The sequence below is a fragment of the Lepeophtheirus salmonis genome, chromosome 5 (genome assembly GCF_016086655.4).
Source record: "Lepeophtheirus salmonis chromosome 5, UVic_Lsal_1.4, whole genome shotgun sequence".
Classification (NCBI taxonomy): domain Eukaryota; kingdom Metazoa; phylum Arthropoda; class Copepoda; order Siphonostomatoida; family Caligidae; genus Lepeophtheirus; species Lepeophtheirus salmonis.
The window spans coordinates 2,319,941-2,392,029 of NC_052135.2; the positions used below are offsets into that span (position 1 = coordinate 2,319,941).

General features: G+C 29.5%; 2 protein-coding genes across 4 annotated transcripts in view; one reads left to right on the forward strand and one right to left on the reverse strand.

The window, feature by feature from the left end:
- Nucleotides 1-3,426: 3,426 nt before the first annotated feature.
- Nucleotides 3,427-31,693, reverse strand: chrb (charybde). 3 transcript variants are annotated; one of them, XM_071888065.1, is made up of 2 exons: nucleotides 31,614-31,693; nucleotides 3,427-5,295 (listed from the first exon to the last, which is right to left on the reverse strand). In XM_071888065.1, exon 2 carries the CDS (start codon nucleotides 4,961-4,963, stop codon nucleotides 4,397-4,399), a length of 567 nt encoding a protein of 188 aa, XP_071744166.1. In that variant the 5' UTR covers nucleotides 4,964-5,295; nucleotides 31,614-31,693; the 3' UTR covers nucleotides 3,427-4,396. The 3 variants fall into 3 exon arrangements, with proteins under 3 accessions (XP_071744166.1, XP_040568220.1, XP_040568219.1); XM_040712286.2 differs by lacking the exon at nucleotides 31,614-31,693 and adding an exon at nucleotides 23,935-24,148; XM_040712285.2 differs by lacking the exon at nucleotides 31,614-31,693 and adding an exon at nucleotides 6,147-6,623.
- A 32,577-nt stretch (nucleotides 31,694-64,270) lies between these two features.
- LOC121117916 (uncharacterized) overlaps nucleotides 64,271-72,089 on the forward strand; it is a 15,193-nt gene continuing 7,374 nt past the window's right edge. The window contains exons 1-2 of the mRNA XM_040712444.2: nucleotides 64,271-64,778; nucleotides 66,874-67,028. Of these exons, the coding sequence (XP_040568378.1) occupies nucleotides 64,743-64,778; nucleotides 66,874-67,028 (191 nt within the window). The 5' untranslated portion in view covers nucleotides 64,271-64,742. The remainder of the gene's footprint in view (nucleotides 64,779-66,873; nucleotides 67,029-72,089) is intronic.

Here is a 72,089-nt window from a genome sequence, read left to right on the forward strand (position 1 = left end):
TTCCGGTTTTGATACCGATTCCTTATTTTATATAAAGGAATTTCATAAACAAATGAGAAAAATATTTTTTTTATATATGTATATTTTTATCAATTACGGAAAGGAAAAATTAATACATAACTTTATCAATCACAATCATAATTAATCAATGATTTTTATATAAATACACATTACATGTTTTGATTAAAAAAACTCCTAAAGAACTATAAATCTCATTTATTGATATATTAAGAAGAAATATCCCTCGGGGAAAATGGCTTTATGAAAAAATTTCCTAAGGAAAATTAGTTTAAAGGAAAATCTCCCGTGGCAAAATTACATAGCGCCATTTTCTTTACCTTCAGTATAAATTTTACACATTTACAAAAAATATTTCATTCTATCTTAATATTCAAACTAAGTTATTCTTATTTTTCGCTACAAACAAAATCAAAGAAAGAGTTACTCTTTTGGTGTTGAAAACATGAAAAATTGAACCTAACAACAAAATACTATCTACATTTTTGTGTTATTGAGCTAATTTTGGGGAAAAATGTCTCAAATTCCGATTAACTATTCTTTGTTGGAGCATTTTTAACGAACGTTTTTATAAAAAATGTCTTATTTCAGCAAATTTTACCAGTCGAATTATCGTAAATACAGGATAGCAAAAACCCATCTATCATCGGAAAATAATCTACGAAGGTCGTTTCGAAAGTCGATGCAAAGTTAAAAAAATGACACAATTGGTGCGTATCGAGGTTATGTTTAGTTAGTAGCATCTCTTAGAAGAACTCATACCAAATTTTAGCTAGATCTAGATTGGTCTATTTCTTTCTGTTTGGCATTAGTTAAAATGTCTTTAAAGGCCTTGGGAACGATTTTGACAAAAAAAATCTTATTTTTACTATTATATATGTACAGAATATGTGACGATAGATCAACATGAAATCGTATTCCCGTCCTTTTGAAAATAGAGCATAATTCATAAGTATTCATAACTTATTACATCGTTTATTTATAAAAGAGAATAAATTATGAAATAGCCATGGTAAATCAAGTCTTAGGAGGGTATCGACAGCTGACAACAAAATATATAGGATATTTTTGTGTTAGCAAGATAATGCTGTTCCATAAGTGCCAAAGTTGATAAAATAAAAATAAAAAAATCCTTTGATTAGAAGTAATTAATTCTTTATGAGTTTATCGAACTTCAAACAGACTAAAAAGGATTATATATGTACGTCATGTCGTGTAAATTTAGTACAAGTTATAACTTGTTTAAATAAATTGTACAACTTGCTACCTTATTTAAAATTATTAATTCTTTTTTTTCTATAACATTACAACTATATTTCAACATATATAAAAAACTATCTCTTGGCCAAATGTCCTCTTCTCCCATAAAATCTAGTCTCCTTCTAATTGATAAATTTGTCAAGTCTTGCATTACCATCCACAGGTTCTTACCACTTCATAGTTGATAAATATTGAACCATCGTTTTTCGACAAAATATACCCATGTCCTTTATCATTTGGATGAACTTAAATTGACCTTTGCCTTTCATTATCTCTAAGTCTTCGTCTGTCTTTTCCTCTAGTTTCATCTTCAGTATTCCTGAACATACAGGGCCTTCCTCAAAAATTCATCCAATCCAAGAGAATAAAAGAGTCCTTCAAAAATCCCGGAAAGATATCATTCCAAGCCCCCGAATGTCTTGATACAATATATTCTTCTCCACGAAATTAGCTTGTTTGGTCCATATTGTATGCACTTTATTTGTTAATCGTTCAGAAAAACCTGTAATCCTCAACAGATGTATGACTTTAGGCACTATTAATATGTTCCATATAAAAATTCTGGAGGGACATTTCTAATGGTAAAGGTAACGTACTTAGACATTATGTTGACAATGACGTTTTCAATCTTTTGTCCATTTTCAAACTCATCAATCCTTTCCAGTGCAACAGACGATCCCAGTATTTCATTGACCTGTACAGCTTCTAACTTTTGAAAGTCTAGTATATTCGAGCAGTTTGTCATAAAGTTTTGATTTCTGAAAACTACCTTTTAATCCAGAAATGTATTTGATTTTTCAAGGATATCGTAGGTACAGTTACATTTGTTTTGCGTCTTCTGAGCATAAAGTAGTCAAGTGGTCTGCAAATGCTTCTACTTTCTTTTCAAAGTTTTCTACTTTAATCCCTTTCATGATAGAACAATTTTTAAATTCTATTATTAGAGGGTTCAATACAATTATGAAAAGACAAGGTGAGATTGGGTCGCCTTGGCGACACCCTTTACTGACTAAGAATCTATTTTTACTTTTTTTTGTAGATTGTGTGGAGGTCACTAATTTCTACCATCTAAGAAAAAAAATTAAAAAGTTATTCTATAGCACATTATTATAAAGTTCAAATTTCCACACTTAGATTACTCATAAATAAATAACAAATGTATAGGTTCAATAGATCAAAATTAAATGATAGCATCATTTAATAGTGAGTAATTAAAATGACGGATATTTTAATTAAATAAAACATAATGAAATGTAGAAATTGTAACTTGTACAATCCGCTGATACATGTTAAACCTTTTACAAAGCATACATATATTATAATTTACAATCAAGGAAGAACTCTTGATTATAATTTATATGTATACTTTTCATGATATTTTAAATTAATTAATTTTCTTTTATTTCGTTTTAATAGAATCATTATTTTACTGTTTACGTTGATGAATCCAATTAACCTTCATCACCTTCTTACAACGGTATTTCAGTTGATTTTATGAAAAATAAAAGGAAGTCATTTTCCGTTGAAATATATAATAGTTTTACTTTTGTACAAATTGGATTTATTGAAAAGTTTTAGAATTATATATGTCTTGAAAAAATACATAATAATGTCCCTTCACAAAGGAATAAGGCTCCGTTTTGTACATCCTTTCAGCAAATCAAGTACTTACTCGACAAAAAAGGGGAAAATCTGGAAGAGTCATGAAAAATCACGTTGATGATGCGTTTTTCAACAGGTTTAAAGGAGTCAAAATCAGATGGAAAAGTCCATACAAGAGAGTAAAGAAATTTCTCAGCTGAAAATAATGATAATGATACGAAGTTCATTCACACGTCATCCCAGTTGTCACTTCAATTCTAACTTACACCGAGCCTATTTAAAAAGAAATATGCTTTCATCAACTTCCTAGAACTACCGGAATACTACGGATACAAGGATGCAAGAGATATCCGCTCATGAAGATGACGTTGAGTCAGGGAAATGGAGACATCAACAATTGAGAACATTCGAATCTAGAGCCCATGTGGAAGGATCCTTTATGAAAACCAGATACCTTATAATCGTTATACTCCTCGGTCTAGTGGTATATTTTGTCGTGATGTATTTGTTTCTCAAGTATATAGAAGTAACTTAAGACTCAATATATTATAATTTATTTAACTGGTGCTCTTTATACCACATTGGATATAAAATCGTTCTTTTACTTTTTATTTCGTTCAATATCAATGATTGTAGATATAGAAATAATACGGGGAAATTATTAATAAATATACTATACTTAATAAATACAATACGAAAATGATTTATTTGGCAATCGTTACAGTAAAAAAAAATAAGCGATTTTAGCTTTTCAATCAAAGAAAATATATATATATATTTGGGGGCACATCTTGGGGGGAGTTATATAAAAAAAACAACAAAGGTGCTTGAAAGACTTATATAGTTTGCGTTTGCAAACAAGTACTGTGGATTTTTAACAGTAATGAGCATATGTATATAAATATATCGAATTTGTACTTACAAAGATATCATAATTATAAAGGGGCGGTGGGAGGGACAAAATAATTTTCTTAGGTGATTTATTTAATAATTAAAAGCAATCATATTTTATTTTTACATACATTAAAAAATATAAATAAATAAACTATAATCAAATAGCAAATTAGGAAGATTTAAAAACATTTCAAAACAAAATTTACTTTTCTCTTTCTTTTTGTTGAAGCATTTAGCCATTCAGTATTATTATTCTTTAAGTAAGAAATCACAGTAAGATAATTAAAAAAACAATGTATATGACAAAGGTATACAAAATTATGACATAAAAAAAAAGAAATAAAAAATCGAAAACGTAAAATACAGGTATAAAAAACAGTTGAGTTTATACCATACATATAAGGAGAAAACATCTTTGAATTTGAATTTCTTTACAAAAAAGTAGTTGCTTGCAGAACAAATACGACAAAAAAAACCGGATAATTTTATCATAAGTTTAAATATTAAAAGCATAGAAAATATTAATATATTTAGTTAAATGATATAAAATCGCTGATTTGAGTGTAGGGAGACTGAGGGACTATTACACGGTGTTTGGGTGGACAATATTCATATTCAAAGTTTAGTAGTAGTAGTCAGACGATCTAAATAGTTGTTTTTTGTACAACTTGTAGTCTTGACAGATCCTAAGGGGATGTTTATTATTACTCTTCCATCCCTTGAAAAATAATCCACGCAAAACCCTCCCAATATTCGAGATCATCATGCTTTCCTCCACGAGGTGAAAGACCAATCGAAACGTACTTACACAGCCTTCATCGATTGTCACGGGTTGGAGTTTATAAAACTTGTTCTCCTTGCCTTTAGAGTCAAGGATCTTGAACACAACCGTGGCTCCACGGATACCATAGGGTTCACTTTCACTCATTCGGAGGATATCATTTGTGATTTTCTCAAATAAGAAAGACGATATCCCCAGGGCGGAAATGCGACTCTTGAGACGTTTGACTAAAAAATTCTTGAGTCCGGGACCACAATGATCCTCATATGTAAAATATGTGGATCCTAGCTCGGATTCAGAAGATATGGAGCTCTCAGTGACAGATCCAACTGAGTCAGATCGCTTGAGACAGTATGGTGGATAATCATCATCGTAGTAATAGTAGGCATCACCTTCCATAGGAACCATTGAGAATTTTAATTTTTTTAGAGATAAAATATGGATTGTACGTCAGAGTACAATGGTAGAATATTTCGTTGAAAGAGAAACACAAAAATTCATAGAACTATAGATAATACAATTTAGTGACGGCCTAATAGTCACTATTCAACAAAAGTAATTCAGACACCTTTACACTCTCCAACAGCTATTCACAGACTGAAACAAGTGTTGCAATATTGTACCCTCTTAAAATAATTCGTTCCTCTTCTAAGGATCAACCAGTAATCATTGAGCTCCCGATAAGACGAAGACTTATCTTTCACACTTTCTTCATAAAGTAACTTTTGAACTAGAGACACCTATGAAACAAAGAAAAAGAAGAATTAAATTACTTGAAATTATAAATAAGTAATAATTATCTTTCCCATAAAAAGAATTTGAATAATATAATAATAACTAATCCAATGTCACTTCCAGACTCTCTTAACAAATAGTACTCAAATGCACATTTTAAATTAATCTTAAAATTATCCTATCCACGTGCTCATATCCACAATATATTAAGTATATTTTTTATGATGACACATTGTGAAATAGGATATTAGTACTGTACATATTAGGTATAAACGGCCTTTTAAAAAAGAAAGAGAGGTTGCGTGAAAAATATGCTAGATAAACTTGCGAAAATTTATTGAGAGTCTTCAAATTCACATTATTGAGGGGAAAAAAAAATCCGTACGTAAGGTCCTACAAAAAAGATCTGATTACTTTTTCAATTTTATTTACAGGGTAGTATTGATATAATATATTTGTGCTAACACTGTCAATCAATTTAGCAAATAATGTATGTTATTTCTAAGTTAAAATGCCAACTTTTATTCATTATTTGACTTATCAACAACAGCTTGACTCTATTGTCATGTGCTTGACAAGTAGAGTCCGTGTATTTTCATAAAAGGAGGAAAAACAGAGCTCTAACCTACGTAGGATTGGTACTACTTTTCCATGCATAATTATTAATTAATTGTTGGGAAAACTTATCGACAGTCAGTCAAATACTGTTACTATAGGAATTTAATTATATTTTGCTAACGTGTAGTAATTGATAGGTGATGATATCAAAAACATAGAAAAAACAAAGATACAAAACAATTGTGTATGATCAATAAAGTCAATCATGTAGAATTTGTTAATATCCCAAAATACATACGGTGTATTTATTGTCCTGAATGTCCAGTAGTTGTAGATACAAAGAGATAGATTTATAATCTATCTAATGGAAGCTCTTTGATGATGGATCATAGATAAATAATCAGGGAACTGAATCAAACTATAATACGTATATATCTATACAACAGCACAATACGAAGAGAAATTAACACAGGGTTCGAGTTCACCAGAGTCCTTACAAAATATAGATATTCCAGTCTCCAAATGAGGAGTTATTGACGTGAAGGGAGTCAGTCCCGCACTCCAAAGCTCACAGCAATCTGAAAGCTTTTTCTTCTTGAAGACAAAGGTTATGAATATCAGGTTTAAAAAAACCGAATAAAATACTAGCCCGTGACGTAGAGCGAGTGTTCGGGAGTGACGTCACAGCACAGGCAAGACAGAACCAATTTTTTCTTTTTTTCTGACGTTTTATTATATTAATATTGGTACAGAGACTGGAGGAGGGGTAGAAGAAACGTCATGAGAGAAAGAAAGAGAGGGAGGAAAAGTTTTTATTATTATAAATAATAGGAATTCGTCCTGTGTGCTCCTGCTAGTAAAATAAAATTAAATTTTCCATTACTCTTTGTTTTCTCTGTTTGAAATCTTCCAATAGCTAGGAATAATAATAAGTACAACAACAATGTTAAGTGCACGCAAACATGAGGTTCTTTGCAAATTATGATGATGAAACATGCATAAATTCTCGTACGCCTTAATAAGGTTGCAATTTTCCTCTTTTCCTCTCTCGTTCTCTTCTTACGAACAGCGCCACATTTAGCATTGGCCATCATGGCTGAATCACAAAGTATGATCATCATGAATCATGCTTCCGAAAAAAATCAGGCTTTGCATTTTACTAAAATATAAAGTACAAGAATCCGGCTAATGGAATGGATTTGAACCACGAAGAAAAGTTGGAATATGTCTCTGCACAAGCCGCAAATTTCTTAAAGTGCAGTATTTAATCACTCATTATGAATTAATACTATCATCTGAGTTTGTTCTATTAAAACTAGATGGATGTTACGGATTTATGAGCAATATAACTCTAGGGAGTAAACTTTATAATGTGCCACAGAGTATTTATAATTTAAGTAATTGTATAAAATAGTCAAAAATATCAATCATTCATGGGGTGATGTTCAATTATTGAATTATCCTCCTCTCAAGTGCTTCATTTAAAATTGTTCATCGCATTTTGTTGCTCAACTTGTACAACTTACTTATACAAGTCACAACTTCTATACAATATATATGTAATGTATAAGTTGTAACTTGTAACCGCAAATTGTACAAGTTGAAATTTCTTCCTCATTAAATATATTATTTAATTGCAATATTGAGCATTCTAATTATCAACTCTAGATTGATACTATCCCTTCATTTTGATCTATTAAAATTACATGATTATATTGGATTTATGAGTAAAATAACTGGTGGGATTTGAACTCTTTATAATGTCCCTTATAATACTTATATTTTAGTCATTTGTATTGCTATAGTCAAAAACTACAGCATTAATAAATGGATCATCCATGGGGCATTCAATTATTGCATGATCCTCATCCCAAGTTCTGTAAATCCTTCATCTAAAATACGTATCCTCAGAGTTGGTTGCAACTTGTACAAAATGACAACTTGTACATACCATTTATATAGGCTACATTATTATTTGGTATGGTTTCTATAGACTTCTTCTCCTTGACAACAAGGAGAAGAAGAGAATGGAGTAGGTATGTTATATGTACATAAATATATTTACATACAAGTAGATAATAATATCATGTATTGTACTTGATCCCTACCTCTCACTAGTCCCTTCTACCCCCTTGCGCCCCCGGTACAGTACACCTCCTTCCTTGCTTGCTTCCTTCCTTTGTTACTTGGTTAGCAGGAGCATCTCGATCGATTAGGGATGTCAGATGTGTACGTGGATTATTTACTTCCTCACGAGTGCGTTTCCCTTTTTTTAAATAAGGGGAAAAATTTTCTCTTAGTAACAAACGAAACGCTTCCATCCAACCTTCGAGACAAAGACCTAACATATGTGTCCCATCAACATAAAAACAATCTATAATTATTTTTCTCAAAATTGAGGGTGGATTCCTTTGTATTCTTCTTCGAAGGATCCTCCATTTCTATCAACAAATAATTCTTATTAAACCAATTGGTGCGCACCAAATTTCACTTAAAGTTCCCAAACTTATAAATAAATGACAGATTTGATATATTTGACACTTGGGTCATAAGTACCTTAAATCAAATAAAGGTTATAAACCAGGGGGCACCAAACTTTTTAAAGCTGAGAGCTACTTTGTTATTCCCAAAATTATTGAGGGCGACCATTCTCCAAAAATATGTATTAACGAAATAAGAAATCAAAGGCATATTTTAAGAAAAAGTCGAGTGAACGACTATGAAGAAGCCAAATGGCGACTGGGTGCCGCAGGCGACCTCTCTTCTAAATTATGATTAAAATTCTTGGGAATCTACAGTTACTCCACAAATAAACACAAATATGTCTATTTAATATTGGGCTGTAATTGAAATAAATAAAAAATGAGGATTATTTCCTTTTTCTGTTTTTGTTCAAGATTGTTTTTATATTGACGCACCGCATATTCTTCTTTGTTCACTTCAAAAGTAAAAAAAAAAAAACTACAGACAAAAAAAAACTAGACATCGTTTACAAGCTGTATACAAAGCCTCTCCAAGGGGTCTAGAATAATAATAACTGTTCATGATTGGAACAAGCTTTCAACAACCCCAATTTCTGGATATTATATTATATTATACTATAATATTTTCTAAAATCAGGTTAAATAGTAGAGCCTTGCATCTATTTAGTTATAAATCAGCTGTTTCAAAAGAGAGTGAAATAAAACACTTTTCTTTTAAAGGATATTGACAAAAGTAGAAAGATAAGTTTTTAGAAATTTTATCTTTTAATTGTTGATTTTTTTCGCAAACATACAATGTATATGTACATAATATTCAAATGTTACTAATGGGAAATAGCTTTATTGCTTTTATTAATCATTATTAGCCAATAACCTAAAATAATAAAAATCCCAAAATATATTTGTGATTAGTTTAATTCATTTCCCCAACTGCATTTGGTATTTATTATTCAATAATTGTTCGTTTAATGTTCATGGCTTAAAAATGACAAAATCAACAAACAATATTCAAAAAACAGCCACCCGGCTGGAGAGGTTGTAGCCCTCCACTTAAAGAATTTTTGCTTTTAAGTAGATACTTTGAAATATCCAAAGAAATTACTTAGATAATTCTGAAAATTTGAAGTATTGAATATTTTTAATTTAAAAAAAAAAATTATATTGGAAATTTAATTTTTTGTGAATATCCGTGGACTTTTGAATTTTTTTTCTCCAAATAACTTAAAATTAAAAAAAAAAAATTGGTTTTTTGTTTTGGAAAAAATATAATTTTTTTGTCAAAAACAGGATCTTTGTAATTTTTTTCAAAAAACTTTATATTAAAAATTTAAATTTTGAAATTTTGTTACAAAAAATTAGATTTTTCAAATTATTTTTCAGGAAAATGTAATTTTTTAGATTATTTTCAAAGAAATTCCAAAAAACAACCCCTTCCCCCCAAATATAATCCTGGGGACAGTCCTGACCAATCAATCTTCAGAACACTGATTCGGAGAAATGAAGCAGAAATATCGACAGCTGACAACAAAATATAATGTATTTTTTATTTTGTTATTAAGGTAACGCCGTGAAAAAAGCCAAAATTTGAATAGGAAGCCTGGAATTGACTGCAATAGATCTATGAAATACTGGGTCCTATTTATACTATATGAAGTAAGAAGTAGTTTTTGTTTAATATTGTTTTTATATTGACGCACCACATATGCATATTGGAGGAAGAACATGGGTGTCCGCAGAATGTGGACTGTAGGGGCTTAGCCCCTTAAATTAAGGAAATTTTGTATTTTACTATAATTTTTTTTGCTCAGCATGAAACAATTTTACGCAAAAATTTGGGGAAGAATTTGTTTCCAAAAAAAGAAATTATTTGTGAATCTGTGGGTTTTTGAAATTTTTTCCCAAAAAATTTAACATTTGATATTTAATTTTTTTTTAAATGATTAATTTGTTTGTAAACAGCTGTAGATTTTTGAATTTTTTTTAATATTGGAAATTAAATTTTGAAATTTTTTTTTTAAATTTAACACTTGAAACTTAATTTTTTAATTTTTTTTTTAAATGATTAATTTTTTTGTAAACAGCTGTAGATTTTTGAATTTTTTCTCCAATAAATTTAATATTGGAAATAAAATTTTGTAATTTTTTTTCTAATAAATTTAACATTTGAAACTTAATTTTTAAATTTTTTTTTAAAAGTTTATTAATTTTTTTGTGAACAAATGTAGATTTTTGAAATTTTTTCCAAATAATTTAATATTGGAAATTAAATTTTGAAATTTTTTTTTAAAAAAAGCAATTTTTAAAATAATTTCTGATCCCCCACGGGGTTTTTAATTTTTTATTTAAATTTTAAGTTTTGGATATTTAAAAAAAAATCAAAACCAAGCATCCCCCCCAAAAAAAATAAATATATATATATATTATCATGCGGATACCCCTGAAGAAGGAAGTTAAATGTGTATATCTTGACAAAAAATAATTCAAAAATTTTGAATATCTAATATGCAGAATCAAACCTTTTCTTACAAGCTCAATAACAGAACTATTGAAGAATATGTAAGAACATTCTGGCTACATTTTTGGACAATGTAAGGTATTTTTAATCTTTAATCTTTTAGAAGAATCTTAGAAGTCTTAAAATAACAAAAATAAAATATCAGAAATATTCTGTTTACATGACATTCCTATATATTGAATTCAATTGATTAGTTTTAAAAACAATGGATGGCTAATTAGGGAAGTTGTAAAATCCTTTAGATGTCAATTGGGTGAGACAAAAAGTTTAACAGTTAAATCAATACAAGTAATTTTTTAGTTATTTGTTTGGATCAGTGAATTTAAGACCGTTAAACATATATGTTGATTGGAAACCAATAGGTAATTCAGTCTTTGTTAAACAAGGTGATTATTTAGAGAAGGAGGCAGAATTGTGACTATGATTTACTATGATGATGTTTTTTTTTTTTTTGGGGAGGGGGCTTTTTTGACAGAGTACCACACAAATTAAGGAATTTTTGTATTTTACTAGAAAATTTAAAATTGGGAATTTAATTTTTCAAATTTTTTTCAAAAAAGTTAATTTTCTGTAAATGAGGATATATATATATATATTTTTGCTGAGTTTTCGTTGAATATTGTTTTTATATTGACGCACCACATATGCATATTAGAGAAAGAACATGGGTGTCTGCAGAGTGTGAACTGTAGGGGCTGTAGCCCCTAAATTAAGGAACTTTTGCATTTTACAAATTTTTCTCCACAAAATTGAATAATTGATATCTTTTTCAAAAATTTTATATTTAAATATAATTTTTGAATTTTTTTTTTAAATTCTTAATGTTAAATTTTTTTCCTGCAAATTTGAGATGTGAAATTTTTTCCTAAGAATTGAATAAGTTACTTTTTTCCCCTAAAAATTTAATATGTTCAATCTTTTTCAAAAAAAATAATTTTTTGTGAATAGCTGTGAATATTTGAAGTTTTATTCCAAAAATTTAATATTTGAAATTTGTTCTGAATAGCTTTGTTTGTTTTTTTTTTTGAAAAATTTAATTTTTTGAAATTTTATTTCAAAAAATTAATATTTGAAATTGAATTTTTTAATTTTTTTTCAAAAAAATTCCATTAACCAAGTCCCACAAAAATATAATACTGAAGACGCCCCTAAGAAGAGACAAAAAAGGGTAGAGTGCGATGATTCTGGCGCTACTGACTCGCATCTTCTCCTTTAAATAGCGTTTTAGCATCTGGTACCCACTTGTTTCATCTAATAGCGGCGTGGCATCCCTTCCTTCTCACAGCACGAAATATTTTACAAAGAGAGACATAATATATTGAGGGATTAATTAAACCTTTTCGTTAATGAAACAAGATGATACATTTTCTTTTTTAGTTAAAAAAGGAAAATTATTTTCAGAACTTTTCTTTTCAAAAAAATGTTATAGGCCAACAAATTTTATAAATTTGTAGTCTAGGGACGGTAATAGTTACATATGGTGTCTACATTGAATTTATAGTCGCTCAACGGCCCCTTATGAGGTACACCATGCAGTTTGAGAAGTCTCAACAATTTTCTGAGTTGCAATTTATTATAGGCGACTAATTTTGAAAGAATTACTTTTCTTAGTTAGAAAAGACGAATTGAAAAAGAAAACGATTGACGATAGTGATAAAAATGGCCATGACCTCTATGGTTTGGGAGTCAACTGTCCAGTCCACACTATTCGTTTTTAAGGATGTATTTGAGGACTTAATCTCTCTCTGATGAAAGTGTGTTATTATATTTTTTTAATTAAATATAAACTTTTTCAAGCCTTCCACACAACAAATAACACCTGCAATACAGCTATCGAATACAGAAAGAAAAATAGTCACCAAGACTGTATACCTTCTAGAGTCGTCATATGTTCAAATATACAAAAGAAACAAAATTAGTGATGAATCAAATACTTGCAAATGTGAATTATCACATATTACTATTAGAAATATTTGTTTCGCAGCGTCCATAAAATAATAAATTTTAATATTCACATCCAAATTGACAGATTTCAATGTTTATATATTAATTTTGTAATATTCAACACATTTCTTAGGTAAGTGATTCCCAAACGGGGGTTTCAAGAAAGGAGTCATATACAATGTATGTGCTTAAGGTTTTGGCCATCTTCCGCCTCTTTTTCCCATGATTTCATTTACTAGGCATTTCTTTAAGTGTCTTTCTTTATTAAGTACACGATTTCAACCACTGCCCCTCTCTTATCTGCGTATACTTTGTACATAACCTCAAATTTATCTTTTTAAGTTATAAAAAACTATTTTAGAATAAAATTATTTATTCAAATATTTAGGAAAAAGTTCCCCGAAAAATTACGTAAACGGGCTCTGAAGTGAAAAGATTGAAAATTATGGGATGGGATTTTTGTAGAGTGCAAGTGGCAGGCCAGAGAGAGGGGGGGGGGGGGTAATTGAATTACAGTTACAAAGAGGAAAATCTTCTTCATTTGAAATAGCATCTGCGCAAGGACACTATCTTCATTATATTTACATACATATACCCCGTCCGTAGGGAGTGGATTGAATCCCTCCCCAATTAAAGGAATTTTTGTTATTTACTTTTGTTTTGATAGCTATGGATTTTCAAAAACAAAAAAAAAAAAAAAAAAAAAAATTTTTTTAATTTATGTGAATAGCTATAGATTTTTGAATATTTTTAGAATTTTTGGGGAAAAAATTTCTAAAAATTTAATTTATCAAAATTTTTTTTGCCAAAAAATTTTACATTTTGGATTTGGAAAAAAAAAAAATTAGCAACCAAGCTCACCTCCCCCAAAAAAAAAAAAAAAAAATTCAAACCGTAAAAATTGAATGATTATGGCAATGATTATGTATAAAGTAAGAACCTTTTTTGTCAATAAATATTTCAATTAATTCCTTGATTGATGATATATCAGTTAGATCTTGGTATTGTTATTTACCTTCAGATCTACAAATTTACACCAAAGATAGGCGATAATTCTCTTTTTTCTGAGGGAAATGTTATCATAATATTATAAGACAAAATAACAATTCACATATTAAGAAATTCCAAATTTTGATATTTGCATAAAACATCAAATTTTGACATCAGTGGCATCCACGGGGGGTGGGCTGGAGGGCTTGTAGCCCCCAAAAAAAAAAAAAAAAAAAAAAATTAAGGAATTTTTGTTTTTTACAAGAAAATTTAATATTTGTAATTTTTTCCCCAAAAAATAGGTTTTTTTTATAAACAACTATTAAAAATTCAAATTATTTGAGAATAAATAACTTTTGATTTTTTGAATGTCTGATTTATTTATCCAAAAAATTTAATCTGTCAAATTGTTTTCCAAATAAATTTTAATTTTTATAAACAGCTGTGCATTACTGAAATTTTTTCCGAAAAATTAAATTTTTGTAATTAAAAAAAATTATGCAAAACCTACACCCCCCACAAAAAAAAAACCATACATATCTACATATATAATCTTGCAAAAGCCCCTTTTTCGCTTCCCTTTTTGCAAATCCATATCCGCGTTTTTAGATGTTCGATTCGATCCATAACTATTATGCATTAAGTATGCCTATTCAACTGACATGATTGCGTGTGATGTTGAAACAAATATGATAATATGTTAATAAATATAACAGCTCATTGCATTCCGCTTACTTCAGATTATATGTACATAATTACAGAAGCATTACTTACATCTCGTAATGTATCTAGGTAAGTATTGTAAACAGACAGTGTGTATAACTAAAGTTGTACACACTGTCTGTTTACAATGGTAGATAATATGGAAATATATTTATTACACGGTTCTGCATCAAATATTTAATTGCTGATGATGAAATACAAATGTGTTTAGGCGTTTAAATAACTCATTATCAAATAAATTTTTTGTAAGTATGTATAAATAAGTAAACCCCCCTAATCAATTTACAATCCTGTGGTTACCTTTATTACCTCACGCAACCTCTCACCCAAAAAGAAAATGTCCGGGAAGAGACCTGCAATGACATCTATTAAATTTTTTTTGGAAAAAATTTCAAATGTTACAATTTTTTGGAAAATTTTTCCCAAAAATTTGAAGAAGTAGGGAGGTATCTTACCGCCGTCGGACTCCACGACGCCGAGGACCATGACCTTAGCTGGATGTTTATATCTGAAGGCTCACTCGAACTAAGCTCTAGATTCAGCCAAGAAGGGATCACAACTGCGTCCACTGTGAAGATGATCTTGTAAATCTTGTGTGACGTTTTCGAGGACCGCACATTACAAGTATTTAGGACTGATACGCAGAACTGAACTGTCGTCTTTCGTCCTAAATAAGGATTGATACAACCAGGGGTGTCTGCAAGCTGTGGGCTGGAGGGGCTGTAGCCCCAAAATCAATAAATTTTTCCTTTTACAAATATTTTTTTTGTCATTAGGGCAAAAATGGCAGCAGAGCAAAAAATTATTTATATGAAATTTTTTCATAAAAATTTAATTTTTAAAAATTTTTTTCTCAAAAAATTTCATTTTCCGTAAGTTTATATAATTTTTTTTTAAATTTTTGGATATTTTATTTCAAAAATAATCCAAAAATCAAGCCTCTCCCGAAACATAACCCTGCGGCTGCCCTTAGTTTTTATATTGTAGATTTTGTGGCTAAACCTTTTTTAATGTTCTAGAAAAAAGGGTCTGTTGCAATTGTCTCTAGTCTTCCTAAAATGTACATACATATTGCATAAGTACCTTTTTAATATATAATATATTTATATAAAATACACGTTACGTTTACTTCAGAATTTATACTCCACTCTTGTATTTTTAGATCGTAAATTTAAAGACATAAGCACATAATTAAATTATGTATCTCAAATTACATGTCCTTGGTAGAGGTATGTGACTTATTAATGAAGAGTTTGACTCATTGGATGGAATGACTTTTAAACACTTTAGCTAGTGTGGGAGGTTCCAATACTACAATAATTCAAAAAATCATATAAGGGATTTCAAAAATATAATACTTGAATGAAATTATTATTGGCAAATGCACGTTACTCTTATATGACAAAAATACAAATCTATTTTGTCATTCTTTGTTTCTGAGTCAGAGTTTAAAAATGTCATTTTTTGTATTTAATTATGGAGAGAGAGAGAGGTATTATAAATAATATGCAGCATGTCAACACAAAGTCAAGCTAGAATTATTTGCCTCAAAATTGAGTGTGGATTATATTTTGTATTCTTCTCCAAATATTTGTACATTTTTACAAACAAATTATTCTTATTAATACTTAAGCTGCCTAGCGAATTAAACTTGATTTAGCCAAAATTCATCGTCACAATAAAGAAGAACGAGAATTTAATACATTTTTGAAAAGGGCTATATCAGGGCCAATATAAGTTTTTAAAATCAAATAATTGTTCAAAACATTGGCAAAAATTATAGGATATATTAACAAATCCCAAAAGTTTGGATAATAAGCCTACAATTGTATTCAAATATGTATTTGAAATATTAGGCTGCCAGCCTTTATTATTAAATCATCTCTACTATGCTTAATTTTGAGAGGTGAAGAGTCATTTTTTTAAAAGAAAATTTCCTATAAGCAATCTTGGAGAACGCATAATTAGCTGTCAATTTGGTAAAAAAAACATGTTTCTAGTCGGCACCCTGAAAAAAAAGTAAATGAAGAGGATTAAAATTACAGCGCTTCTCCACGCAGGATTCTCCTAAAAGGCCATTTTGGAGCAGACTAGGGCTTCGAAGAAGACTCTTTACAATGTCTCAATGCAGTTGAAGAACGGAAAGGACCTTGGAACCTCTCCCAGAGCAGGCAGAAATCCCTCCGTGTCTGTCAACCACCTGAAGTCGGCCTTCAAGACAAAGACAAATTCCTCAATGGCGGACAATGTCAAGAAGAGGAAAAAGTTCCCATGAGCGGTGTTCAGGGTTCTAAAAATCGCAAGAGGAAAGTATCTCTGGCGTATTCCACAGCCTCTGTTGACTCAACCACCAACCACCTTCCGTCTGCCACAGTGTCTAGACCACAATCCCCTAGACTATTTATCTAGGCACACGTGTAGTCCAAGTCCTGATGGAAACACCACAACAGCAAGTGAGCCCTGAACCCCTCGGTCAACAAGGCCTGGGTCTTCATGAGCGCCAAGTACATCCAGATGCAGATGATGGTGGATACATTTACTAAAACATGTTCTTTGGGTTTCAATTAATAGTTAATAAACTTTTTTCCTCATTCACCCAGGATCCTGCAATGGACTTCAATACTTTGTGTGTTAAAATGGGTAAATATGAATGGTTGGTCGAGTATATCAAGTATAATAATAAATTGGGATTTTTTCATTCTCTTGATTTTTATTCATGGCTGTTATTATGTTGACACACAACATATCTAAAATGGATTGGACTCAAGTTTCCTCAGGAAATAAAATAATGAACAACCATGATCCTATTGGAACTAAAATGTCTGACAATAATAAAAAAGAGTCATTTCGGGGTTGGAAATTTGATTTATGTACAACTAAACAATTGATAGATTTGTGTATGTGTCATTCAATTCAGACAACAACAGGATATATTTCATTATTTTATTATTCAAAATAGCAAACACATCTGCTGGCATGTTTTTATATTATATTATGCCCTCTTTCTCTATAAAAAAATGTATTCATTCATAGATTCCTTAAAATGACTCGGATATATCTAATGTACATACACCTAATGTGGTGCATCAACTCAAAAACAATCTGGAATAAAAACTAGAAAAAGGAGAAAATCCTAATTAATATTTTTAATCAATATATATGAGAGTCGGTTGAAAAGTCCATGAAAAGTCTGAGAGATGCCACTACTGGCGCGTATCAAGGCATTGTTTAGTTAGTAGCATTTCTTGGAAGAACACACAACAACTTTCAGCCAGATTGGTCAATTTCTATATGATTGGCATTCCTTCCAAATGAAAAATCGGCTGGAAAGATTATGACAACTGTCTTTTGGAATCGCATAGAATAATCCTCATAGAAAAGGATAAAACTTTTACAGGTGCATATTATTCATGATTATTGTACCATTTGAAAAGCGAGCTGCAAGAAAAACGCCCACGGTTGCCCACCAAAAAGTCCCTTTCCACCACGACAATACACCAGATCACAGCTCGGTAGTTGTTGTCGCAAAATTAATGGAAATAGGGTTCCAACTCGAGATGCCCTCAGCGTTAGCAATCTCACGAACCTTCACTCTTCTGTCATCCATTACCAAATCATCCATTTTATCAATGATTTCTGTAGTAGACACCTCAACGTCCAGAATGTTCAGCTTCACTTGTGCCCATATGGTCGCTCTGAAAATTTTAAAACCTCCAATAAACTATTCTAATCGAAGGTGTTGAGTCTGCATAATGTTTATCAAGCTTATTTTTAGTCTCCTGAGGCGTTTTACCTTTCATAAAGTAATATTTAATGAGCACAGGAAATTCTTTTTTGTCATTTTTTGAAAATCTCTCCACTGACTGATTCAGACTAAGAAATAGACTGATCTGGCTGAAAGTTTGTGTGTGTTCTTCCAAGAGATGTTACTAAATAAAAATAACCTTGATACGCGACAGAGTTTTGCACGGACTTTTCAAAAGACCCTCGTAAGTTAAATTCGTTCATTGCCGGAGCTCGTAAGTCAAAGCAATTTATACCAAAATAAATAACTAAACAAAATTAAGCTTGAAGTAACTAATTCATGCTATGTAATTATAACCATTTCCCAAATATGTACGTAAATAAAAAAAATATAGTCAAGCAAAAAAAATCCCTCATTTATTTGAAAAGAAGAGCCTTTTGGATCATTGGAGCAGATTACCTGAGTAAGAATAATTTCTGCCATTTAATTCCTTTCAGTCTACAGGATCGATCGATATATCTATTAGGATCCATTTGATTATCAAAATATTATGTATTTATATACATGAGATTGCTTTTACTGTGGGCATCTCTAGTTGGAATCCGAGCTGGTGCATTGTCGTGATGGAAAATGATTTTTTTGTGGGTCAATCTTGGCCGTTTTTCTTGCAGTTCAACTTTCAATTGGTCCAATTACGATTAATAATATGCATGGAGTAATAGTTTTATCCTTTTCCCGATAGTCGATGAGGATATTTCCTTGCGAAAAACAGTCTCCATGATCTTTACGGGCAATTCTTCGATTCAAACGAATGCCAAACAAAAAGAAATACACCGATCTGGTTGAAACGGACTTTTCAAACGACCATTGTATGTCTGTTGGGCAATCTATTATTGTATGTATATATATTCAGCCACTTTTTGATAAATGCTCATTATTCAGAGATCAAGCGATAATATATATAAAATAAAGGCACATTAGTTAACGAATGCATAAAAAGTCTCAAGTAGGTACTACTGATATCATCCATTCCTCATTCTTACATTTGTATCATGATGAACTGATAATAAAGCCATTCAAAAATAAAAAAAAGTATGGTAAGGATATATTTGATTCTAAAAATAGATGATATGTTGCTTATTAACACAAAAGCAAACTGCAATGATTTTCCTCATAATGAAGAGTGTATTTGTATTTTTAATCTTATTCAAATTATTGTCAATTTCTATCAACAAGGATTATTCATATTTACCCTGTATAGGTCCCACAAATTGTACTTAGAGTAGCCAAAGTTGATCAACATAATAAAATATTGAGATATTAGTAGATTATATTTGAATTAGTTCTAAACTATAGTTAAAATTATAGCTGTAACCCTCCTCAAATTAAGGAATTTTTACTTTTTGCTTTAATTGTTTTTTGGTAGGATGAAAAAAAAATTACAATAAAAAACGGGTAAAAATTTTCATAAGGGCAAATGATTCAGCAGAAAAAAATATGTACTGTTTGATTTTTTTCCAAAAAATTTAATAATTTTGAATTTTTTTGCAAAAAAATTAATATATATATTTTTTTTTTTTCAAAAATTTAATATTTTGGAATTTTTTTTCAAAAAATTTTATTATTTGAAATTTGTATAAAAAGCTGTGGAGTTTCGAATTTTTTTTTGCACAAACCTTAATTTTTCATTTTTTTTTGGTATAAAATTTAATTTTTTTCCAAAAATTAAATTCTTATAAGCAGTTGTGGATTTTTGAAATTTTTTTCCAAAAGATTTAATTGCTTGTGAGTAGCTGTGGGTATTTGAATTTTTTTTTTTAATAGCTGTGGATTTTTGGGAAAAAAAAACATCAAAAAACATAGTATTTGATATTTCGTTTTTGAATTTTTTTTCCAAAAAAATAAATTTTCTCTAAATAGCTAAGAATTTTTCAATTTTTGTTCACCAAAAATTTTATATTTCAATTCTGTTTTCCAAAAACCAAATATATATAATCCTGTGGACGTGCTGTGTCCCCATTCCTTCTAGTGAGTCCAGAATTAAACTATTCTTAATAATCAAAATCCACCCAATGAAAATATGTATTCTTTTAATGATATTTTAATCGCTGATCCTCGTGCCTCAGGAAACCGCAGACTTTTTTTGTTCAGATATGTATTTATGTGTGTAGTATGTTAATAATGTAACCACAAATAATGGGATCATGTCGTGGGTGCTCCTTGCTATGTACATAAACAATAAATACACGATTTTTTTCTTCATGATAATGACAGAAATAGGGCAAATAGAGGCATGCCAAGTGTTTAGTTATTTGTATGTATTTTAATAGGGGCATCCGTAGGGGCTGGGCTGAAGAGGCTGTAGCCCCCCCCCCACCTTCCAAATTAAGGAATGTCTGCTATTTATTAAAAAAATTAATGTATCAAAATTTAAATTAATATTCCAATTTTTTTTTCCCAAAAAATTTAATTTCCTCTATATAGCTATGAATTTGAGAATTGTTTTTCCAGAAATGTAATATTTGAAATTTAATTTTTGAATTATTTTTTGAAAAAAATTAATTTTTCTAGAAAAGCAATGGATTTTATAAATCTTTTTTCAAAAAATTTAATTTTCTGTGAATAGCTATGGAATTTTGAAATTAAAAAAAAATTAATTTTTGAAATTTTTTTCCAAACAAAACAATTTTTTTTTTTTTTTTTGGAAACAGCTATGAATTTGTGAAATTTTTTACAAAAATTTAATTTTTGAAATTTGTGGACTGTGGATATTTTAAATTTTTTGTGAAAAAAATTAATATTGGAAATTTTTTCAAAAGAATTTAACTTTGTCTGATCACCTATGGATCTTTGAAATTTTATAGTTTTTTGAGAATAATTCAGGATTTTTGAAATTTTTTTTAAATATTTAATTATTTGTGTATAGCTGTAGATTTGTAAAAAAAATTGGAAAAAATTTAATATTAGAAATTTTTTTCCAAAAAATTTATTTCTTAAATTAAAGAATTTTTTCATAAAATGTCCAAAACCCAATGTAACTCTTTTATCATCTATAAATATACAATATTATAGTGGCGAAAGCAACATAGAGGCCAAAAGCGTTCAATATTATAAGTGCATGGGTCCTAAATATCATTTAGCATCTCCCACCGTATGTAATTCAATGCTGTTCACAAAAAATAAAATTTTTTGTACAAAAATATAAATTATAAAATTTTTAAAATAAAAATTTCAAATAATTAATATTTTATAGAAAATTTTAAACATCCATAGTTATTCACAGAAAATGAGATTAAATTTATAATATAAATTTTTAGAAAAAAAAGATTCAAACATTAAATTTTCTAATAAAAAAACAAAAATTCCTTAATTTGGATGGGATAACCCCTCCACCCACGTCCTGTGGGAACTCTTGAGTTATGTGCAACTTGTTAAATATTCCTTCAAAATCTCAAGTACCCCCTGGAGTGCCTCCATTTGAGAACTACTGCTCTAGTGGATAGGAAGTGTATTGTGTTTCTCTAGTGGATAGGAAGTGCATTCATCATTGTCTTTCCTCCCTTACAAATAAAGCTTGGATTGAAATAAGTTCGTATAAGATATTGATCACAGTAGTATGTTCAACTTTGGGATTAGTTTCTTTCACAAGGATCCCACGCCACCTCCTGGCCAGTCTGCTCGAGGACTGCATGAAAATCCTCACATGGATCAAGGCTGATATTTTTGAGTTTTGTAAATTTATTTAAAATTGTTATAAAGACCTATATTTCAAAAACTTGATGATGGACAAAGCTGAATTCATATTCGTAATGAACAGCCCACATTTAGACAGCAGTTGTCGTAAATCCCACAAATATTGTGCTGACCTGTGTATTAATTAAACAAAACCAGGATGAGAGTAAGATTATTTATTTTCCCCTCATATTGATTAAGTAAAATGTAATACTTTACTGATGTATTGGCAAACGAAAAAATGTATTTATAAATAGTGTTTGCAATTTTTACTCGAATTCAACTATCTACGAAAATTGAAAATGTGTGTTATAACTAAATAAATGTGTATTTTCAATTTTTTTTTTAAGTTATTGTAAAGGCTAAATTTTTATCAATTCATTAAAAAACATTAATAACTAAGATGGGACGATTAATCGGAAACAGAATAAAAATCGGGTTTCTTTCTGAATTGGCATCAGGAAAATAATGAATTTCGGATTTCTTATTTATTAAATTTAACTATTTATTACTTTTCTAAGTTATCAAATTATTTTTTCAAAAAAAAAAGAAGTTTTTTTTTTCCAATTTTTTTTCATTTTCCCTAAAAATTTAATTTTCCAAATTTTTTAATTTTTCATTTTTTTTTCCAAAAAATATTTAATTTTTTTTTTTAATTTTCTTCCTAAAAAATTTATATTTTGGTATATAATTGTGGACTTTTGAATTAAATTTAAACCTCAAATCGTATATTTGAATTTTCCAAAAAAATTTAGATTTTGTTCAAAAAAGTCCAAAAACCAAAAAACTCCCCGCATAAAAAAAATTAATTTTTTGTGAACAACTGTGGATTTGGAAAAATAAACCACGAACCGCCCCTAAAATATAATCCGGTGAATGTGTTTGCATTGGTATTTTTAACTATTTCTTAAAATATTAAAAAATTGGAATCGGGATTTTTTTTTAATCGTCCCATCACTAAAAATTATATTTATGTAATTTCTGACCAATATTTTGTAAAAATAAGACATAACATTTGGAATTTCTTGGGTAATTTTGACAAACGTATAAATATAAAGAATGAATTGCCAATAATATTGCATTAGAATATTTATAAATTACAATTTAAACGTTTAAAGGATCTAAAAAAAATTGTTTGCTTACATTTGAGAGAAATTTTCTGTAGCTAGTTTGATCAGGGGCGTCTGCAGGGGCTGTAGCCCTTCCCAAATTAAGGAAGTTTATGCTTTTACTACAAAAGTGTAATATTTGAAAAAAAAATCAAAAAAATTAATATAAAAAATTTAATTAAATTTTCCATATTTTTTTGCCGAAAAATTTAATTTTTCAATTTTTTTTCCAAAAAAATTAATTTTCCGTGAAAAGTTCTACTTAGTGCTTTTATTACAAAATTAAATACTTATGAAAAAATAATTGAAAAATCCACATTAAATTTTTTGGAAAACAATTGCAAAAGTTCATAGATTTTCATAAAAAATTTCAAAAATTTAAATTTTTTGCTCTGCGGCATCATTTGCTCGAATAATGAAATAATTTCTAGTAAAAAGGAAAAATTCTTTAATTTTTTTTTTTTTTTTTTGGCTGGAGGGCTGTGGCCCCTCCAGCCCACTTCCTGTGGACGCCCCTGTATATTCATCACATTTTTTGTATATCAAAGTTCCCAACATACACTTCTCTTTTTGATATACACTCACGATGATTTTGACAATTTTCACATCTCTAGTTATCATATGATTTGACGAGTTATGATTTATTCTACACGATAAAAGAAAGATAAATCACTATCCCCATGTATATAGACCCCCTCCAATATAAAAATCTTTCATACGTCTCTATTATAGTAAATAAATTATAAATTTGTATGTTTAATGATGCATTTTCTTAATGCATTTGATGAGAATGCAGAAAAACAACAAATTCCAATTAAAAATATATGCAGATTTTAGGTACTTACATACTGTTTGTCCTGTAGTAAAAAAATATTCATGGAACTTTTCTTGGAATTGTGTTAACTAGTGATGAAGTAATAATCCCTTCTCTTCTACTTCAGTTATTTGTTGTTAGGTGTTTTAAAAAATAAAGGAAAAAAGACAAAACTCGAATGCACACGTATTTGAATATGAACAAAGCACATTAAAATGTATCGCATATGTAACTCAACATCGATTGTATGTACATATTATAAGTATGTTGTGTTAAAGAAAAAGCCGTAAGCTTGGGTAAAAAAAAGAGTAAATCATACCAGCAAATTGTACTTGTACATATAGTTATTGTAGTGATGTGACTCAGTTCAAGACCGAACCCTCTTACTTCAAATTCGGTCTAAAGTAGTAATGGGACAATTATTCAGATCTTTATACTAGAATCAGTATCGGAAAATAATGTTTAATTTTGTGATTCTAGTTCTATTTAGTCCTTTTCTAAGTTATGAAAAAAATTAAGGAATTTTGCTTCTTACTAAAAAATTGGAAAAAAAAAATTCAAAAATTTCTCATACATTCTCAGACAATTAAATTTTTTGGAAAAAAATTTCAAAAATTTCGGAGCTTTTCACAAAAAATATCAAAAATCACCAGCTATTCTCAAAATTTTTATTTTTTTGCAATAAAATTTTAAAAATTAAATTTCCAAATATAAAATTTTTTGAAAAAAAATTTTTTTGGAGAAAAATTTCCAAAAATAGGTATTCACCGAAAATTATATTTATTGGCAAAAAAGTTATAAAAAATTTAATTTGAAATACTAAATTTTTATGAAAAGAAATTTCATATATTAATTTTTCTAGTAAAAAGCAAAAATTCTTCAATTTTTTTATTTTTCATAACTTAGAAAAGTTCTTAGAAAATAGTTAAATATGAGTTATAATTAAAAATCAGAATCGCAAATTAAACTTTATTATAATTTATGCCAATCCCGATTCCAGAACAAATACTCGATTTTTCGACTCCCGATTCCAATTAATCGTCCCATCACTACTTATTACATAAATAATGTATAAGCTTTTTGGAATGATTCCTAGTCCTTATTTCTTTTTTCCAAGTATCAAACGTGCTTTATATGGTGCACTTGTGCATATTTATATACATGAAGGATCTTTTCTAGAGGTACAGATTTTATTTTTTTCAAAAGTAAAATTAAAACCAGAGTTTTTGTGAAGACATTTATTCATCAAAATTATCTGTACTTGGTACAACTTTTATTGAATATGCTCCAATAATTGCCTCAATACGAGACCGAAAACCCTTGTAGACTTTGATTATCTAGTCAAACTCGAGTTCGGTCCACTCTTTCTTGATAGATGCCTCAAGAGTCTGGCCACTCCTGTGGAGAGTAGGACAAACCCTCTCCTCCAGACGCGCCTAGATAGAGTAGTCAAAGGGGACTGCGTCTGGAGAGGAGGGCAGGGCAAATGTTGAGGTATCAAAAGTCTGGAGAGTTGTCTCTCAAGAAGGGTTGGGTCTTGGAGGCATAATGACAAGGAGCTCTGTCTTGAATGAACACAAAATTATCCACAAACACTTCTCTGGCTAGACGTAGCACTTTCATATGCAGAAGTTTGATGTAAGCATTGCATTAAGTTGTTCCTTCCTCTCAACCAAATTGGAGGGCCGATTTTGCCTATGCTTGCATCTAGAATTTTTGATCTGAAGACATATCTAACTGAATCTGAGACATTGTCTGGATATTTGGTTGGTTGGATTTTGCTTATTCAGAGTGCCATCAATGGTGAACAATTTTTAATAACAAAAGAGAAAAACTTTGGCCGAATTTTTGTTGGTCTTGAGAAAAGTGAGATTTTCCTTGCTCTTTCTAACGGTCACAGCTGGCTCTGCTCAGAAATAAGAGGTATTGTTGTCCTCCTCTGTGATTTTGCAACAATGCCATTCCGGATTGAAAATAATAATTTTACTCCTAGATAGGATCTACCTTGTATATATCAATAACTATATCTTCCTCTACGCATCCAGTACAAAAAGAGAATAGGAATCAATAAAATTATTGTTGTCGTGAAGTCAAATGATTTGAACCTGTTTAGTGCTTGTTTGGGCATCATTTTTCTGTATATATCCATACTAAGGTCATATAATCAAATCATTAATTAGGGAAGTTCAAGGGAATGTTCCGTAGGGGTAGAGGGTCACGACAATAATTTAGTATACTCTTCGAGGCTATCTAGCCTCAGTTTTAAAATTCTGACAATTTTGTACATGGTGCCATTCAAAAGAACTGACAAAATTTTACAATTTGATTTTTTTGTTTTGTTTTGTGTGATCAAAAATATCCGAGTGACAAGCAAAACAGCAGAGGGTGTGCGATCTCCTCTGTGCACAAGAAGATATTCACAGAAAACGCTGTTCTGAACCGGAGAAATGATCGCATCTCAACTGAATCAAGAGCTCAGGTCGAGGAAACCTTCAGGATCAAACATCCAGAACAGGGTCCTCGTCGTCGTTGCGTCCGACGGCAGCAAGATACCTCCCTACTTCTTCTAAGCCAACGAGAAAGTCAACACATACGTCTACTACAAAGTCCTTAAGTACCATATCTTGCCATGATTGAAGAGCACATTCCCCACAGGGAACTATGTATTTATCCAATATAGTACACCGACACACACGTCCAAGAAGGTGTAGCATTTCTGCAGAGAAAACATGGCTCTTTCTGTTCAGCAGAATTTTAGTCTTCGTCCTCGCCAATCTGTGCCCCCTAGACGTCGATGTTTCGTGCGTCTTGGAGGTCAAGACGAACACGAGTTCTCACCCGAATGGCAATGCCCTAAAGGCTGTGATCACGGAGGAGTGGAACTTCCACAAGGCCGGATGTGCTTCTGTTCTTCCACATCAAATTGTGCCACAATTTTCTTCACCCTGACTGCTGAGAGCTTCCTTTTGATTTTATTGCTGGTAATCCCCTGCTCGACAAGGTAGACAGTGATCCTAGACACCTTGATCTGGTTATAAATCTCCTTGGTAGTTATTCCTTAGCGGAGAAGTGCAGACATCTGAACGTCATTTTTTCAACTCATTTTTACCGTGAGATACATGCGATATAGAAAAACAACACATACAGTCAGCAGTTTATGATGCAGTTTTAAAATATAAAATTGGTTCACAGACCCTGGATTCATGAGAGTAAATATTTTTAAATATTTTTCATGTAACACCTGGTAGTATTTTTAAAGATCTGAAACAAAACTAAAAAGTTGCTTTCAACATAAATACAGTATTATGGGCGTATGTACAGTGGATAAAATAAGTATTTGATCTCTTGCCAATTTTGTAAGTTCTCTCGTACTGAATAATATTTTCTATGGGATTGAGGTCTGGCACTGGCCTGTGCACTTTATGACATTAATGATCTTCTTCTTTAGCTACTATTTTATTGCATTGCCCGTATATTTTGAGTCATTGTTGTACTGAATGACCCATTCACAACCCATTTTCAGTACCGGCCTTGAGCAACAAGGTTGTCACACAAGATGTATCAAATAAATGACCCCCTCCATCCTCCCTTCCATGCAATTAAGTCGTCCTTTCCCCATAGTAGCGAAATATAAAGAAGATGGTATTCTAGAGGTTATAATCAGCATTTTTCTTCCCCCAAACACTTTTTTCTTCGTACAATGTCTCTCACTGTTAAAGTTACCTACCATAAAAATTATTGACTTTGTCTATTGGCAAGCTTACAAAATCGACAAGGGATCACCGAATAGAGGGTTTGGGACTTCAATAACTTCTTCATTAGTAGTATTTATCTGTATATTATCCATAGTTATTACACCCGGGCGGCCCCTAATAACAAAAATGCACAAAATTGGTGTGTAAGTATATAAATCAATGTAATTGCCAAGACAATTTAATTTATCTATACACATATTATAAAAGAAATCAAAATTTGCCAATTCGTAAATGTAACACACACAATTCTTTGGCTGACATCTTGCGCAAGAGTCTCCTTATTTAGTTAATTTAATATGTAATATGCATTTTCTTCGTAAATATGTAAGTGGGAGCTAAGCAGTAGCTTATATTATGCATATAAATACAATATATATAATGTGGATAGCGGAGATAGGTACATATTAGTCATCTTCTGATTTATAGTAAAGACAATATTTCCACCAAATATTTACTGATCATTCGTTTAATAATATCATAATTACTGCAAATTATATAATATAAATATATCGTACATATATATCATTAAATAATGAGTAATATGCATTTTTAATTATTTTTGCAACTCTTTGTTTAATGTGACATGAGAAATTTCTAATAGGCCTCCTACCTTGTACCTGCTTTTAAAACAGTCTAAATAGTTTTAAATAGTGTTGAGATAGACGGATGTTTTTTCAGTTCAGTTAAAAGAAACGTTTTTTGGATCGATCAGTGTTTCGATCCAGACTACAGCATGAAAATGTGGACAGATATATAAATTGTAAGGAATAAAATGTAAAATGGTGTATCAAAATTTCATTTCCAGATCCCCAAAAATTCTTACTGAATAATGTAAGTTAATATATACTTGAGTTTTAGAAAGAAAATAATGAAAACTAAGAAAGTGTTTCACAACTTGGGGTAGGCTGTAAACACCACCCTCAAGGAGATATAATAAATAAAGCACTGATAAGGGTTTGTTCCATTGATAAAATATAAAATTTTCTATAAATGTATGAGGTTTGATAGAAAAAATAACGTTATTTTCTATTTCTGAATTCAATTTCCATTCGATTCTCAATTTTTTACCTGCAATTTTTTTTTTCTCCAAAACAAAGATTTTTCCAAGGTTAATAGAAATACAATGCCATACCATAATGCGTGTACGACTGATGTTTGACTTCCACCAAGCTTTTAAATATTGACGTTATTTTGAGCGTGTTTTGACAAAATCTGTTTTTCTTTCCCAGCACTCGGGACGATAAATTAAATTGAAAATTCCAGCAATAGTGACGTCATTGAACATTGAGTGGTTGCATTTTTTTGTCAAAATCTGCCTATCCTGCCTGCAGTTGGTACAATACATCAGATTGAAAATTATAGCAAGCTCTATTACATGATGGTCTAACCTTATATTTCGATTAACCTTGGATTTTTTCCATTAAATTAATATATGAATTTTAATTTTTAAAATGCATTGTAAACAGATTTTCTATCAGAGTTTTTCGAATAAAAATTTAAAAAAATTAGGCCCTTGTATATAGTCAATATGTAATAATCCTGTGAACACCCCTTCACAAGTTTGTGCTAAATTAATTTGACTACAGTTTCTTTTTGGATAACGCTAAAAAAAGTTTCCCGAACTCTGCTTCAGACAAAGATTCACTCTGACCTTTGCAGATTGTCTCCTTGTTATCTCTATTTCCTTTATTATACATTTATCTAAGTAAACTCTATGTATATTTATCAAATTATATTTATTTTTTCTCTGCGACGATTTGATAAAATGCACATCGTGAATAATAATAACTATTATCTTTAGCAAATATTTCAAAGTTGTACAATAAGGATGTATTCTTTAGTTTTAGTATAAGATTCTAATTAAACTTTTGTATGATTTGACACATTTTGTAGGAATTATAATCAAGATAACATCAAAACAAGGGAGCATCTGAAAAATTAGTGTTTGATTATAATCCATGGATTTTAACCTTTATTTTCATCTTCCTCTTTGATAAATAAGAAACATTATTTTCTCATTCCGTCTACAAAACTAAATTTGATTCTCAAATTTTAGTTTACGTCTAACAATTGGGTCTGTTCAAAACTAACTGAAATTACAATATACTTAAAAAAGAAATTTGATAATTGAAAATAGAATCGAATTTGGAAAGAGAAAATAACGGTTTCTTTTTGGTCAGACATCGTATGTATCGATCCTTATCGTACGTCAAAATATGGGTCTGTATCAAAATTATACTTTAAGATCATGCCTTTAAAATAAAGGTGTTTAAGGGCAATCTCATGCCGGTTTAAGTTTTCAATGTTGATTTCGTGTTTCAGTCCCTAAATAACAATAAAAAATGGGGATTTCAGCCGGAGAGGGCTCCAAGTACTAAATTTTCGAAGCGTGCTCCATTTATCCATACGCGTACATATAATGTGTATTATTTTAAATCCAAAAAGTGTGACTCAGGTAATACAAAATATTCATTTATGCAAATTAATACGTATGCATGGATATACATATATAGGCATTAGTGATATATTTGGGCCTGGAAAACCTGGACCGGTCTGAGACCCTATCATTTTTAGTAGACAAAACGAATTTGGTCCTTTAAAGAAGTTCAGTTTGAACTCGTCTCAAAGAAAAGTTCGGACTATATCAGTTCCAAAGAAAATTTGGTGTGGATCGTCTCATTTAAAACTCAGTCTAGATGAATTGTTGATGAAGTCGTCCTATGTTTCGAAATATTAAACATGGGAACAATAACGTCATATTTACACGTGGGTCGTTTGAAAAGACCCTCCAAAGTCCTAAAGATGGCACTACTGGGGTGTATTAAAGTTATGTTTAGATAGTAGTACCTTTTGGAAGAGCACACAACAACTTTCATTTAGATCTATTTCTTTCTTTTTGTCATTCGTATGAATCGAGGAAGTGGAGTGATTTAAACAAAATGGACGTGTTCGTGTGTTGATTAAACATTACTCTATGAAAGGAAAAATAACTCAGGAGATTAAGAAGGAGCTTGATAATTATAATGGGGATCCTGCACCTTCGATTAAAACAGTTTATAAGTGGTTTCAAATTTTCGGAGTGGTTCTGGAAATCCTCTTGAGGTTACTACTCCAAAAATCATTGATAAAATCCATTATATGTTGATGGATGTCATAAGAGTGAAGGTGCATTGAGATTGCTAGTGCTTTGAGCATCTCGAGTTGGAACCCTATTTCTATTAATTTTACGATCACAACTGCTGAGGTGTGAGCTGGTAAATTGTCGTGATAGACAATGACTTTTTTGTGGGCCAATCGTGGTTTTTTTTTCTTGCAGTTTGGTTTTCAAAAAGTCCAATAACGATAAATAAATATGATCCTGTAATAGTTTTACACTTTTCTAGATAGTCGATGAGGATACTACTTACGCATCCAAAAGATAATCCCCATAATCTTCCCCTCCGATTCCTCAAATCAAACGAATGCCAAACAGAAAAAGACAGACCGATCTGGCTGAAAGTTGCCGTGTGTCCTTCCAAGAGATGCTACTAACCAAACATAACCTCGATACACTCCATTTCTTGAACATTGCATGGACTTTTCAAACGACCCTTGTTCAAGTCATAAATGAGGCGGGTAGTTAATAAAATCAGTCAATACATTGATACCCAAAAAATCGGCCCACAATTTGAAAACGATTAAATTGAAGTCTACTGCCCAAGAACGCAATTTGTACCAAAGTATCAGTCAGAATCGGTCTATAAAAAATCCTCGAAGACAAAACCGAAAAAAATGCATTTTAGGTTCGAGTCTTAACACTAATGGGCACATACTACCTATGTGTATACATATATGTATATAAATATTAATCATAACTACCTTGAAACCCAAAAATATATTTAGTTAGGGTTAATAACACTTGAACAAACTAAACATTTTATTTTTACTTTTTTGGAAACCAAAAGGAGCTACTTACTATACAATATGAATGATAATAATAGACGTTCTTTTCAACACTTAAAGAGTCTTCACTGTTCAACCACTTTCAAAACACACACATGTTTATAAGATTAATTAGAGTTTTCTTAGGCGGTGTGTGTAGGAAGAGTTTATTGAGGGGGCCAGATTTTGGCCAATGAAACTATTATTATTTAATATATATGTATATAAATTTTTATATATATACTAGGTGTGTTCAAAAACTAGGGTGACTTAGCATTTTAAGAATAAAATATCTATTTATTTATCAATATTTATTTCGTTCCCTTCCAAGTAATCTCCCTCAGATACAATACACATGTACGAACGCTTTTTCCAATCATCGAAGCACTTATCATAAGCAGTTTTCGGTATAGCAAGATTGTTTTTTTTTTTTTTTGCAAAAGAAGATATATTATACTCAATTTAGTCAATTCTATCAACTCACTGAATACTCAAATTGTACCTCATGGTCCAATGACGAAATGCTCTAATTTCCTGAATGGAAAGTCCTTTTATATTGTAAGAAGCAAGAGTTGATGTTGTGTTAAGTAACTAAAACGTACATTTGTGCATAAACAGAATAATAGCGCACATATCAACTATTTTTCCTTTAAAACTCTCTACACGGTGTTTTTCTCCACAAACATCCCATCCCTAGTAATGAATCACCAAGATCATGCGCTCCCAGGGAAGTCTGCAGGATTATATGTATATACATATTTATTTTTTGGGGGAGGGAGGCTTGATTTTTGGAATTTGTTTGAAAAAAAAATTCGAAAAATGAAAATTTTTTAAAAAAATTTTGAAGAATTAAATATTTTCTAAATGTTTTCAAAAATTCCAATGTTATCCCTAAAATAGTAATTTTATTCAAAAAAAATTTCAAAAATTAAATTTTAAATATTTTGGGAAAAAAATTTATTATACAATGTGTTACTGAAAACATAGTAAGAAGATTGGAATTATTATAATATCCTCATGCAAGTAGAAGAACTGGTCATGTCATGACCTCACCTAATGGTTCAAAACAATCGGTCAAGAGGCTAGACCCAGCCTGAAAAAACAAATCAATGTTCTATGTCACATAAATCATTTCAGGGGTGCAAACCTTCTGTACTTTGTGGGGTGTAATCTTCTGTGGCAGGCTATATGTTTTGAAATATTTAGCATTTGATTGTTGTATATAATTTTGTGATAGTCTTGTTGCAATGTTTGCTTTTGTTTTTAGGTGTAGGTCTTGGATAGGAGCTCTAATTTTAAGCTCAAATATTTAATCATATTAAAATAACGGAATTCCTTCTTGAAAATTCATTTTTATGCTAGAATAGATATGCCCGGCTTTGTTCAGGACATAAGTAAATTAAAATTAAATAAGAACACTTATGCTTAATATAAAAAAAAGTCAAGACTGTGAAATTTTAACAATTATTCGCTTTGCTGGTTTTATTAGTATGAGTATACTAATATATAGGCTTCATATAGGCACTCTTCTTTCACGGCTCTTTGGCTGTACAACTGAAAGGATGGGCCAAAGTTCATATTCAACTCTATTGCAGCCATGTTTATAAGCACCAAGGAACCCTTCCAATATTCTTTTGTTCACTCTAGCCCCCAGGTTGTACAAAACAACTGCTCGGACCAAGGCAAGTTAAATTTCTCCATCCTGAGCATACAGGAATCATCCTAATGTCAAGTTGTACAGGTGAAGTACTGCGCCACTAGGCAGTTTAAACGGTACAAGTGCGCCTCATTTCTCACCACCAAAAATCCCTTTTAATATGCTAGAATATATCCCTACGGACGGGTGGCTTCTGGTCCCTGAGGTAGATTAAATTCTTCCACCGCCGCTTCCCTGATCATCAAAGTAACCTTTCTAATATCCAAAATACACCCTGATCCACAGGTTGTACAGGTGAAATGCTAAAATTTTCTATTTTAAGACGGCCATGGCCTTGGAGACCAAAAAAATTGTTACCAGAAATATTTTTGGACCCATACAAAGCTACATAAGAAATTTTAGACAAAATCCCTCCAATGGTTTGACCGTGATATAATAACATTCACATTTAATATTTAAATAAATTACTTTAGGTTTTGTATACATCTACATGAGGATAAAGAAAAAGTATAGTACCGTTTTAAATACGTTAGTGATCCGGTACGACCATAGTACCGGAGTACCGACAACACTTTAACGCACATATACTATTTATTAGCTACAAAGTTGTAATAATGAATGTGGGTATCTAAATTACATACTTGTCCTTTTTAAATTATGTATTGTCAGGACTGCATTTTGTCCTAAATTGAGAGAATCATACATTGTATTTCGGTTGCATCATTTAATAAATATAATTGCAAGTCAGGAATGTGTTGCATTATCAAGTATTATTGAGCTCTACATACATTTTAATATCTCGTTTTCAGAGTTACTATGTGAGCGAGTGTTTTGGACACAAAGAGTCTATTTATTTACGAATTGACATTAAGTCTACTTGACCTAACACTCTTATAATCCAAAGACACTTAACGAGGCAAGAACATGTCGACCTTGATCATCAAATTGTATTTTTAAAAACCACTGAGTTTTGATTTCCGAGTTCTTCTCTAAAACAATAGTGTTTTTCATCCCAAGTATTACTGTATTGGGGGTTTAAATACATGTAATCTTCAATGTAAGATAGGTTCAAAGTTTAAATTTGACAATTTTGCACGGATCTTTGAGTTTTAAATTAGCCACGGAAATTAGTTCGTTGAGTACACTTCATTCTGAGCTATGAAATATGTTTTTTATTTGCACTATGGGATTGCTTTTTTCATGGTTCTTAATTTTCTTTTGAAATTCAAATATTAAGCTACCTACATTTTTAAGCCATCATGAGAAAATTCAATTATAAAGTTAAAAAAACTAATCTTAATTACGTTTTGTTCGGAATAGAATAAGGCTTCGAATTTAACTTTGTTTTAAAGGCAAATTCGATTGTTTTTTGCACTAAATTTTATTGGGGAAAAAATTTATAACACTAAATGTTTTTAGAAAAAAAATTCAAAAATTCATAAATATTAAAAGATTTAAAAAAAAAAAGAAATTGACAAATTATTTTTTTTTGGAAAAAAATTTAAAAAAAAAAAAAAAATCGAAAGAGATTTTCGAAAATCCACAGTTGTTGACAAAAAATTAATTTCTTTTTGAAAAAAAATCTCAAATATAAATTATTTTGGAAAAAATGTCAAAAATCACACAGAAAATATATTACATTTACAGCAATAAATATTTTGAAAAAAGCAAATCAAAAATTCATTAATATTCAAAGAAAATTTAATTTGTTGAAAAAAAAAAATTACAAATTAATTTTTTTGGATAAAAATTTCAAAAATGTAAATTTAAATATTAATTTTTTTGGAAAAAAAAAATTAAAGCTATTTACAAAAAATTTCGAAAATCCACAATTGTTCACAAAAATTAATTTTTTTTTGAAAAAAAATCCCCAATATTAATTTTTTTGGAAAAAATCTCGTTATTCACAGAAAATTAATTTTTTGTATAAAAATATATATAAATATTTAATTTAAAATATAAAATATTTCTGAAAAAATTTCAAAAATCCATAAATATTGAAAAAAAATCTCAAATGTTAATTTTTTTGGAAAAAATTTCAAATAATAAATTTTTTGCTCTTGTGCATAATTTGTCCAAGCAAAAATATTTTTACCCCTTTTTTTGCATAAATTTTTCTCATCTTAGTAATTGTAGTAAAAAAAAAAAAAATCACGCCTATGATGAAATTTGTACAAAAAGTTGCATATTGTTTTGAACTTGTAAAAGCTGAATCATATGCCAAAAAAATTAATTTCGGTTCAAATAACCCCTTATTTCGCTATCTATTAACTTATTGAATGTTTAAAAAAAATAAAAAATAACCCCTGTAGGTATACCCAGTGCTGTAGTTATTAGGGTGGGGGCTGATTAGAGGGACCATAAGAATCAACAAAAGTTTACTTTTTCAAAATCTTTTGAATTCCGATATCTTATTTTAATATTACTGGACGAGCTGAAAACGAATTGTAATTAATTTTTACGTATAAGATCTTGTTTGTGAAAATGTTCCATTTGAAATTTCTGTCTCTTTGTACCTTTTTTATAAGTTTGAGCCATTTCATTCATGAAATGAAAATGTCAATTATTAACATACAAGTTATCTAATATAATATTTTAGTTATAAGTCTGATGATAAAAACGTATAGGGTATTTATTTAAAAAACGGAGATAGATACAGACTTTTAAAATAAAAGTTGTTCATAATTCTGAGTGTCGTACCGAAGGCCATGTTTCATTCTGATATGACCAAATTCATTGCCTCTAGAGGGTTTTTTTTTCTTCTTTTCTTTTTGCAAATAAGTAGATTTTTTTCATAAAACAAGATCGATTCCACGTTTCTCAAAGTTTATTTTGAGGCATGGTAGTGGATTCGAAATTGCACCAAAAAACTAAATAATCTATAAAACGAAATATTACCATAACGGAAAAAGGAAGAACGTATATTGAAAAAAGAGATTTAGAAAGATTATTAGCGAGGGAGTCTTAGTGGGTATTTACATTATGGTTGTTGGAGTAATATAGTTCTAATTATTATGTTGTCTATCGACAACTCTACTTAATTTTGGAGTTATTTAAAGCATTGGTAAAATAATTAGAAATAAAATATAAAATAAGGATATGTCCCAGTATTAAATAAAATTCTATTGTTTACTTGTTAATATTTTGATCTATTTATTTCTTTAAAAAAAAAAAAAAAGTACCTAATATAAGTATATTTCTACTTCAAAACAAATAAAATAAAATCAATATTGCAGATGAAACCATAATGATTCACACTTCAAATTAGTTTCTTTGATGTAAAAAAAAGTTTAAAGGACTTAAAAATTTTGAAAATCTACTATAACAACATTTTTGTTTGATTTTACTTTTTTTTAAAAATACTCAAAAGACTTGTTTTTACATTTTAATCAATCATTTCGTTAATTATTACTCATGGATTTAAAGGACTTAAAAATTAAAAGTTTGATTGACTTGTTTTTTTAATCATACTCATGATTTGTGGGCAATCGCTCAAAAATTGCTCACTTTGACCATATTTTGGAAAAACTATTAATTTTTCCTTTTTCTTTATTGTTAAAATTGTTCATTTTTTTTTTGTGTGACAAAATAGCTCATTTCTATAAATTGATATGAAATAAATATATAGACATTTTGAGTTCTAGGTAGATTACACAACAGCTTTTGATTATTATTTGATGATATTTTTAGAGGGAAAATATACCTGCCAAAACTCTCCTTCATTAGATTGTTTTTTTTAAAGATAAAATATGTTTATAATGAAATCAAGGTTATGATTATATGAGCAGATGTTTAAAGGAGTCAGATTCCGACATCAGCCAATTAGAGAAAGGATAATTATGGCACAAAATTGACTGTTGAATAATCCCCATTGAATCTTGCAACAAATGAGAAATACATTTGGACCAAATTGATCTTCCATATATGCAAAAGGTTGAACGTAATATCAGTGGCGATGGTGATTAAATGCCTCCCTCTAACCAACTAATTAATCTTCCCAACTTTTAATTTCCTTCAACTACTAATGTGGACGTCTTTTAGTATGTTTCAAACTACCGATACTGATCGAAGGAAAAAATTAAGGGAATAAAATGTTTCTAAGATATTGATTTGTCGATATAATATATCTAAATTTATAAATATAAATCAAAAGTAATTACTTTTAATTATTCTTATAAAATTGTATTTTTCTTTAAATGGCTCAATTTTGATATTTTGGGTGTTCATTTTTTAAAAATTTAGTTCTCTTATTTTGTTCATTTTGGCCAATAAATCCGCTCAAAAATCCAAATTTTAATTATAATAAAAGAACAAAATAGTGTTTAAAATGTAACTCCCAGAAATAAGAGAGGTGTTAATATTAGAGTACCAATGAGCTACATATATTCATATTGCTTGTCTGGAATTACATTCCAATTTAAGTTTTGTGGCTCAGACAAGTCAGTTGAACTATGTGACTTGATCATCTACACATCTCTGAATGAAATAGGATGTAGCTCTTAAATAGTTACATCTTACATATTAAAGGGATCGTCCGGAATGAAAATTGAGATAACTGAGGTTTAACCCTCGAAAAGTTGCGTCTTGACAAACGAAATTAACGTAGATAAATCGATTTTGTATAGACCCCTCCCCCCTTGCCAATTTTGCGATCAAAGGTTTTCGTATGAATTAAAACATTATTGCTAAGCCTCATTTAAAAAAAAATATTTTATTAAAAATGAATGTCTTATTTTATTAAAAATATTGTCAGGGGATTTTTCGAAGGTGCAAAGTGAAATTAATGTTTTTGCACCGTTTTATGAAGTTTATACTTATAGGCCAGAAAAAACGTTTTTCACATTATTTTGGTGGTGAAATAGAATTTTCATGATTTTTTCATTTTTACTATCAAATGATCAAAGTTCTTCTTTATCGGTTGGTGCGCGGGAAACCCTTTATTGCCCTTTGAGCCCTTGGAACATACCTTGACAAATTAAAAAAAAAAAGATATTCATTTGATAATCATACAGAGATTTTTTATCATATTTGTTTTTTTTTTTGACGTGTAACCAAAAATTTTTACTTCATACGGAAACCTTTGTACACAAAAAAGGGGGGGGATCTGGGGGGGGGATCCACCCTAAAATCTATTTATCTGCGTTCATTTCTATTGTCAAGACACAACTTTCGCGAGATTAAAAACTTTTCTATTTTCATTTTCATTTTGGATGATACCCTCTAATACAATAGCTCTTAACCTCAATGGGAGTACTGAACCCTGCAAGCTTCATCAGTGCATTCACCGAACCCCCTTCGTGATTGGAAAAATAAAATATGATTTTTTCAGAGCATAGGTATATGTATACTTTATTAGTGCACAAAATGAGCACTGGTTCAGTTGCAAACAAAAACCACTGTGCTCAAAGAACAAAACCAACAAACATGAATTTCACACAAAAACATAATTCAATGAATATTTGCTACAAATTCTTTACAAATATCTTTTGCTCTTGCCTTTCAGACACAAGTTCAGAAATGCGTGGCATAACCTCGGTGGCATGTGCCACTCTTATATTGTTCTTGCAAAAGAGTTTGTTCAACCCCCGTTGTTTTTTCATGTTGGTTATTCCCTGTTTTGTGCGATGCAAGGCTCTTGGGACACACTCACACTGAAAGCAGATCGCCCCAGTCGATAGTCCCATCAGCTGATGCAGGGGTTTGTCGAACCCCTGAGAGTGTCTCACTGAACCCCTGGGGTTCGATCGAACCCCAGGGTAAGAACCACTGCTGTAATACTTATATCATTATCATAGAAGACTGTAACATTCTAATATATGAACATAGATTTGATATTTGAAGAATACTTGAAGTTACGCAAAAATATTCATATTACTTGTTTATATGTAATTACTAACACGACCTTTTCACATGTTTGGCAACAACTGTTTATGTAAAGTGTAGAATTCCATTATTTGTGGGCCTCAATATAACTGCCTGCTATAACGATTTTTTCTTAAAATTGATTGTACATTACATTTGTATTGTTAGGTGAATAATTGTCAAATTCTATCAATTAGGATTATTTTTACCAACTCTATATACAGAGGCGTCCGCAGGATTATAAATTTTCTCTTTTTTTTTTTTTGGGGGAGGAATATTATATTTCAAATGTTCAATTTTATGTAAGAATTTCAAATATTAAATTTTTTAGAAATAATTATTTTTGAATAACTGTGGATTTTGGAAATTTTTTCAAAAGAACTTAATATTTGAAATAAAATTTTGGAAATTTTTCTCCAAAAAATTAAATTTTTGAAGTTTTAAAAAAAAAAAATATATATTTGAATTATAATTTTTTTTGCAAAAAATTAATTTCCTGTGAATAGCTATAGATTTTTGACATTTTTCAACAAAAATTTTACTTTTTGAAGTTTTCTCAAAAACTATATCTTTGAAATATTTTTTACGAAAACATTATTATTTTGTGAGTAGCTGTGGATTTTTGAAATTTTTTTGAGAATTGCTATGGATTTTGGAAAATAATTTCCTACTAATTTAATAATTTAAATTGTATAATATATGCCCATTTTATTAATGTTAGTTCAAGATTGTTTTTATGTTGATGCACTAAAATTACCTTCTTACATATTTAGCAACAACTCTTTGATATTAAAGTGTAGAATTACTTTATATCTTGTATACTCTTGTTTGTGCAAATATATGGGTAGGTAGATACAAAACATAGAGGCACTTATTTTGTTCCAACAATACATAATATAATATTATGTAATAATATAAAATATCTACAACTTAACTAATTCTGTATATACAAAGTATTTTCTAATTTCTACACTTGTCAACAACGTTTGCAATGTAAATTAGTTTTTGACGAATAAATGTGTGCTCCATAGGTTTCTATTATAAAAATAAAGAAAAAAATATGAGGGAATTGTTTTTGAGGAAGGACTTGGTTTTTAGAGTTGTTTTTTTTTTAAAAAGTTTCCAAAATTAAAATATTTGAATTTTTTTTTGAAAAATATTCTTTTTTGGAATTAGCCCCTTAAAAAAAATTAAATTTTAGAAAAATTTTATCCAAAAATCCGCATTTGGTTTTTTTTTTTTGGAAAAAAATTTCAAGAACTATATTTTAAAAATTAAATCTTTAAAAAAAAATTAAAAAGTCTACAGCCATTCACAAAAAAAGAATTATAAAATCCGCAGCTGTTCTCAAAAAAATTAATTTTTTTGGAAAAAGAAAAAAATTCTATTTTGAATGTAAAATTAAAAAAATAAAATTTTATTTTGTACTTAAAATTAAAAAAATAAATATTACAGACATTAAATTTTCCGAGAAAATTTCTAAAAATCCATAACTTTTCCCAGAAAAATAATTTTTTTTGGAAAAAAAAATTATAAAATAAATTTATTTTTATTTTTAAAAGCAAAAATTACTTAATTAGCTAATTAATTCTGATAGCTCCTCCAGCCCAGCCCCTGTGCATGCCTCCTGAAATATTCTATTAAAAACTCTCAAAACTTAGTATCTTGCATAAAATAATTATTAGAGAAAAATAAATAACCTTTCAAAAGTTTTTTATATAATTTTTCCTTATACTGTTCCTTTTCTTTCCTTTTTGTTCAACAGCAGAAAATCGCAAAGGACACTAAAAGATTCCATATCCATTTTATCTGTAAACAACAAAAAAAGAATTTAAAATTGCAGATATTGTCAATTTATGTTGTGGACATGTGTACCAACATAAAACACAAAACAAGTTTGTGTATTGAATGATAATTGAATTCGGAACTAGACAAAATGTGGTCTTTTTGAGCAGAGGAGTGATTTTAAGGAGAAACGAAAGCGGAACTATTTGAGATTCTTCAATTTCTACCGATTTTGAACTTAAATACTATCGTGGAACAGTTACAAGGCGCCCAAAGGATTATAAAATATAGGTGTATATTTTTTTAGGGTTGGTGAAAGCTTTTTTTAAGGATTTTTTTGTGAAAAAAAATTCAAATCTTAAATTTTTTCTACAAAAATTTAAAAAAACGACAGTTATTTACGAAAAAATTAAATTTTTTCCAAAAAATTTCATATATTTAATTTTTGACAAAAATTAAATAAATACCTGCAGCAGTTATAAGATGACTCCATATCAAGAAAAGATTTAAGGAGGAGTTTAAATATTTTTGATCTTCCATTCTACTCCAAGTGCGATAAGAACTTACCCTTCAAACCCCTCGACAAATTTTCAACATTACTTTTCGTCATTTATGATCAAAAACACTCATGATTATACTTAACATGTATGTAGATGTTCTCTCTTCAAGAATGAAAGGATAATGATAACAGCATTAGAAAATAAATAAAAACTGGCTCAAGTTACCAACAAACACAAGACTTGCACTTAATAATCTATACTGTGCCAACTTGTCCCATCAATACGGGATGTTGGCTACAAAAATTGCATAGATTGATATTACAAATAAAGTAACATTTACTTTAGTTAGGAAATTTGTACAAAAAGTTGCATAATAATATATATATATATGTCTTCACGACAGCCAACATCATAGATTGTCCCCATGTCTATTAACAAATTCAAATATTAAATATATAATTAAATGATTACGTCATATTTATATATTTGTCGTTATAAGAGTTTCAATCATAAAAGAGATGTGTGTTAACATAATTATGAACGTTCATAGTAAGGAGTACAACCACTAAATGTGGAGGGAAAGAAAATATCATACGAGTGGTTTTTGTGCATCGCTCCCATATAATAACCCTGTATCCTTCTAAGAAGTAAGAATTCTTCCTCTAGAAATACCTTTCTGCTAAGTATAAAAAATAATGATATATTCTACACATAATATGTATTCAGAAAACCTCTCACAAAAAATATGGGATCGTTCTTGGAGTTTCTTGACTAGTCCACGCTCCAGTTTTTATGGTCTTGTTGCTGTCTGTGCACAAATCAAATTGGCTTTACTTTGCCTTTTGCCTCCATCTCAACAATTAAAAAAATCTTGAAGACTAGTTTTCAAATGAGGCTTTCCTGACACTATCAAAGTCGAAGTTACGATTTACTGTCGTAGAGTATATATGGCACTACATTATGATTGAAATACGGAAATGGAAAAAATAATGGCCGAACGCTGAACTGAACGTCAAAATAGCAAAACGCCTACAAGCCTTCATTATGAATATATTTAGCAAATATAATTGGAATTTACGGAATAAATGTTCACAATACTTATACTATACGTAGAAGAATAAACAGCTGATAAAAAAATATATAAAATATTATTGTTACGGGGATATATATGTGATCATATCTATGGATTAATAAAGCTTTTTTTTTACATGTAAAGATCTTGATTGTATCTTTAAGTCAAATATAATGCCTAAATTTTAGTTACTTTAGTATCATTCATTTCTGATTGAGCACTTTTATTGAACTTTTGAATGTAATTTCTTGTCTTACTCGGCGCAGTCTTAATCATTTCAGAACAACCTAATACTTAAACTTCTAAAAGTCATTTTCTATAATGGTTATTGTTTGAGAGATTTTGATAAACATATATTTATTGAAAAAACATATACATTTTATATCATCATACATTTAAGCTGTTTTCCAAGAATTGAAGGGGATATGTATTGATTTGTTACATAATTAAATGATACATGCTAGATCCTTAATGACTAAAAATACAAGGGTGTCCGCAGGATTATATATTGTGAAGGGCTTGGTTTTTGAATTTATATTCCTTCTGTATGTACAAATTATCTTAGTTGATATTGGATTCTTGGAACCAATATTGATATGAAATTTTTGTAGAGTAAACTGGTATAAGCTATAACTAGAATGTTTATATTAAAAGCGGTTATATTAAACTGTTTGTTTTATATAAAAAAAAGCAAATGTGATTCATATCATTTTTTCAAAAATAATATCTCTAAAAAATAGATGTCCATCAAAAATGGATAGGCTGAAATGAATGATACCAAAGTAACTAAAATTTAGGCTTTAAATCCTTGACTGAAAGATGCAATCAAGATCTCTACATTAAAAAGAACAACTTTAGGAATCCATAGATATGTTCACAAATATATCCTCGTAACATCAATAATTTATCTATAATTTTTCATTAGCTGTTTATTCTTCTAAGTATAGGTATAAGTATCGTGAACATTTATTTATAAATTCCAATTATATTTCCTAAATATATACAAAATATTTAATGTATAATTAGGGATGTAACAGTCCCAAAATTTTACTGTCTGGTCCTGTTTTAAAATCTTTAGGACCTGTTCGAAAAGAAACTAAAACCCGTCATGTAGAACAATCTAGGCTTAATGATGTTGTCATCTTAGAGGTATACAGGGGCGTCTGTAGGGGCTGTAACAATATTATTTTTTTTTTGTAAAATACGGGGAAATTAAACTTTTGCTGAATATTTCTGTATTTTTGCACTTTCTTTTAAAAAAAATTCAATATTAAAATTTTGTTTTTTAAATTTAATTTTTTGTCAATTGCTGTAGATTTTTGTATTAAGAAAATAAAAATATCAATATTTACAATTTTTTTCCAAAAATAATTAATTTTCTGGAAGTAGTTATGGATTTAAAAAAATTTTTTTACAAAACATTTATTAAGAAATTTTAACTTTTGAAATTTTTTCTAAAAAATTAAATTTTTCTGAAAAACTATGGCTTTTTAATTTAAAAAAAAAGAAAAGAACATGGATGCTTAATTGAGCTAATTATATATTATTTATTTAATAGAAAAAAAAATATTTTTTGAAAAAATTTAATAATTGTAATATTTTTTCAAAAAATATAACTTTCTGGGAGTAGCTATGGAGTTTTAAAATTTTTTTACGAAAATGTAATAGTTAAAAATAAAATTTTCGAAATTTTTTCAAAAAAAAAATTAATTTCTTTGAAAAATTTGGGCTTTTCAATTTTTTTTTCAAACAAAAAGAAAGATGATGGAGTGTAAATCATGCCAATTATATATTATTTATTTAATATAATTTTTTTTTTTGAATTTTTTTTTAAAAATATAATTTTCCAGTAAATTATATGGATTTAAGACTTTTTTTTTACAAAAATTTAATGTTTGAAATTTTTTCAATTTTTGTTTAAGTTCTTTGAAAAATATGGGCTTTTGGATTTTTTTTCTAAAAAAAACTTCATAAGAGGACGTAGTGTAAAACATGCTAATTATATATTATATATTTAATAGATTTTTTTTTTTTTTTGAAATTTTTATATGAAAAATATAATTTTTCTCGGATTGGATTTAAAAAGTTTTTACAAAAATTTAATAGTTGAAAGGTAAACTTAAAATTTTTTCAAAAAGTTAAATTTCTGTGAAAAACTATGTGCTTTTTCAAGGACAAGGACGGATGTTTAATCTAGCTAATTACACATGATTTATTTAATATATATATATATATTTTTTAAATTTAATATTTAAAAATTTTTTTCCAAAAATATAATTTTCTGGGAGTTGCTACTGATTTTATAAATTTTTTACAAAAGTTTAATTGTTGAAAATAAAATTATTTTTTTATAATATTAAGATAGAAGATGGGATTATCAACCCAGCTTAAATATATACGATTTATTTAATAGAAAAATAATCACCATATTGAACAAAGCTGATGCTTATAAACTATTCCCTTTTTGTGAATCCCATATTTTTTATGAGAGGTTTTCTGAATACATATTATATGTACTTATATCATTATTCTTTTCTTTTGCAAAAAAGAAAAAAAGAAGAGGAAGAATTATTAATAGATGGTACTTAGCACCAAGGTATGTCTAGAGGAAGAACATGGTGCAATGTCACCGTTGAAAACAAGTTTTTTTAATCTAGATGTATTCAGTTATAACTAGAAATACGTTTCTCTTCCTTTTTAGGAGGGTACAAAGTTAGGGAGTGATGCATAAAAACCACTCGCATGATATTTTCTTTCCCTCCACATTTAGTGGTTGTACTCCTTACTATCACTATGAACGTTCATAATTATGTTAACACACATCTCTTTTATGATTGAAACTCTTATAACGACAAATATATAAATATGACGTAATCATTTAATTATATATTTAATATTAGAATTTGTTAATAGACATGGAGACAATCTATGATGTTGGCTGTCGTGAAGGCATATATATATATATTATTATGCAACTTTTTGTACAAATTTCCTAACTAAAGTAAATGTTACTTTATTGTAATATCAATGTATGCAATTTTTGTAGCCAACATCCCTTATTGATGGGACAAGTTGGCACAGTATAGATTATTAAGTGCAAGTCTTGTGTGTTTGTTCGTAACTTGAGCCAGTTTTTATTTATTTTCTAATGCTGTTATCTTTATCCTTTTATTCTTGAAGAGAGAACATCTAGATACTAAGTATAATCATGAGTGTTTTTGATTATCAATGACGAAAAGTAACGTTGAAGATTTGTATAGGACTTTGAAATGTAAGTTCCGATTGCACTTGGAGTAGAATGGAAGATCAAAAACAGTTTAACTCCTCCTGAAATCTTTTCTTGATATGGAGTAATCTTACAACTTCAAATTGTCAGACTTAACATGTTCGTTTTCATATTTTTTTTACATACCAATAGACTTAAAACCCTATTAATAATTATTGATAATTAATAATAGAAAATAATAATATTTATCTGTATAACTGAAACACAATTTAATTCAACTTTAAAATATATTTTTTTAAATGAACTAATTAACGAACAAATATAAATAAGGACTAAATTAAACAAAAATATATTAATCTTAACATAACTAAAAAACAAGAATTAATAATTTTGTACAAGTTTTTTTTAAAATTCTTTGTGATTAATTCCTCAGTTAAGTATTTGTTAATCAGTTAATGATTCAGTGAGATATAATAAGTGTTTGAAGTCCAAAAGTAGCGTCGAGGCAAGTTATAAATACTAGTTTAGACGACAAATATAAATATATTGTATGTACCGGTAGTTGCATAAATATGCGGACTAATTTTTAAACGCTTATATCTCGAGGTTCCGTGACCGGAAATAATTTTTTTAGCACAAGTAACTCGGTAAATCTTTTGGCTTTGTTTTTCTTACTCGCATCAAACAAAGTCGTTTACGATGAATGACGAGGCCAAACGTCATATGGTTGCCACTCTCCTCCGCCCCAGTAGGTCTGTAAAGGAGATAATCAAGGACACTGGACTATCCAGGACTACTGTGTTCAAGGTCCAGAAGCTTGTCAAGGAGCGGAAAGATCTGAAAGACCTGCCCATACCTCTGGAATAACTCAAGATTGGCTCGCTGCCAACATGCCATTTTGGAACAAAAACATTTGGCCACCTCAATCACCTGATTTGAATCCCCTTGACTACAGTGTGTGGTGGCAAATTGAGAAGAAGGCCTGTGCTACCGTCTACTTGAATTTGGACTCATTGAAGGCCAGCGTCAATGAGCAATGGGCAGCCATGGAAGACCATTACATCATCAATGTGTGCAAGGCCTTCCTTGGGCGCTTGGAGGGTGTCATATCAGCTGATGGCGGTTATATTCAGTAATTATATTAAATTTTACACCAGAATAAATTATCTATTATATAATTCTCAAAAAAAAAATACGTCATACGAATTTTATTACACATTTAATTATTTGCCACAAATAGTCCGCGTATTTATGCAGCTACAGGTATATGTAGATATATATTTTTTTCTTTTTTGGGGGAGGGTTCTGGGATAATTTTTTTCTAAAAGTTCCATAGCTATTCAGAAAATATTTCAAAAATTACAATTTTTTTATAATATTAAATTTTAGGTAAAAATTTTAAATTACCAAAGTTGTCACAAAAAAAAAAAAAAAAAAAAAAAAAAAAATGACTTTTTTAGGAAAAATTTTTAAAAATTAGATTTTAAATACTAAATTATTTGATAAATAATTTTGAATATTAAATTCTTTCAGAAAATAATTTTAAAAATTTACATTTATTCTGGAAAAAATACATTTTTGGAAAAAAACTTTGTAATAATCCATGGCAATTCAGAAAAAATTAATTTTTTGTGAAAAAGACAGTTCTGTATAGAGGGATTATTTTGAATTTTATTTCCAAATAATTATGAATTTTTTTGGAAAATATTTAATATTTTGAGACTTTTCTCCAAAAAATTTAATTTTTGAATTTTACTCTAAAAAGTTTAATTTTTCAGTTTTTTTTTTAAAATATTTAATTTTTCAGTTGTTTTTTTTCAAAAATATTAAATTTTTCAAAAAGTTTTAACTTTAAAAAAAAAATCCAAAAACTCAGCTTCTCCCATAAATATAATGCTGTGCACGCCCCTGAAAATAAATAGCACGTTTTTATACGTTTATCTGAGGTGGTTCCATGATTACTGTAAAAGGGACGAAGGACTATTGTTCTTCACTTGTGTTTCCTAGCTGACTACCCTATGCAAATATTTTTTTCGAGTACTGAATTGCCGAATATATTACGTTTTCTTGTCAAATCAAATAGTCTCAAAGTCCGCCTAACTTCAATGCAATTTTTTCAAATGTCAAAAAACTCAAGTTAACACAGCATGACAAATAAGAGATATGTAGAGAAAAATTGAAGTCAATAACAATATTCATTAATAGGAAAAGCTTAAAACCGGAGAGTATTGTTTGTCATGAACTATAAATTGGGTTTGAAGTTCAATATTTTTGTGTTATGTAGGTATAGATCACTGTAAAGCGCAACGTGTTTTTTTTTGTCAAATTCAAAGTTCTTTGAAGAAAACACAAACTCAGTGTTTAAAAAAATAATAATACATACTTTCCTATAATAATATAATATTCAAGGAAGGTTGTGCCCGGTTCAGGTTCTTCAGTTCTATCGTTCCTGGTATCGTTCTTTTATTTTAACGGTTTTGGTTCTCAGTCTCGGTTCAGCTTTATCAGTCTCGGTTTCTGGTCTATTTCTTTTTTATACAGGCTCAGTTTGGTAACAGGAACTTAAAACAAAAGAAGTCTCTAGGAAATTCGGTCCCAGTTATATTAGATACAAACAGGGCTGAAGCTATCTTACACGGAGAGTACGTAGTGACTTAAGTTCCAGAAGGGGCCCCGAAAACTAAGGTAGCTTAAGACAATGGTTTTTCAATGTGGGGCCGTGAGGGAGCATTGGTTGGGGGCGCAGGAAGATGGTGAATTGAAAATACTTTATGTAAAACGGCGAACATCCTTTGTGTATTTCACGATTCTTTCCAATCCTTACTTGGTATAAGGGGTCCGAAAATTCCAGTTAGAAAAAAGAGAATATATACTCTAGTATTAAGAAATTTTTCAAGGGTAATAAAGCCTCAGGTCCCGATAGAGTGGGAGGTGTATTTTTTAAATCTTTTGGAGAATAAATAACTCCATTCTTATTGAAAGTGGGAAGGTCTATGGTAAAATTGGGGGAATTACCAAAGTCAGTCTCTAAAGGTCGAGTTGTATTAATACCAAAGAAAGGGGATGGGTTGGATATCAATGATTGGAGACCCATAACAGCGTTAAATGAATCATAAAGGGTCCTTTCGGGTGTTATTGCGAGGCAAATAGAGCCGATTCTCAACATAAAGATCGGAGTCCATCGTAAAGGCTTTTTGAAAAACAGGAGGATTTCAGATATATCAAGCAAACATACGATGTATGATAGAATCATTGGGTTCGAATAATATGTTCGGTGCTATTATTGCAATTGATTTCCGTAAGGCGTTTGATTCTATTTATCATCGACAAATCCTTCATTGCGTATAACGATTACTGCCTACTCGTTTTTTAACCCAGTGAGGAGACTGTTATTAAATGGGATCTCTACAATCATCTTGGATGGTCTTGAAAGTGCTCCAATTCTTCTTAAAAGGAGCTGCAGATAGCTCACTTTCTTTTTATTGCTGCAATTGAGGAATTTGCTCAGGATATTAGCCGCAAGAACTCTGGATTTGGAGTTAATTTTGGAAAGAAAAACATCTTGTAGACATAGACGCCGATGATATAACTATTTATATGAAGGGAATTCGGAATTGCAGTTGAAGAAGAGGATTGAAATTTTACTTTCGTTCTTCTCAATGTATAAGAAATTCTCAGGTTTGGAATTAAATAAAAAGAAAACAGCAATCCTCCCATTGGGGGAGTTGATTCCTGGGAAGGATTCTGAAATTCAGGGGTGCTTGGTTAAAGATAAAATTAAGGTTCTTGGAATTGATTAGGAAAGACATGGAGAGTCTGTTTAAAATAAAAACTACTTAGATAGGTTTATAAACCTTAGGATCGTTATTTCACCAAAGTTATATTCAGGCTCTAAAAAGGCCAATGAGACAACTTGGCGGAGGGCTAGTTCAGTTAGGTCATGTTCTACCTAAAATATACAGGAAGATTATAATTGATTTATCCTGTAATTCAGAAAAAGAATGGCGTTCTGTCATTTCTAATAGTAACATCTTTGAATACATTATGATGGGAACAGATTTATCTAATTCTCTTCTGTTTGACATATCTCCTTCCTGGGCTGCCTCCCAAAGAATTTTGTGGAAACCTTTTATGACGTATAACTCGGCTTCTACTGTGGATATTATTCGTCAGTTTTGAAAAAAGAAGGCGTTCTTTGGACCTTTTGATAGCCCAATTAGTTCAAGATTGAGGCTCTTTCCAAATAAATTTTAACTATTCATTATATGGTTACAATATAAGAGTCGAGGGTTAAGTCTGGAAAATTTTATTACCCTCTGCTAAAAGCAGCTAATTTTCATAAATCCCCTATACTTTGGCATTTAAAGATGTTACTTCAGACTCCCTGAGAACATAATTCAAATCAAATTTGTCAAACCAATATTGATCTTCTTGACCTGCCACAAAAATGGGAAAAGATAATAATGGAGTCCATCACTTTTGATATTTCTTCGATTAGAATATTAATCTTTTTAATTTGAGTACTCCCCAGTACTCGTTTGCCTACATTCTTTTTGGAATGCCCAAAGGTCAGGAACCCAGAAACTAGGGCTGTCTGAGTGTCCAATAAGTTTTCACTCTCTGAGGAAAATTTTCAAAGCATCTGCAGCAAGATACGCAGCCTTTTCCTTAAGGATCCCCGTTACGATCGAGAATGGAAGTAAGCCGCAGGCATTGTTCAATTTTTCCAACAATGTTCTACTCAACCCTTAAATGTTTAGTAAGAAGTTACCTGTTGATGAAGACAAGAACATTGAAGACATAGTTTTTGTTTGATTGTCTGTTTTAATTTTAATCTTTTCATATTTCATACATTAGCATAATTTTACATTGTCTGTAAAAAACATAAGATGTTAATATTGAAAGGTTGGGCTTTGATCAGGGTGGTTAATTTTAAGCCATAACATATATTCATGATTAATTTTATTGCAATCCCTCTTGATGTATTTTATTATTACTTTAATCTTTATATTATTGTATTAAATTTTAATTGAAGCCAAATTAAAAAAAAAAAAAATGGTGAATTTAGGATTGCTTTCAGTCTACACTTGATTCTTATAAAGGGGTCCTTAGCTAAAAATGGATTAGTGTAGGGGGGGGGATCTTCGCATAGTAAAGCTAGAGAACCCCTTGCTTAAGAAATATTATAGTTATCATATTATAGGGCCTCGACAATCTTAGTGGCAGACCTGGACGCATAATCTACCCTATCCCTTCCCTCTTTTATTTACACTGTCTGGTCCCTAAATCCCCTTTTCCATACCAATAAGAACCCCTTAGCTATTCGTATTTAAGATACAACTGTGCCATAAAAACTCTGAAAATTGACTAATTGATTAAACCTATTATTATTTTTTTCTTCATATATTGTATTTTCTTAATAAATTGTATATAAGAACAAAAGCAGAAGAAAAGAGACGGATAAGCAATATACATATTGCGGTCTTGATTCAACTTTGTTTGTTCTAGGGGTTCAAGAGCCTGAACCACTAGACCGATAAGGTAAAAACCTTATATACTAGGATGTACCCATATTATAAATCTTATTCCGAATTATTATATTAATGCTTTAAATAACTCCAGAATTTAGTAAAACTCGTCAATCGACCAAAATTTGAAGTTCTTCCTTTCCTTTGGTCATCATAATTAGAAACATGGTCCTCCTTCAACTATAATGAGGATACATATTCAGACTAACTCGCTAATCTTCTTCTCACTTCATTTACCTAATTCCCTTTTTTAATTCGGTTTCAATAAACGTTCTCCCGTTTTCCATAAGTAAATAATTCGTTTTTTGGTGTATTTCGTATCGACAACTGATGAATCAAAAAAAACTTTGAGAAACGGGGAATATATCTTGCTTTATGGGGAAAAAAGATATATTCCCCGTTTACAAACAACTTGCTTTCCAGAGCCCATCAATCTGTACAGATCAGAATAAAACATAGTACGTAACTCAGAATTCCGAACAACTTTTATTTTATATCCAAAGCTTGTATCTGTCTCTGTTTTTAAAATAAACACCCTATGCGTTGATATTAGGGACATACAAACATGCAATTAGAACATTCTATTATAGTAGATTATGTGTTGCAATTGAATGTATATTTCTCACTTCAAGGTTGCGTGAAAAAGCTTATAAATTACATGCACATAAGTCGATTAGATTACTTAATCTGTAATAAATACTAATAAAGTACATTGGATATGAATCATTTTTAAATTGGAGTTGATTCCTTTGTCTCTAAATATTAATTATTTATTACAAATAATTGACTTAATTATATTTAATTTCGGAACATATTTCACGCAGCCTTACATTAACTATTTATAAAATATTCTTCAAGAATACAAATAAAAAAACTAATCAAAATTGACCTTTTATTGACGGCAAATCTTTTTAAATTGTAATAAAGGGTTGATCTTATCTAGTAGTACAATTTATTTTTGTTTTTTCAAGATTAAAATTTAGACAAGAGATTTTGTGAGGACATTTATTTAACAAAATAATTTGAAAATAATTCTGGGCACTACTTTTATTCAATATGTGAGACCTTAGTTCAAATAATTGCCTCAGTACGAGGCCTCTCTTGCAGACCTATGTATAATATGTTGTCAGACTAAAGCTAGGTCCACTCCTTATTGATGGAAGCCTCTATGGACTTGAAACTACTGTGAGGAGTATCACACACTTTCTCCTCCAGTCACTCTTAGATAGAGTTGTCCAATGGGTTTACGTCTGGAGGTGAGGGTGGCTACATGTTGAGGTCCCAAAAGTTCGTTTTCCAGTTTACGTTACTGTTTTTCATTTTTCTTGGTTTGTTTTTTGTCTCACTTAAACTGACACTTACTGTAAGCGTAGACCTCTTTTAAGCATATTTATTTGTAAGGTTTTTTTTTGGGTTCTCCGAACGGCTCGTTCTTCTCTCGCGTTCCTTCCCAAACTTTTGATCACCTTTTATCTCAATAAAAAGTCGAATATAATTACAATTTTGTGCTCAGAATCATATGTTGACTCACATGAACCTGAAAGTATTCACAAAAAAATTAAAATATCTAATTTTGTGTACAAAAAATTGGAAAAAATTGCCAAAATAAAATTTCAATTATGAAACTTTTTTTAATGAAATCTGAAAATATGAATTTTTTAGGAAAAAAAAATACAGAAATTAACTTTCAAATATTAAATTTTTTGAAAAAAAAATTCAAAAATCCATAGACTCTCAGAAAATTATATTTCTTGTTAAAAAAATTTGACTAATTATTTTTCAAACATTAAATTTTCTGAAAACTATTTCAAAAATCCACAGTTATTTTCAAAAATCAAACTTTTTGCAACAAAAAAAAAAATCTATCTAAAAAGCTATTCACAAAAAATATCTTTTTTTGGAAAATATTTTTAAAAATTAAAGTTTAAATACCAAATTTTTTTCTTCCATAACGAAAATAATTTCTGGTAAAATCCAAAAATCCAAATGTTCTTCCCTACTTATCACATAAAATAAATATATAAACGTCTTTTTGTTGAATCTGAAAAAACAAGGAACAAAAAATCGGTTAACCCTTGTATACTGGGATCTGGGGATGCCATGGCTCATAATTTTTAGTTTCAAAGAACTCAACAAATTAGCAAATGTCAGGTAATGACGTTTTTAATGTACAATTTTGGTGATTGGATCAAGTTAGGGCTTGGGATCTGGTACTTACAATTATACTGAAACAACGAACCATCCTCATTCTGTCTTTAAAAGATTAAATGTCAAAAAAAAAGAGAAAAACGCTAATTCATAATAATTTCGAATTAATAGCCTGGCTATGTAGTAATGATAAACACATGTACCAAAGTTTACAAATTTCATAAAATGTCGAAAAACAGTTATTTTCTATTCTTCTTGTAAATCAACTGTTTATAATACGAAATTTTAACCATATACAAGTTACAATGGCCATGTGCCCATCAATAGAAAATTAACCGGGTCTAGAATACAGCATAGAGTATTAATTATGATTAAAATCCAGTGTAGAATGGATATGTTAAAAAAAGAAACCGAAAATCAACATGGTAATCCTGACAATATGAAGAATATTGATGAGGAGCAAAGAATAATGTTCATGTCGTTTCATTAGATCAGCTACAATCAGCTGTGACAAGGGAGGTAAGATATAAACAAGGACATATGCTAGAATTACACCGATATCGATTCCCAATTCTACTTTGAGTTCAACAATTACTTTCAATTATAACTCCGCACAAATCCTGAGGGTTACGGAGCCTCCCGTCTTTATGAGCACACACGAATTTTCAATCAGGTTTTGAATATTATTGAATCTATTTAGGAAAGGATGTTCACTCTCAGGAATTAAATAATAAAGACAACTGCTAATGGAAAGGAAATTCATTCTTCAGATTACCAATTTCAAACAAAAAAACCAAAAACATTCCAGCTATAAAACACACCGGGTTTTCATCACTGAATATTACTGTCTAAATAAGTTTTTATTGAAATAACAGCTGTATAATTTCAACAAATATATTTTTAGATATCTAAAAACACAGAAAGTAAAATATATTAAAGTAGGTGAACGTCATTGGTGTTTTGTTATGAGTAAAAGCATACATGTATTTTATATTCAAATATCTAATCCTGTTTCTCTAGATGCATTAAAATATTATGTTGTACCTATACATATAGACAGTATTATGGGTATATAATGACTCTTTTTAATCTCTTAAATCCAATATCTCTAATTGCAAAAAAGTCGTTTTTATTTTAAAGGCATACTCGGTGTTAATATACGTACCACATAACAGACTTCTTTTTTAATTAAAGTTGAATAGGCACTAAATATTAGGTTAGTTTTCACCCTGTTATTCTATGGACTCAACTATATAGTTGGTGTATTGCATTGTGAGTGCTTTTCTTACGTCACTTTTACGACCCAAGTTCTTTTCAATAGGTTATTGAACCCTTAATTCTTATACACTTTTATATTTATTATCATTATACTTCGGATTTTTGAGCCATTTTTGGACCAAAATGAGCAAAAAAAAAAAAAAAAAAATTGCTAAATTTAAAAAAAATGTGCAGCCGAAATATCAAAATTGAGCAATTTGTATTTCAAGAAAAATACAGTTTTACAAGAATAATTATAAAAGTTATATACTTATTATAATTTATTCATAAATTTTGATGGTATTATATGGAAAAATCAAGATTTTTAGAAAGATTTTCTTCTGTTAATATTGTCTTTGATCAGTATTGGTAGTTTTAAACATACTAAAAGATGTCCACATCAGTAGTTTAAGGAAATTTGAAGTTGGCAATACTCAGGAGTCATGTTAGACAAAGCATCGCATCATCGCCACAACTGATATTACGTCCAACCTTTGCATTAACGGAAGGTTAGGATTTTGCGGGTTGGTGCAAAAGTATTTCTCATTTGGTACAAGTTTCAATGGAGATGATTGAACAGATTTATCTTTCCTCTCTTTGGCTGTTGTCAAAATCTGGTCATGTAATTATAACCCTGATTCCCTTTTATAAGTATTTTACCTCCAAAAAGTGTGCCTAATGAAGGAGAGTTTTAGCAGTTAGATTTTCCCTCGAAAATATCGTTCAATAATCATAAAAAGCTGTTATGTAATCCAACTAGAACCTAAACTTTCTATATTTATTTCATACCAGTTTCAAAAAATGAGCTATTTTCATACAAAATATGGCAAAATGAACAGTTTTTCTATAATAAAAAGAAGAATCATAAGGTGAGCTATTTTTGAGTGATTGAGCGATCGTTCACAAATCATAAGTTTACAAAATTCTAGGGAAAAGGCTGAAATCAAGAAAAGGGGGCCAAGTTGATTTTTTAAGTTTTTTGTACGTTTATTGTGAAAAATAGTTACAAATTTAATTTTCAAAGGATGGGCCTTCGTTAGCCACATATTTCCCCATATTTCAGGCAATTTATAGATGCCTTTCCAAAAAAAAATTGTTTGTCTTTGGCCGCAAATTAGCCATCAATCCTATGGCTATAAAGCGATGCGGAAGTGCGTTGTCATCAAGGAAAATTAACTTGTGTTGCCTGGATTCATATTTTGGGCGTTTTTGGCGTATAGCATGGTTCAAATAGGACAATTGCTATTGGTAATGATCACCATTAACAGTTTTACCGGGTTGTAGATGGTCATAACATATGACACCCCAATGGTCCCAGAACACTCACACCATTGTCTTCATTTCTCACGTCAAAATCACCACTTTGGAATTTTTCTAACGACCGAAAGAATTGTGGTCTACATAGAACATGTCCACCGTAAGCTTCCACAAACACTTGAAGCGTTTTTCTTCAATTGGTAACAGAAAATCAATGATGTCCGCAAATCGTAGTTTGTGGGCACAAAATTAGACATTTTTACGAGCAAAAAAGTGCGTTGTTGAATGAAACTATACAAACAATGAATAAAATATTATTGATACATGTCGAAATAAGCATTTACATTTTTGGACCTGTTTATAATTTTAGTGATGGGACGATTCCAAAAAATCCCGATTCTGATGCAATTCTAATAAAAATTCCTGATGCCCATTCTTTAATATTTTAAGTAATAATTAAAACATACCAATTTGCTATCAGGGGAATCTAGAGGACTATATTTTGAGGGAGGCTTGGTTTTTGAAAAAAAAATCTAAAAATTATATTCTTCAGGAAAAAATTACAAAAATTAAATTTCTTTTTTTTTTTAAAATTCAAATATACAAATTAATATTTAAAATATTTCAAAACTCCACAAACACTAACAAAAAATTAATTTTTTTTATAGAAAAAATATCAAAAATCTACAGTTGTTCACAACAAAACTCATAAACTCAAAGAAATTCACAAAAGTTTAATTTTTCGGATAAAAATTTCCAAAATTCGTAGCTGTTAAACAAAAAATAAAATTTTTGGGAAAAAATTTCAAAAATTTCCAACTGTTCTCCAAAAAATAAATTTTTAGAAAATAAAATTTCTAGTATAAATTTTTTGGAAAAAAAAATTCAAGCATTAAATCATCTATTAACGGAAAATGAAATTTATTGGAGAAAATTTTTAAAATTTTATATTTTGGAAAAAATTATTTTTAAAATTAAATTAAATTTCAAATTTTATATTTTTTTCAAAAAAGATTTCAGTATTAATTAAATTTTTCATAACTTAGAAAAGTAATAAATAGTTTAATATCTGTAATAAATAAAAATTGTTATTGTAAATTAAACATTGTTTTCTCGATAACAATTCTCAGAGATAAAGAGCTATTGGTGGGCTGGACTTATTTGGCTAACTACCACCAACTAATTTTTGGCCTTTTTTTGTTTTGTATTTTTGGAGGAAAGGTTGCGTGAAGCAATTACGTGTAATTACGTATTGACGTGTAAACTGTACCGCTTCATAATAAGATTCATTATTTAAAATCATTTTTTAACAAAATAAGTGATTTTTTGTCCATTAATTTCTGTTAAAAGCACTGAAGTATTCAAAAGTGTGACTATTTTAACTTAGGTAAAAGTACTGAATTATGGGACTGAAGCATCATTAAGTACAAGTACCATTGTACTTGGCTAATCTCTGGCTGCAATTTATTTGTTTTCTTCTGGCGAAAGACTGTGTAAACACAATTATATTAAATAATATTATATGGTATAGAATTTTTTTGAATATATTATAATCTATTTAAATTTAAAAATAGGGTCAAATCATTTGTTTATATCAAGTTTTTATTCTTTAGTACAAATACATGAACCTATTCTAAATTTTACATCGAAGGAAGATGTGAGGGCAATTATAAATTCCTTATGTGAGGATCAATTCATCAAGTTCTTGAGTGCTAATTAATCAAGTCTCCAGTTCTTCAGCATTTAATCAAGTTGGGTTAAAGATAATCAAATTACTAGTTTTGGAAAGTAAGGGACTAGTAAAGTGAAAACAATTTTTAGGATGGTTCTTGGAGATAAATTAACAATAAACAAAAATTTTAGTGTTAAAGTAATTTAAGTAAATTTATTTCTTATGTAAATTCTAAAAAAAAAGAGTAATTAAGATGGGTCAAAAACCACAGCCACCACTTGCCTGACCATCTAGGACCCCTTCTGATATCATGTAATACATGCTGGCTAATTGGTTATGCAAGTAAACTGCTGCTCCAAACGGTGGTTCAAAGCCCACAGCCTCTACTTCCATGAGCATCAAAGATCCTCGTTATTCTACAGAACTCAAGGCCTTCATCTATTTTTGATATTATACTTAATTATAAACTGTAAAGGTATGTGAAACTTTGGTGGTGATTATTTATCCTCAAGGGGCTCCTCTGCAACCCAAAGGTACAGGTATTTTTTTTTTAATACTAAAATGTATGATAGACAGGTGAGCAATTTGAATAAACGTGATAAAATGCGTGTATGTTATGATGACTATAGTAACAACTAATGATTTAATAAAAATGTACATTAGAACCGTTGATATTATTTCATAATACTCGAACTAAAATGTTGTATATATCATAGCAATTTTATTAGTCAATTCAAAATAGACAAAAAAAACAACAAAACATATTTCAAAATATTCTTTAATGTCTAATATAACAATTTCAAAAAATCATCATTTTGAACATGGATTTTTTTTTGCCTAATTATATTTACATATATCCTAAGCATAAACATATTAACCAAAAGAACTACTTGTTACAATATGTTGTCTTATTATGGTACTTGCTATTACAGAGGTAACCTTTTTTTATTTTATTTTTGCAAATGCACTTATTTGTTTGGAAGCAGGCGGGGTTTGTGCAATTGCTCCACTTTAAGCCTGTTCCATATCCACCCGACAGATTTGATACGGTCTTTCGAAATGTAACTTCCTTCTCTTTGAGAACTTCATAAAAGTCTTGGAATGAAATTATTTACTATAAAATTGCTTGCTATGACATTTTTTTATAATCAAATAACCCACAATCATTTTACCTGACAATTTAAATGAAAGTAAATTAACCACTCTATCGGAAATTTTAAAAATTACTCGTGCCTTTTGCAAATACCCAATTTTCCACATGGCCCGTTATACATTTATACGTGTAAATGCACGATAGATGTAGTAATCCGACTTTAGTCGGTTAATGTCGAACATTTAATGAAGTAGTTATAATATTCGGAATATTTTCCACTTATGTTATTAACGCAACCTCTTCATGTCGTAATATTTTTTTACTATTCAAAATAAGAATGCACAACAATATTTTCAAATGGTCTTCTTTCATTTTTTTGTGTCATAATTAACAAAACAATTATGTTCTTGCTTTAACTTTATTGGTAGAAATTTGTAAATTATAGGAATTAAAAAGTTGTATTCCGTAGAAATTAACAGATACATTGGATTCATTTTTTTTAGTTTATAATGACAACGATATCGATTACACCATGCAACAACATTTTTGTCCCCAGGCTGAAACCCACATTTATTATTGTTATATAAGACAAAGAACACGAAAATAACCATTGAAACTTTCAACCTCGACAAATTAGGCCTTTAAAGCCTTTAAAAAAAAACAAGTTTGTAGGGTATAACTATAATTCAGTGCCATATTCCAACATGAAAGAACTGCCTATAGATGGAAATCAAAGTAAATAACAAATTGATACAAACATTACAGCATTTAAAAAATGAATTATTCATTACTTTATCTTCATAACAATCAATAAAAATCTATATCACCACCAAAAAATCTAGTAAAATGAAGGATTTTACATACAAGCAAATGTCTTATATATATTTTTTCTCCAAGTGCTTTATATCATAGCTGAAGTAAAAAATAAGGCCTTATATTTCAATATTTAAAAAAATGCCATTAAAAAAGAGAGATTTTGATTGATTTTTGGTCAATTTAGTTTTTAATATTCTTTAAAAAATTTAATAAAATAAGGGGAACATTTGCTATTTTCCAAAAAAAAAAAGAAGAAAAACAATACTGTGTTAATGTCACCAATGGTGTAGAGCTTTACACCAGCCTCAATCCAATTTAATAATTATGTAGGAGCTTCCCATAGTAACCACTTATTAGGCATGATATAATTATCTAAATTAGATAATTATGATTTGTAAAGTGAGAGGAACTTCATAGTTTTTGTTGTTGTGTTTGGTATTTTAAGGTAATTATTAGTATTTACAATCCATCATTAGAAACATATCACTCCTAAATATATATTAGCTAGATATCTTTTTAATTATTGAACCTATGCCTAGGATTGTTAATCATAAATTTTTTGGTTATGCAAAATAACTAAAAGAACAACAACCGAAAATTAACATGGTACCCCTGACAATTTGAACAATGTATAAGAGGATAGCTGATAAACTGATGTGACGTTTCATTTAATTAGCTGTGAGGAGAAGGAAATTCACAAAAATCCTACTCCGAATCAAGCTTGGTCATAGGCAGGAATGTCTTCGTTTTCTATCCTAAATTCTACACTCGGGCCAAATAATTACAATTATAACTCCTCAATGTTACATCCCGTCATTTATGAGCACAAACAATCGTGGTTACACTTTATGTTCACATCTTATCTCCTCAAGAATTAAAAAATAATGATAACAGCTTTAAAAATCTGTCTTGTAAAAGTGGTAACAATATTAGGAAATATCATCACTATGGAAAATGACATTAAAAAAATAGACAATAAAATATAATTAATGATTTTATCAATTAGAAAACATAAGTTCGAAACACTTGACAGAATAAAATATTCGAATACAACGATACTTCCAATCATAACCTATATTATGAAATGTCTACCATTTATCAAGGAGTGTGCCAAGAAATGAAAAAAATGGGCATTGCATACGTAAATATACCAAAATACATAGGAGATTGCAAATGGAGAAACGGGGTTGGGTATGATAGATGTGATGCTTCCTTGAAAACTTCTTCCGTTCTCCTGGTATGAGAGAGCATCACAGGTCAATTTTCCCGGGAAAAGTCCTTGTATGTAACCTGTAAGTGAAACTTCGTGTACGCTACTAAACAAACGCCAATCAAAAGCTTGGTACTGGAAACGAAGATCAAGAACATATATATTGGAAGTCATTGGGAGCAAGTGGACCACGTCAAGGAGATAAAAATACATTTGTCTATGGAAATACGAAGGAATTTGAGCTTAAATTCTATCATTGATGTTTTAAACTGCAATGAAACTACTCACTCTCCAATAGTGATGCTGAAGCGGTCCCTTCAGCCCGACCATAAGACCTAAACCCATGCACGTGGCTATGAATGTTCCATCAAAAGAAGACTGCGTTTGCAGGATCCAAGTTCGGATGAACTCCATTGTTTTATGAGGGCTTCAATGGAAAAAGGAAAGACAAAAGAATATGTAAAAAAAAATATGGGATCTTATACAAAAACATCGAGGCTTCTCCTTCACGTCGAGAGTACTTCACGATGAGTGGATCCTTTGTAGTCACTGTAATGAGACGCGGACATTGGAGCACGACTTCAGGGAGTGCAAAAGAAAACAGAAAGCGGTGGGAGTCCTGGCGGAGTGTATTCTCCGAAATATTGGAAGAGTACCAACGCAGCACGAACTACGATATGAACATATTATATTTTTACTTAGTTATAAAATTTATTATATAACAGAATAATAAAGAAAGGAAAAATACTCTCAATTACGTCACGAGGGATTTATTTTACCTTTTTTAAGTCTGACAAGTGGGACTGGACTGGACCCAATGTTAGTAGAACAAGGTTAGGTAACAGCTAGGCAAGCACAGCAGATTTATTAAATCAATATCTCTTTTTCTATTTCTGGTGACGTCATTGGGACGAGTCTTGGTTATTTATACGTGATAAATTTAGAAAGTAAATAATTGTGGTTACTCAATATTTCTTAAGTGATATTATTTTACTAAAGATAATGCCTAAAGTAAGTTTTTTAATTTTATAAATTATTACGATATAGACGTCACACATGTTAATAAATATGTAAATATTTATAGTATTTTTGATATGTTTAATTTAATTAGGTAAATTAAACTAAAAGAGTCTGTGCAGTGGCTATTTGTAGAAATTCAAGAAGCGTTCATATCCCCGATTCCAGAAAGGGCTTGCAAGAGGGAAGGCTTGGATTTTGGCTAAAATATCTCTTTAGAAATATAAAGTAACAACCACTTCTGTACTAATGATATCATTTATTTAAATTTTTACTTTTTAAATTTATGAAGTATCAATAACCAAGACTCGTCCTAATGACGTCACCAGAAATAGAAAGGAAGATAGATTTATTTAATAAATCTGCTGTGCTTGCCAGGGCATTTTCTTGTTGCCTAACCTTTTTCTAGTAACATTGACTGGACCGTGGTCCTTTGTTCTAAAAAAAAAAGACTGACACATCTATAGATATGCACAACCCCATAAGTAAATGCCCTTTTTGTAAAAAAAAAAACAGCAAGTAAGTTTAGGAATTAAAGAAAAAAACCCGGTTGTTGCAACCGTTGTTCTTGCGTGTGCTCTTTCTTCTCTTTTGTTCATTATTTAGAAGGTCGTGGGTGTGCTTACATCTCTCTCTATAACAAGAGTTACCTTTTGTCTAAATTATTTTAAGGTATAATTAAAAATATATATATAAAAATTTAAATATAATTAGAATATTTTTCCTACACTAACGCCATCTTTAATGTTAATAACATAAAGCAATTGACAAAAATATACAATAATTAATGTTAGCTTACATGTACGATCCTTCATTTGCTATTTGTTTCTTTAATTGGTTAGAAAAAGCTGTATTGATAAATAAACATTATAGTATTTGATTTCCTCTATCTGACCTAAGAATCAGTTATCCATTACATATAAATAAAGTGGCTTTCTTTCTCTAAAAACGACTGAGGCGCGAACTACGCATATTGAGTTCAAAAGAAAAATTTCTCTAGAGCGCATTGTCCATTGAGCTTGGTTGTTCCATTAATTTTTGAATGATTAGGCACATTTTATAGGAACCGTTTTGAAGATAAGTGAATAAATAATTTAATTTTCGAATATTGGAATGTTTTTTATCTCTTGTTATTATCTTTAATTTTCATCTATATAGTTATTTAACGTCAAAATATGACTCTGAATTGTAATTATACTCTAAAATCGTGATTAAAAATAAAATACTCTATAGGTCCAATATATTGCGTTTAGGGGTGTACCGATATCTTTGTTATGGACGATTCAGGTACAGATTCTGATTCTGATATTAATTACGGATAAAAAACCACAACAACATAAATTTATCAATCATAATTAGGTGTTTATAAATTTTAACTTGAAAAAGTTAAGTACTTTCCGTGCTCAGGAGTCAATTAATTATTGGTTGGCTCATAGTAAGGAATTTGATGCTCCTCCTGTGTTAGATATTTTAAGTCCGTATCCTTGTCCCTCACCCTCTGATCTAATTTCAACTGCCTCACTGCACCAAAAGCACTATAAAATTTGCGACATAAACAAAAAGCTATTTTCTATGATTTTACTGATTTGGATCACAAATGGTCTTGAACTGTCTCAAGTTCCTAACTGAGTTTTATATGCTTGCCCTAGGAATGAAAAATGTATAAGTCAGTCCTCTTGTCCTGACTCGTCAGAACAACATTGTCTAGTCTATCTATTTTATTGATTTGCTACCGCAATTTTGTCACACAAAAATGAGCTCAAATAAGTCATCTTATCCATATTTATGATTATGCATAGGTATCGGGGGAATCGGCAGTATTGAGTCAATTCCAATACGTTAACAAAAGGCTTTGTTTTTGAATTTTTTTATAAAAAAATTACAAAAGTTAAAAAAAGAAAAGTATTTCAATACTACCCATTTACAAGGTTGTGCCCTTATCAGCCTAGCGTTTCAAGCGGGTCTGGTTCTTGAACCATTAGAGCCGGAACCGACAAAGTCGAACCGAATATATTGCTTATCGGTCTCGGTTCTTGTGCTTTTGTTCCTATTAGAATATATAAAGAATATACAATATATATTATATAGAATAAATTAGCTTTAATCAATAAGTCAATTTCCCGATTTTTGTTTTGTATGCAATTGCAACGTTTTCAATTGATTTTTTTACATTGGCAGAGTGATATGGTTATATCTGGGTTTCAATTAGCTAAAGGCTTTTTATGGACCTGAAAAAGTGGTTTTAGGGACCACACGGTTTAAAGAGTATAGGGAAGGGCAGATTATGGATCCTGATCCGCAACAAGGCTTTTTAAACCGTGTGGTACCTTAAACCCCTTGATAACTATAATATATCCTAGGCCATGGTTTCCCAAACTTTATTATGCCAAGGCCCCCTACATTTATACATTTTTAGCTGAGTCCCCCTTTATACGAAACAATTGTACTGTTCATGTGTAGACTGAAAGCAATCCTCTATTCTACATTTTACAGCCCCCCCCGGTCACCTCCTTAGCCTCCCTTCACGGCCCCATTTGAAAACCAATGTCTTAAGTAACCGATAAAGCTGAACCGAGACTGAGACCAACCGTTGAAATGAAAGAACCGATACCGGGACAAATAGAACTGCTTAATTTGGACTGGACACAACCTTAGCAATTTATCGTTTTTATCAAAAATGCAATTGAAAATGGAGTAATTACTTTTTCCCATCGCTTGCATGTATCAATAGAAAATATGATGACCAAAAATATAGTGACAAATCTCACCAACATCACCCTCCAATGTCACTAAAAGATTATATGAATCAACATAATAATCCAAACAAATCTTCAAGCCCCCTTGATGGTTTTAGTGCCTGCTTCGTAAGAAGAAGAAAATAAAAAAATAAAAAGAAAACGGATTTGACTTACATACGAGGACATTCTACAAACCAAAGTGAGAGAAATAAAGTACATTTACATTCATAGAGAAAAGCAGAGCGTATACTTTTTTACCAGTCAACGATTTATATTATCACTTTCTCATAGCTATCTCTTGTGGATAGACCCAAATATCCTCAGAATGATTTCCAACAAATCAAGTTACTTCATTTTAGCGGTGAGTTTATCTAGAATAAATAGTTTAACAGGAATGTAGAAATTAATCTAGAAGATTGCTATATCATTATTTTTATGTGAAGAAAAGAGCAATTGAGAAACTTTGAAGGATATCACATTCATAAATAACTTGAATAGTGTTTAATTAATAACTAATTAAAAATCCTCTAAATAACTTTGATCTTAAAGTTAAACCGTTTCAAAAAAACTATTTTTAATTATTGACATCAGTGTTGACTAATTTTAGCACATCTTAGATTCACAAAAATATATACTTTTTCAAAGATTTGCGTAAAGTCACGGATATTTTTAATATACATCAGATTTTCTTTCAATATGGCGCCTTATGCCCAGGGACAGTTTTAGTGTAAGCGGGGCTTAGAGCAACGAAAAATGTTCTAGACATTTTTAATTTATTCCTTTTTAAAAGTTGAATTCATTGTTTGAAGATAAATTTATAATCTTTTTTGCGAAAAATTATTTCCTTAGTGATTTTGGAAATAATATGTGGGGTTTTTCTTTTTTTTCAGGGAAAATATAAAATGGAATTTTTGGAAAATGTGTATTTTTTTATGGCTCTTATTCTATTAAGTTTTTATGATTTGCCAATTTCCACTTTAGTCAATTTTGAATCACAGTTTTAATAATTTACAAGAGATAAATTTGAACTACAAATGGAAACATTCCTCATTACTATGTTAATCAATTTCCATTTTTTATTTATTTATTTTCTTTTAATTAGCGAAATGGGGTTGACTTAATGCCAAATACTTAAATTTTAAGCATAATCATAGATTTTAAATTTATAAAATATTTTAAAGGAATATCTTTCCAATTACAAGGGAAAACATATTTTTAGACTATTTGTATAATTGAACATCATTCCATAATTTAGTTCATAATTAATAACTGTATTATTTTGAAAAATATTGGAGGTCAAAATCTGAGCAGTTCATTTCTAAAAAGTTATTTCCATTTTTTTTTTTTTTTGATTTTGACCCATACAAATATCATTAATATGAATAATTCGATACCTCAATTAGAGAGCTGGGGATCTCAATTTAACGGATAGATTACCAATACTAGAATACACTACTTTTAAAAAGTACTAGAACAGAATTAACTGGTTTTGGAATAATTTATGAATTATAGTATACCTGACATTAAAACAAAAAAATTAGTTTACTCTGTACTAGTCATGGGACTATTCAAAAAAAAAAAAAAAAAAAAAAAATCCCAATACTGATTTTGGATGTGATTCTAGTAAAAATTTCCGATGGTGATTCTTTAATATTTTTCTATACTTAATATAAATAATATTAACATTATATAAAGGAGCTTTTTCCAAATAGAATTTTCCCAGAGTGAGTAATCCCACCTCAAATTTTGCAAAGGTGAGTTTTCCTAGATCCCTTTATAAAACTTACTCTCGTAAAATAACAATATTTGCACTCAACCCATAAGTTTAAAAGACTTTTTTTCACATTTAGTTTGTGTTCCATTTGTTTTTTCTTAGTTCTCGGGAATTATTTATCATAAATACTACAATATTTATAAAATTGAAAGACTCAAAGTAAAAAAATTCACATTGTAGTTTTTTATATATCTGAATAAATTTAATATTATGATTATTAAAGTATAATAATATTTTAAAACCTTTAATGACGACTCATAACAAATAAGTTAAAACTAATACGTATCTATTCATGGGCGTCCACAGGATTATATATATACATTATTATTATTTTTTTTTTTTGGGGTTGTAAGGGGTGTCTTGGTTTTTGATTTTTTTTTGTAAATAAATTTTTTGAAAAATAATTCAAAAATCATGATTTATTCACTAGAAATTCAAAAATGAAATTTCAAATATCAAAAATGAAAAATTTCAAATATCAAAAAATTTTTAAATATTTCTTTTTCGGAAAAAAATTTCAAAAATCCAAAAGTATTCACAGAAAATTATTTATTTTATGCAAAAAAAAAAAAATCTAGTAAAAGCAAAAAGCTACAACCCCTCTAGCCCCCCACCCCCGGACGCCCCTGTTATTCATGATTCACTCACTAATTTTATCTTCAACTTTTTCCTCCTAGTTTAGTGTTCCATCATATTGTCGATTCCTTCCTTGCCTCTGTGTTTTGGATATAAAATACCATTGGAATACGCAAATGCCATATACTCTCAAGGAGACAGAAACCCATACTACAAAACAGTTGATACAAAATATCCCAATTATGCCTATGATATCATAAAGTAAGTAGAATCACAATATTTAACTTTGGGCCTCGTGAAGGTTAGCTTGAAAAGTGTTCCGGTAGGAAATAACTTAAATGAATTTAATCCAAATGTTAGATAGATATTTGGTGACTCACGTGTTCCTTTGACATGAAAGTTTGTAATATCGAATATGGGATGAGCATACTTAAAAAAATATATTATCCGCTAGGTGGTGTGATAGTCTATATCCTGGGATTACAACACAAATAAATTAAAAAGGTTATTCCATTTAATATAATTTTCTTGTGCCCCCAATACAATTTTGAATTTGAATTTACACACGTCGTTTTATTGCGCAATCTTTCCTCCGAAGACAAACAGAAAAAAGGTCAAAAATCATCCTTTAGTTAGCCAAATAAGTCCATGATACCAACTCAAATATATCTTTTATCTACTCCCAGACTCTCACCATCATGTTATTTCTTCACCGTTTTAAAAGTAACACTGTATTCAAGTAGTATTTTTGTGTTATATATATCATATACATATTTCGTAATATTGAAATTTACATAGTATTTTATTCGATACTGTCACGTTTAATAATACACAAAAGGTTATACCCTAACGCATGAACGACTGATGTTTAACTTCCACCATTCTTTTTAATATTGACGTCATGGTGTATGAGTGGTTGCGTGTTTTGTCAAGATATGTCTTTCTTGCCCATCAGTCTGTACGATACATCAAATTGAAAGTTGTACCAATAGTGACGTCATAGACTATGATTGGTTGCTTGTTTTCTAAAAATCTGTCTCTCTTGTCCATCAGACGGTAGGATAAATCAAATTGAAAATTCTATCAAGCCCGATTACATGATGGTCTGACCTTGTATTGCTATTAACCTTGGATACTATATTAGCATATTGGTTAGTAATATTCTATAAATTTGTATTTCTATAAGATAGCAAAAATATCTTCATATAAATGACAAAATAGCAAATATAAATATTATGTAAACGACGAGGGATCAACAAAAAACTTCGATTCCTGTCCTGTTGGAAACGGATTATAAGTATGTATAGCTTTAAAGCTTATTACTTCGTTTGTTTATCAAAAGGACTAAAACCATGACACATCAAGTAGGAAGAGGGAATCGACAGCTGATACCAAAATATTGGATATTTTTGTTTTAGCGAGGTAACGCCGTGTTAAATTTATTTTTCTTGAGCCCCAATTACAATTTTGAATTTGAATTTAAAGGTAATAAATATATTTAACAATATTATCATTGAGAGAGTTGAATTATATTGCCGCAAGAGAACGCTACTCCATTTTTTTTTTTTTTGTAAATTAACAAATATAACTAAACAACGTTCCTTCCCCATTATCTATCCAATTGTATTTCATTCATGAAATCAATGTCACCCATTATCAATGCAAAATTAAATCAATGAAATATTACTTATTTTACTCCTAGATATTTCAAAAAGTCTGCAGTATTGGGTGGATAGTTGGAATAATTTTAAAAAAGTTTTGAAATACTATATTTGTTGGAAAAATTTCAAAAATCCATAGCTACTCTCAGAAAATTATTGTTTTGAAAAAAAAAAAAAAATGACAGCTCTTGACAAAAAATTATTTTTTTTAGGAAAAAAAATTCAAAAATTAAATTTCAAATATTCAATTAGTTGGATAACAAGATCAAAACTCCTTATCTATTCATAAAAAATAAAAAAAATCGAGAAAAAAGATTAAAAAATCCTTAAGTAATTATTGAAAATTAATTTTTATATAAAAAAAATGAAAAAATTATTTTTTTAGGGGAAAAAAGTTTCAAAATAAAATATTTTAAAAAAAGTTTCAAAAAATTAAATTTTTTCTAAAATGCTTTCAAATATTAATTTTGTTTGAAAACAATTTCAAAGATCTCTTTAAAACATCAAACTTTTGGAAAAATAAATAAAAAAATCATTATAATTCTAAGAAAAATAAATGTTTTGAAAAAAAAATTCGAAAATTCATAGCTTATTACAAGAAATAGAATTTTTATGAAAAAAATTTCAAAAATTACATTTCCAATATGAAATTTTTCGAAAAAAATTCAAAAATCTTTAGCAATTCACAGAAAATTAAATTTTTTGGAAAAAAAAATTTTTTTCGAAAACCCTTAACAATTTACAGAAAATTAATTTTTTGGCCAAAAAAATTAAAAATCCTTTTCTATTCACAGGAAATTAAATTCTAAGGAAACAAAATTTAAATAATCCTCAATAATTCACAGCAAATTAAATTTGCTAGATAATTTACCTGAATGACGAAACAAATTTAATTAAAAAGCAAGAATTTCTTAATTGAGGGGGGCTATAACTCCCCTCTTTGAACCCCCTGCATATGGGGGTCATATTTTGAAATTCGTAAAATTTAGCAACGAATATGGATTCTTATTGTTTTACAAAAAAAAAAAGGATTTTGGTCTTTCTTTATTTTTAAATGGGACCCTCCGGATATGTCACTCTAAGGTACATGAAGCTTTAATTTTAAAAAGAGTAATGCACCATGTAAAGCTGTGGTGCCAAATTTATAGGGCCCAAGGGGCCATAGTCTCCTACTCCTAACTTTTTAGACTAAGTGTAGTATTTCCCTAATAAAGCTGTTAGGTTGAGTGACTATGACATCACTTACAAATACATTTTTTTGCCGATAATGTACATGAATTCTTTCAGCTTTGGAAAGGACCCTTATTGAAATAATATTATACACATAGCCTTACACGGCGTTACCTTCCAAATATAAAAAACATAAAGTGTGCTTTGTTGTCAGCTATTGATGTTTTTCCTTCATTGATTGGTTGAATTAGAAGGATTAGGTAGTTATTAAGTAGCTGAGAAAAACTCCATAGAATAATTGAATAATAATTTCATAGTTGCAAAGAATCGGCTGACTACTAACTACTTTTTTTTTCTTCGAAAGGTTGTGTAATACAATAAACTTTGTAAAACTAGTCTATAATTATAGTAAATCTGGAAGACAAATAGGATTTAACATGTCACCGACGTACAAAATGCACCTATGCTTCAAATCCTTTCAGATCCAGTGCCATATTTCGACATGAAAGAATTATATAGATGTAAATAAAAAAAAATAACAAATTGATACAAACATTTCAGCATTTGAAAAATGAATTATTTATTACTTTATCTTGATAACAATTAATAAAAATTATATATAACCACTCGCTGAAATTATAGAATAGACATTATAAATCAATTTAAAAAAAGGTCAATCTTGATTGACTTTTGGTTAATTTGGTTTTTAATATTTATTAAGAAATTTAGGTCTAATCAGCTGGTTGCGTTACATTAATATAGATTACGATAATATTCGGGGGGAAAAATGAATTGTTTATTCGTTAATAAATATTAATTTATTCTAAAATACTTTAGATGTAAGCGATTTAAATAAGCTTATAAATACTTCACATTTAAAAAAATTAATAGTTATAAGCTCATAAGCGATTCATTTTTTTCCTCAAAATATTATTTTAATACATATTAACGCAACTTTGCCTGCTTATTATATTTAAATTTCTTAATAAATATTAAAAAATAAATTGACCAAAAATCAATCAAAATCGACCATTTTAAGTAAATTTTTTTAAAACTGATATAAAACACTTGAAGTAAAATAACACAGAGATTAGGTTCCATGTAATGCCCCTCATTTTCTCATTTTTTTGGTGGTTATATAGAATTTTTATTAATTGTAATCAAGATAAAGTAATAAATATTTGATTTTTTAAATACTGAATTTTTTTCAATAATAAGTTATTTAATTTTATATTCATTTATATAGTTCTTTCCTGTCGAAATATGGTACTGAACCAGAGTTATACCCTAAAAAAACAAAAAAACTAAAGATTTTATAGACCAAAACTATAGAAGTTGATAGTTTTAATGTTCATATTCGTTTTCTAAGGCTTAAATAACAAAAATAAATGTGGGTTTCAGGCTGGGGCCATAATGCTGTTGCACGGTGTTATCAGTATGACGCTACCTAATTAATGAATATTTTAATCTTTAATAACAAATAATTAACTTATACGTATGAATACTTACATTTTGAATTAAGGGATAATACATTACATATTAATTATTAATTATGTACGAGTAAATTTTCCCTGGATATCGTTTAATTACAACTATTAATGATCATGGTAGTGTAAACCTCACATACACAAGGTTCATCGTATCAAGTAGTATACGTTTTAATATTTTCAATTCGATCATTCAGACAATATCTTAGCTTCAGTGAGACATTTCTTCAGAACAAAAAATCCAGCCGGAACCATGATCTTGGGCGTTGGGGAGTTGCCCTCTTATTTTTGTGTCTAGGAAGGATCAGCTCCATGCAGACGTTTACATCAAACTTCGGGATAAAAAAGTAAAAAGAGATAAAAGTTCCAGGACTACTTTTTTTCACTCAAGACTCCGTATTATTGCACTGCTAAGAACCAGCTTCCCTGATAGACAACTTTCCCGACTTTTTATAAAATAAGCGGATTAGGTTGCAATTACTCTATATTCCGTGGAAAAAAAATTTAAACTCTTCATGCGTTTTCCATCACTAATATATACTAATATGATTAAAAATTTAGATGCAATGTGATTAAAAAAAGATTATAAATGCTTCATATTCAAAAGCATTGATTAATTGATAGATATATTACCAATTCAATTTTTCCGCCACTAACAATATTGTAATGCATTGTCAGGCAACCTAAATACCTTATTTTATAAAATTCTTTAATAAACATCAAAACAAAATTGACCAAAAATCAATCAAAATCGACGTTTTTTCATGTAATGTAAAATAAATTAAAATGTAAGGTCTAGTCTAAAGCTTCAGCTAGGGTGTAAAATACTTGAAGAAAAAATAAAAAAGATATTTGTTTCTCCCATTTAACTTGATTTTTTTTGTGGTTATACAATTTTTTATTAATTGTATTGAAGATAAATTAAAAAACATATCATTTTGAAATGCTGAATATTTGTATGAATTTGTTATTTACTTTGATTTTTATCTATATTGGTCTTTCAA

Excerpts from the sequence above, each read along its gene's own strand:
- chrb (XM_071888065.1), bottom strand. The coding sequence starts at position 4,963 with ATGGTTCCTATGGAAGGTGATGCCTACTATTACTACGATGATGATTAT.